The sequence below is a fragment of the Lactuca sativa genome, chromosome 6, assembly GCF_002870075.4.
Source record: "Lactuca sativa cultivar Salinas chromosome 6, Lsat_Salinas_v11, whole genome shotgun sequence".
Lineage (NCBI taxonomy): Eukaryota > Viridiplantae > Streptophyta > Magnoliopsida > Asterales > Asteraceae > Lactuca > Lactuca sativa.
Genome location: NC_056628.2, coordinates 118,775,762 through 118,834,033, shown reverse-complemented (window position 1 = coordinate 118,834,033; position 58,272 = coordinate 118,775,762). Strand labels below are relative to the sequence as shown.

At 41.0% G+C, this 58,272-nt stretch overlaps 1 protein-coding gene across 1 annotated transcript; it reads right to left on the bottom strand.

Annotated features, from left to right (window-relative positions):
• Positions 1-25,473: 25,473 nt before the first annotated feature.
• Positions 25,474-31,181, bottom strand: LOC111897439 (monodehydroascorbate reductase). Its single transcript, XM_023893403.3, has 10 exons — positions 31,025-31,181; positions 29,872-29,943; positions 29,147-29,198; positions 28,571-28,651; positions 28,348-28,466; positions 27,991-28,210; positions 27,783-27,901; positions 27,044-27,169; positions 26,691-26,831; positions 25,474-25,980 (listed from the first exon to the last, which is right to left on the bottom strand). The coding sequence occupies exons 1-10, from the start codon at positions 31,073-31,075 to the stop codon at positions 25,657-25,659; spliced, it is 1,305 nt and encodes a 434-aa protein (XP_023749171.1). The 5' UTR covers positions 31,076-31,181; the 3' UTR covers positions 25,474-25,656.
• Positions 31,182-58,272: the final 27,091 nt, after the last annotated feature.

Sequence of the window (58,272 nt, the reverse complement as noted above, 5' to 3'; positions counted from 1 at the left end):
TCAAACGAAAAACGCAAAGTTTCAATACGATAACATTTAGCCTTAGGTATCTAAATGAAAGTCATAGATAACATTAAACCGTGAGCGTACACAAAAAGAACGTCCAAATCTGACTTCGCATGAGGAAGTTATGATTTTTCAAAGAAATTCCTTAAAAACGATTAGTTATAAAATAAATAATAAAAATAATTTTGGAATTTGCCAACGGAGTCTAAACGAAAGTTGTAGATCGTAGTCTCACCTACGCGTGGATATAAAGACCATCGAAAACGGAGTTCGTATGAAGAAGATATGGATTTTTTTAAAGTTTATTAAATAAATTAATTATTTATTTAATTCAAAATTCGGATATTATCCGAAGAGGAGTCAGCGTCCTTCTCCGAAGTACGCGCTGCGTACTCCTGTACGCCCCGCGTAACCGAGAGGATTGGCCTCGGATCGTCCACGTCGCCATATCCGAGGAAGCCGACCCGTCCGACCCGTCCGACCCGACGTCCCATCCGACCCGGCGTCCCATCCGACCCACCTCCCCAGCAACCCGTCCCATCCGACCCGATAACCCAAGAACCCGTCCCATCCGAACCGAGGCAGTCGAGGCTTCGGTCATGCATGACGTACGCGTACGCAGCGCGTACAAGCGTACGCCCCGCGTACCGAGGCAGACCTGCCTTCCTATAAATAGAATGCGAGGGTTTCCAAAGAAAGGGTTCATTTCTCTTCTCTCTCTCTCAGCATTTCCTCGTTTTCCGTGCCCTTTCAAACCCGAAGCTCTGGTCTTTTTGGCTCGAGTCCCGGAGGTCGTTCTTACTCCCAAGATTCCCGAGATTTCCGAGGAAAATCCATTTCCCGAGACGAAACTCTGCCGTCTTTCCATCACGCTATCTTCAAGCTGTCAAGTGAGTTCATACCCCTTTCAAACACACTTTAAATACATTTTTAAATGCTTTTATACTCTTTTAGGGGGGGGAATACAAGTAAACATACGGTTATTATCATGTATTTTATAAAGTTTCACTTTACTTGTGTTATCAAATAAATCACTTGGAACTCATTACTATTATGGAAAACTCTTCTCATACTTTGTGTGCATTAGACTTATATGAAGTGTATAATGATCTTCATTGTTAAAACATTTTATACATTCTAAAAACTTATGATTTTGCTTTATCAAACATTGTGAAAAGGTTAAACTTTGCATATAAAGACTATCATGTTAATATATACTTAATTGAGAATCCATGAGACGCGTACATCTTCAAACGTTACTTTTCTTTATTAGAAAGTACTGCAGTAAGGCCTGTTTATAACCAGAATCTCCCGCGACGAGAACGTGTCAAATGTGTATAGATCTATACGGGAAGTCATGATCCCGCACCCTGACTGTTAGCTACAGTCCGTCTTTTGGGGTGACAGTTGTCATAGCACTGCGACGCCTGAAGAACGTCGTTACAGGCATATTATGTTTAGTATGGTTATAAAACTCATCGGATATACAATTATTATGATATTCAGTTTTGATGAGCGAGTAGTTATTAAAACTATTCTTCATCCAACCGGTTCGGTCTTCACGTAGTTTTATTATATATAGAACTATGACACAACTTACAAGAAACGTCGGTTTCTTGCAGTTTTCGGTCTTAGAGACTGCCATTTTGTGTGAGGAAAATAATGGTTTTTCCTGCATACAAACCAAACAACTAATAGGAAAATAAGGGATTTTCCCGGTGAAATCATTTACAACTTATAACACGAATATTTATATGTATTACATATTTTTATAAGAAAATAAGGGTTTTTTTTCCTTAGAAAACACAACAAATCGTATTTCAAACTTTTAGGGATAATATGGGATTTTCTGGAACTAATGCATTCATTTTCAACACAACAAATCACAATACTTTACATTTTGAAATGCTACGTTTACTGGAAAACATACACCCATTTTGGAATGGCATCCAATTTTTCTAAACTACTTATGGACTCACCAACTTAATTGTTGACACTTTTTCTTTGAAATAACTTGTATTCTCAGGAAATCGCTAAGCAGGTTGGGAATCAACTTTTGGGATTAACGCGCTGGCGTTAATCACTTCATTTTGAATGATGTTTATGTACCTTTATTTTGAACATGTAATGAATACAACTATGTAAACATCTTGCAAACTTATTATATATGGTGGTGTGTACTTTCCTTTCTACGAACGGTTATGATATTGAACATGATGTCCTCCGCCCCCGAACGTTTCCGCCGTTCTGGTTTGGGGGTGTGACAGATTGGTATCAGAGCATTGTTTATAGGGAATTAAGTATATCAAAACCATTTCTTTTTGTTATACAACTATAAACTCAACTGGGTAAAAACACTCTGAGTAAGATTCGTACTTTTAAAAATAAAATTTTTATTTAGTTTTTGTAAAGTAGGCATGCATTCATTGCACATCAACAACATGGTCGGTATCATAATTAAAACAACGTTGAAGTATTATATATCAGTTGTGCAGTGCAGGTATGCCTTGGGACATGTAATCGGAACTGGGAAGGATATAGCCTGATCAACTATATTTGTCCAAGAGCCGACTAAACATATGCCAAGGAGTGTCTGTAATGGACAACAAATTTTAAAATTTCCAAAAGCATAAAGAATATTGAGGGTGTATTCGGGTGCCGTCAACCATTAAACTCGAGAGTAAGTTTCACGTGCTCTAACTTATAGTAAACTTTTAACCCTATTCTCATACAGTCTAAATGGAAGGATTCCATCACCCCAATGACCCCTACTACCCCAACCAAGGTAATGGTGGATGGATCGAAGCAGATTCTGAAGAAGACGAAGAGCCTATAAATGTGGAGGCAGGGGACGACTCTGGTTCGGATTCGGAGCCAGAAATTATAAATCCACCAGTTCTACAACCTCCTGTCCACGTGAGAAATTTCCAAGGACCCACTCCAGTGTGGGGAAGTCACCTCCATCATTGGAGCCAACAACAAAGCTTACGCCCTCCTTATGGCATGTGCCGAGACTTCTATGACGTGAGAGGCGGGGGATCAGCCGATCGCGCACTTCCGGTCATGGTTGGCAAACTCGCCAACCAGTGCTATCAATCTGGAGTGCAAGCCAACCGAATCCGAGAGATCAATGTGGATGTGCAAATTCACACGGCCGATATCAACCGCCTAGAGTTGATGCAGAACGACATCCACATTCGCGCCGAAGCGTTTCAAGCACAAGCAAACGCGGCCTTCGCAGAATTAAGAGAACAACAGGCGGCGTTTGACAGACGCCTCATGGAGTCGAAGCAGTCCGACACAGAGTCGAGCTCTAAACGCAAGGCGCACCGCAAGTAGTACTTGCCCAACTCTCAAATTTTGTTATAAACTAGGACTTCGGATAAAAGTATTACTTTCTTTAAAATTTTCCGTAACCGGAGGCCTTTAGAGAGGCCAAGGAATTTTGTCTAGACCCCGCTGTAACACAACTATATGTTTAATATATAAGGGTATACCGCTTTTCTTACCGTTGTTAATCTTGCGCAAATAGTTCGATTCATTGGTGCATCTATTCAAACTTTACCTTCAAGCTTAAAATATTGTGTCAATTAAACTCAACTTCCTAGAACTGTTAGAAGTTCATTCAGTATCATTCAACTTTGAACTGCCAAAACTTATAATTTTCTTCCATATTTTTCTTTTGGGCAGCAAGATGCCTCCTCGTCCAAACTTAAGGCCCAGGCCGGGCACGGCACCACCACCACCTCCACCACCAGCTTATGATCCGGCCATGGTTCAGGCTGCTATCACAGCAGCGGTAACCGCAGCTCTCTCGCAAATAAACTCCCAAGGGAATGGAGGGGCGGGAAGCAGCACGAATCATCCAAATCATGGCACTGGTCATGGCCAAGGAAGAGAATGTACCTACAAGGAGTTCTCTAACGCTAAACCAAAAACTTTTAATGGAACAGGAGGAGTCATTGCACTAATGCAATGGTTCGAAAAGACCGAAACGGTCTTCGAGATCTGCTCATGCCTAGAAGCAAGCAAAGTCAAGTTCGCTGCCTGCACCTTTGTAGATCGAGCCCTCACTTGGTGGAAGAGCCATGTGAATTCAGTGACGCTCACTGTCGCCAACGCCATGAGTTGGGACGACCTAAAGGTTCTACTACTAGAAGAATATTGCCCAAGGGGAGAAGTACAAAAGCTTGAGCAGGAGCTCTGGAATCTGAAAATGACTGGGTCTGACCTAATCACCTACACCACTAGGTTCAACGACCTCGCTGCACTGTGCCCTACCATGGTCAACCCAGAATCAAAGAAGGTTGAAAGGTACATTTGGGGGTTGTCACCCCAGATTCAAGGGCATGTCCTAGCTTCCGGCCCTGCTACCTACAACAGTGCTAAGCGCCTGGCCCAGCGACTCATCGACCACGGAGTAAAACCCGGTACCATTTCGACAACTGCATATCCACCTAGGGAAACTCAGGGCCAGAGTAAGACTTGGAACAAAAGGAGGGGACAAACTCTCCAGGAAAACCCCAGGAAACAACAAGTGATAGCGACACACGCTATTACTGTACCTACGAACCCTTCCCCCACAAGCTCATACATTGGGAAACTTCCTAAATGCAACCGATGCAACTTCCACCATCACGGTCTCTGTCATGGCCTTCAATGCACCAGGTGCAATAAGAAGGGTCATACAGCCCGCTATTGCAAGGAGCCAACCCAACAATCCGCCCCCACTGCTAATACCGGAGTAAGCCGCGCTTGCTTTGAGTGCGGGAGCACAGGGCACTACCGCAAGGACTGCCCGAAGGCAAACAACAGGAATACCGGCGGAAGAGGCCGAGTTTTCGCAATGGGACAAGGTGAAGCCATTGCGGACCCTACTGTTGTTACGGGTACGTTTCTTCTCGATAACTCGTATGCATGCATTTTGTTTGATAGTGGAGCGGAAAGGAGTTTTGTGAGTCACGACTTTAAAAGCATGCTAAAACCAATACCACAATCATTAAGTGAACCGTTCATAGTAGAAATGGCCAACGGGAAAACTGAAGGCACTAAAGAGATATACTTAAACTGCACCCTAACTCTAAACGATAATCCCTTTCAAATCAACCTCATGCCAGTCTCGATTAAGAGTTTCGATGTCATCATTGGCATGGATTGGCTGAGTTCACATCGTGCGGACATTCTATGTTACGATAAGGCCGTTCGCCTTAATCTGCCAGCCGGCGAAACCTTCCTTGTCTTGGGCGACAAACCTAGTACCACTCTTAGAATCATCTCAAGTATCCAAGCTCAGAAGCACTTACGAAAGGAGTGTCGCGCATTTCTTGCACATGTTGTAGACATGAAACGCGAAGTCCGGGACATCAAGGATGTGCCCGACGTATGCGATTTTCCCGATGTATTTCCCGAGGACCTTCCAGGGATACCACCCGTAAGACAAGTCGAATTCAGAATCGATCTGATTCCCGGAGCTACCCCAGTAGCCAAAGCACCCTATCGATTAGCCCCGGCAGAGATGCAGGAGCTATCCAGTCAACTGAATGAACTACTGGGAAAAGGATTCATCAGACCGAGCTTCTCACCATGGGGAGCACCCGTGTTGTTTGTGAAAAAGAAAGATGGATCGTTCAGAATGTGCATCGACTACAGAGAACTCAACAAACTGACGGTCAAGAATCGTTATCCTCTACCGCGCATAGATGATCTATTCGACCAACTGCAAGGGGCGAACTATTTTTCTAAGATTGATCTGAGGTCCGGGTATCACCAGTTACGAGTGCTAGAGGAGGATGTGCCGAAGACCGCTTTCCGAACTCGTTACGGACATTACGAGTTCGTGGTGATGCCATTCGGATTGACCAATGCGCCCGCAGTCTTCATGGATCTGATGAATAGAGTATGCCGACCTTACTTGGATCAGTTCGTCATCGTTTTCATTGACGACATCCTGATCTACTCCCGAAGTAAGAAAGAGCATGGCGATCATCTGCGACAAGTTCTAGGGATATTACGAAAAGAGAAACTTTATGCGAAGTTCTCGAAATGTGAATTTTGGATCCGAAGAGTCGAATTCTTAGGACACGTGGTAAGCGAAGAGGGAATCCACGTGGACCCATCCAAAATTAAGGCCATTGAGAACTGGTCAGCACCGAAGACTCCTACAGAAATTCGCCAATTTCTAGGTCTCGCTGGCTACTACCGCAGGTTCATTCAGAACTTCTCACGAATAGCGAAGCCTCTTACAACCCTAACCCAGAAAGGTGTGGCCTTTGACTGGGAAGAGAAACAAGAAAGAGCGTTCCAAACGCTCAAACGAGCCTTGTGCACCGCACCAATACTATCCCTTCCCGAAGGAATAGAAGACTTCGTAGTTTATTGCGATGCATCAAACCAAGGACTCGGATGTGTTCTGATGCAGCGAGGTAAGGTCATCGCCTACGCCTCGAGACAGTTGAAAACACATGAGGTTAACTACACGACCCACGATCTTGAGCTAGGAGCAGTAGTGTTTGCCCTGAAGATCTGGAGACATTACTTGTATGGAACGAAGAGCACTATCTTTACCGACCACAAGAGCTTACAACACATTTTCGATCAGAAGGAGCTCAACATGAGACAACGGCGATGGGTCGAGCTACTCAGTGATTACGAATGCGATATTCGCTATCATCCGGGAAAAGCAAACGTCGTAGCCGATGCCCTTAGTCGAAAGGAGTACTCAGGCCGGAGAGTGAAGTCATTAGCTATGTCGATCCATTCGCACCTATCAACGCAAGTCAAGGAAGCTCAATTAGAGGCCTTGAAACCCGAAAACGTGGCAGGTGAGGCCCTTAGGGGAATGGACAAGAACTTAGAAATCAAGAGTGACGGAGCACGCTACCTCATGAACCGGATCTGGACACCAAAGTTTGGGGGATTCAGAGAGGTAGTTATGAGCGAGGCACACGGGACCCCATACTCCGTACACCCAGGGTCAGACAAGATGTATCTAGATCTCAAGCAACTCTACTGGTGGCCAAACATGAAAGCGGAGATCGCTACGTACGTGGGCAAGTGTTTAACTTGCGCCAAAATAAAAATAGAACACCAAAAACCCTCAGGCCTACTCCAACAACCTGAAATACCTGAGTGGAAATGGGAGCAGATTTCCATGGACTTCATAACCAAACTGCCCAAAACTCAGAGTGGCCAAGATACTATTTGGGTAATCGTCGACAGATTAACCAAGTCAGCCCATTTCTTACCTATCAAGGAAACCGATAGGATGGAAAAACTATCAAGAACCTACATCCGGGAGATCGTACGACTTCATGGAGTACCAATGTCCATCATCTCAGATAGAGACAGCAGGTTCACTTCCAGATTTTGGCAATCACTGCAAAAATCCATGGGAACAAGGTTGGACATGAGTACAGCATACCACCCTCAAACTGACGGACAGAGTGAAAGGACGATCCAAACCTTGGAAGACATGTTGCGAGCATGTGTAATCGACTTTGGCAAGGCATGGGATATTCACTTGCCTTTGGTCGAGTTCTCTTATAACAATAGTTATCATACTAGCATCAAGACCACTCCGTTCGAAGCCCTTTACGGCCGTAAGTGCAGATCACCCCTGTGCTGGACGGAAGTGGGCGACACCCAATTGGCAAAAGGTCTAGTCACTAAAAGCACCCTCACTGGTCCGGAGATCATCAGAGAAACTACTGAAAAGATCGTGCAAATACGAGAGCGACTGAAATCCTCGAGGGATAGACAAAAGAGCTACGCCGACAAAAGACGTAAACCATTGGAATTCCAGACTGGCGATCGGGTACTACTGAAAGTCTCACCCTGGAAGGGAATGATACGCTTTGGAAAGCGTGGGAAGCTGAATCCTAGGTACATTGGACCCTTCGAAATCATTTCAAGGGTTGGTCCCGTAGCCTACAAACTCCAACTTCCAATAGAGCTTAACAAAGTACATCCAGTATTCCACGTGTCAAACCTGAAGAAGTGTCTGTCCGACGAAACACTTGTCATTCCACTCGATGAGATCGAACTAAATGAAAATCTTAACTTTGTGGAAGAACCCGTCGAGATCATGGATAAGGAAATTAAACGAACTAAACAGAGCCGCATTCCAATAGTAAAGGTTCGATGGAATGCTAAGAGAGGACCCGAATTCACATGGGAACGGGAAGACCAAATGCTACAGAAGTATCCGCATCTCTTCCTCAGCCCCTAAAACTCTTACCTTGTATTAAATTTCGGGACGAAATTCCGTTTAACGGGGGGATGATGTAACAACCCGTTATCCCGGGCATTATAAACCGAGTCTTGTAACCCCTTTTGAATGTAATGGGAATATCATCGATAAATGAATTGTTCAAAAGCTCTGATTTGGAGCACGCTATGTAGTAGATATCGTCTTAAAGGTTCCAAATAAATAAAGAAACACTAAAATCTGAGTTATGGCGAAGAAGCTATGACCATTCTAAGATTTCTGTCAAAACCGACAACACCGATCAAACGAAAAACGCAAAGTTTCAATACGATAACATTTAGCCTTAGGTATCTAAATGAAAGTCATAGATAACATTAAACCGTGAGCGTACACAAAAAGAACGTCCAAATCTGACTTCGCATGAGGAAGTTATGATTTTTCAAAGAAATTCCTTAAAAACGATTAGTTATAAAATAAATAATAAAAATAATTTTGGAATTTGCCAACGGAGTCTAAACGAAAGTTGTAGATCGTAGTCTCACCTACGCGTGGATATAAAGACCATCGAAAACGGAGTTCGTATGAAGAAGATATGGATTTTTTTAAAGTTTATTAAATAAATTAATTATTTATTTAATTCAAAATTCGGATATTATCCGAAGAGGAGTCAGCGTCCTTCTCCGAAGTACGCGCTGCGTACTCCTGTACGCCCCGCGTAACCGAGAGGATTGGCCTCGGATCGTCCACGTCGCCATATCCGAGGAAGCCGACCCGTCCGACCCGTCCGACCCGACGTCCCATCCGACCCGGCGTCCCATCCGACCCACCTCCCCAGCAACCCGTCCCATCCGACCCGATAACCCAAGAACCCGTCCCATCCGAACCGAGGCAGTCGAGGCTTCGGTCATGCATGACGTACGCGTACGCAGCGCGTACAAGCGTACGCCCCGCGTACCGAGGCAGACCTGCCTTCCTATAAATAGAATGCGAGGGTTTCCAAAGAAAGGGTTCATTTCTCTTCTCTCTCTCTCAGCATTTCCTCGTTTTCCGTGCCCTTTCAAACCCGAAGCTCTGGTCTTTTTGGCTCGAGTCCCGGAGGTCGTTCTTACTCCCAAGATTCCCGAGATTTCCGAGGAAAATCCATTTCCCGAGACGAAACTCTGCCGTCTTTCCATCACGCTATCTTCAAGCTGTCAAGTGAGTTCATACCCCTTTCAAACACACTTTAAATACATTTTTAAATGCTTTTATACTCTTTTAGGGGGGGGAATACAAGTAAACATACGGTTATTATCATGTATTTTATAAAGTTTCACTTTACTTGTGTTATCAAATAAATCACTTGGAACTCATTACTATTATGGAAAACTCTTCTCATACTTTGTGTGCATTAGACTTATATGAAGTGTATAATGATCTTCATTGTTAAAACATTTTATACATTCTAAAAACTTATGATTTTGCTTTATCAAACATTGTGAAAAGGTTAAACTTTGCATATAAAGACTATCATGTTAATATATACTTAATTGAGAATCCATGAGACGCGTACATCTTCAAACGTTACTTTTCTTTATTAGAAAGTACTGCAGTAAGGCCTGTTTATAACCAGAATCTCCCGCGACGAGAACGTGTCAAATGTGTATAGATCTATACGGGAAGTCATGATCCCGCACCCTGACTGTTAGCTACAGTCCGTCTTTTGGGGTGACAGTTGTCATAGCACTGCGACGCCTGAAGAACGTCGTTACAGGCATATTATGTTTAGTATGGTTATAAAACTCATCGGATATACAATTATTATGATATTCAGTTTTGATGAGCGAGTAGTTATTAAAACTATTCTTCATCCAACCGGTTCGGTCTTCACGTAGTTTTATTATATATAGAACTATGACACAACTTACAAGAAACGTCGGTTTCTTGCAGTTTTCGGTCTTAGAGACTGCCATTTTGTGTGAGGAAAATAATGGTTTTTCCTGCATACAAACCAAACAACTAATAGGAAAATAAGGGATTTTCCCGGTGAAATCATTTACAACTTATAACACGAATATTTATATGTATTACATATTTTTATAAGAAAATAAGGGTTTTTTTTCCTTAGAAAACACAACAAATCGTATTTCAAACTTTTAGGGATAATATGGGATTTTCTGGAACTAATGCATTCATTTTCAACACAACAAATCACAATACTTTACATTTTGAAATGCTACGTTTACTGGAAAACATACACCCATTTTGGAATGGCATCCAATTTTTCTAAACTACTTATGGACTCACCAACTTAATTGTTGACACTTTTTCTTTGAAATAACTTGTATTCTCAGGAAATCGCTAAGCAGGTTGGGAATCAACTTTTGGGATTAACGCGCTGGCGTTAATCACTTCATTTTGAATGATGTTTATGTACCTTTATTTTGAACATGTAATGAATACAACTATGTAAACATCTTGCAAACTTATTATATATGGTGGTGTGTACTTTCCTTTCTACGAACGGTTATGATATTGAACATGATGTCCTCCGCCCCCGAACGTTTCCGCCGTTCTGGTTTGGGGGTGTGACAGATTGGTATCAGAGCATTGTTTATAGGGAATTAAGTATATCAAAACCATTTCTTTTTGTTATACAACTATAAACTCAACTGGGTAAAAACACTCTGAGTAAGATTCGTACTTTTAAAAATAAAATTTTTATTTAGTTTTTGTAAAGTAGGCATGCATTCATTGCACATCAACAACATGGTCGGTATCATAATTAAAACAACGTTGAAGTATTATATATCAGTTGTGCAGTGCAGGTATGATATTGAACATGATGTCCTCCGCCCCCGAACGTTTCCGCCGTTCTGGTTTGGGGGTGTGACAATCTCTCATATCCAAACTACAGCAACAAACTCTGGAAAGTTGTCTATGGCCTAAAGCAAGCTCCTCGTTCATGGTACAAGACTCTTACAGACTTTCTCAAGCATTCAGGTTTTCAACGAGGAATTTTAGATCCCACTCTATTCCAAAGATCAAATGGTAAGCATCTCATGCTGGTTCAAATTTACATTGACGACATCATTTTTTGGATCTATGGACCCATCAATGGTTGCTGACTTTGCAAAACTTATGATCAATCGATTCCAAATGAGCATGAATCGGGAGTTAAGCTTCTTTCTTGGTCTCCAAGTCAAACAGACTAACAGAGGAATTTGCATCCACTAAGAAAAGTACATTTCGGAACTCCTCAAAAAATACTCAATGGACACATGTACCTCTGCCAAGGTACTCATGGGCTTCGGACACAAGATCTTTGCCGACCCTTCAGGTGTAGCTGTTGATGAAAAGAAGTACCAAGGAATGATTGGTTCTCTGCTCTATCTCACAGCAAGTCGTCCGGACATCATATTTGCAACATGCTTATATGCCAGATTTCAAGTTAACCCAAAGATGTCTCATCTCCTGGCTGTGAAACAAATTTTCTGATACCTCAAAGGTACAAAGTGTCTCGGAATCTGGTACCCAGCAAACAAGAGCTTCCTACTTCAAGCATATTCAGATTCAAACTATGGTGGTCTTCAACTTGATAGAAAAAGCACCTCAGGTGGTTGTCAATTTTTAGGTGGTCGATTGGTTAGTTGGTCATCCAAGAAACAGAACTGCATTGCACTCTCTACAGCCGAAGCAGAATACATTGCTACTGCCAGCTGTACCTCTCAAGTTCTATGGATGAAGTCTTAACTTTTGGATTATGGTTACCGTTTTCAACGCATTCCTGTCTATTGTGATTCTCAAAGTGCCATTGCAATTTCTCACAATCCAATTCAGCACTCCATGACGAAGCACGTTGACATACGGTACCATTTTATAAAAGATCATGTTCTAAATGGTAACATTGAACTCATTTTTGTTCCATCTGAAGATGAGATTGCTGATGTCTTTACTAAGGCATTAGACGAAACCAAGCTTAATGGTTTTCTGAACAAGATGGGTATGATGATGCCAGATCCTAAGTTCTTTCAAGAGACTTGTTCTCTTTGATAGAAGTATTTGATAGTAAATTGGTTCCGATCTCAAAAGTATTTTTCTTTCTAGAACTATTCTCTCTCAAAACACAAAGGATCATTTTACTTATCTTTATTTCTAACCATCACTTGAATCTTAAGTTGTACAGCTCATCTTGATCACTTGTTGTTCTAAGTCCACATAGTCATCTTGATCACTTTTTGCATCCCGGAATACACTTCATAATGGCATCCTGGAATTCCACTCCGGAAAGGTATTGCATTCTATACTTCGGAATTTTCAAAATTCACTCCGGAAGTTTTCTCAAATCTTGTTCCGGAATGTCTTACAAATTCTTTTCCGAAAATTCTTTAAATAGTTCACTCCGGAACTTAAAAATCATCATTTCAGAATTTTTGCTCCGAAATTTCAAGCCTTCTCTTGACTCCGGAAATTCAATCTTCACTCTGGACTGATCTCATAACGGACATTCTTATCCGTAACTCAACCTTTTACTCTCTGGATTTTAACTATCTTGAATCGATCATTCGGAAACCCAAGAGTTAATAAGGTGAAACGTTCTTCTTAGTAACAGTAACATATGAGGATCCTTATCTTCCTTGAAATTCATGCCACGATCGCACGTCTCCTAAAAGCAACCATCAAATCACTATTTGGGTTTTCGATTTCTGGCTACAAATCAACCTGACTTTTACCTCCCACGTCTATTCACCCCCCAAAAACGGTTACTCATTAAATGCAACCTGTTTTGACTTTGGATCCTCATCATTACTTCCCTTAACCCGACCCGTTTTCCTTACCTATAAATACTCCCCAAAGATACCTTTTACCTCTTAACGCACTCAAATCCCTCAAAAACTCCCAAATTCTCTTTGTGTTCTTCGTGTTCTTCAAGTTTTCAACTCGATTGCAACAATGGCTTCTCAAAACATTGCACCAACAGCCTCAACTCCCAGGAAATCAATTGCCAAGAAGAAACCCTTCAAGAAATCATCATCATCGACATCATCTATGCCTTTTCTCACAGACACAACTTAAGCATTCTGACTAAACCTTATGGATTACAATGAATCCATCAGAGTTATGATTGAGTTTATGGTTAACCATCCCATCTCCATCCCTCTTACCAAAGTCCCTGAACCTCCTCTCCCACTTCATCATCTTCACAGAGCCTTCACCAGAATCAAACTCGAAGACAATGTTCTGGAAACAAAAATCATTGGCGATAGAATTGTGCCAATCTACAAATCCACATTCCTTAAGGCAATCAGAGTGAAACCAAATCCCAAGGGTTTCAAAGTTCAAGAACCATCTGCAGAAGAATTCCAACAGTTCTTGAACCACATTGGATACTCTCATCACTACAAGGCCAAGGATTTCAAGAAGTCTGTTGTCTCCGGATTATGGACTGTATTGATGCACTTCATAATTCGTGGGATATCTGGCAAGCACGGAGGAACTGATACCCTCAGCAAAGACTGGTCGTATGTTGTATACAGCATCTACTCCGGACGAAGTAATGTAGTTGATCTTCCAGAGGTCCTATGGCAACACTTTTGCAAGTTTGCCATCAATAGGAAAGAGAATGAAATTTCAAGTCCTAGGTTCTGGGCCTCGATGATTCAACAACTCTTCAAGGAACTTTCTGAACCTCTTCCTGTAAATATGATTCCTCCGGAGGTATGCGTTTCTTTCAAAATTGTTAAGTCTTATAGAATTCCGGACCAATCTTCTTTTAGTCCTATCAGAAGACTTCCGGACCATATGTTGGCCCTCATTCCTTCCGAATCCATTCACCTACAAAAACATTTGGAGACTTCGACTGTGTTCGACCCAACATAGTCTACCCAAGTCCCTATTGAGTCCACTCTGGAAGAGGCCAATCCTTCCGTATTCGGACCTAAGAAATCCAAAATGTCTGCCAAAAGGAATACTTCCCCTTCGAAGCCCAAGGCCAAAAAGAAATCCAAAGCCAGTTCCTTCTCTCAATAGGAAGGAACTCATGACATTCAGGCTGATTCTGGCCTTCCGAACACCCCTCCCATCCACTCATCTGAGGTACCCCTCGATGATTCAAAAACATAAGCACACACACGGGGAGTCTACACATAATCCACCATCGCCTTCTTAAAAAGGTGATCTCAGACTGATACCCTTTTTCTGGACACAAGCATTCCGAGGCTAGAGTTGTCCCTCTAACCTCCGGTGCCGTAACTGGACCGATACCCAAAAAGGGTACAGGACAACCAGGACTTAACGATCCTTTGTAGGAAGAATATATGAACAATGCACACTCTTGGCATCCGGAGCTCACCAGGTGGCAAGTAGAATCCACTCTTACCGCCATGAAGAAGAGAGCCATGCAAAGCAACTTGCACTTTGTCTCTCCTATAGATGAATTAGTAGATCTCAAGTTCACATCCGGAGAAACTCCAAAGTCTCCTCATCAAGCTCCAACTCCTCCAGCTTTGGACGATGAAATTTTCGAAGAGGTACTAATGACAATAGATTTTGCACATGTTGCTGATACTAACATGTTTTCCTCAACTCAACTACATCTCAAGCCATCCTCATCAAAGCCAGCATTTGACTTCGGATCCTCCTCCTCTACTCATCATGACTCCAAATCTACACAGAAACTTTATGATGATTCCACCAACAAACCTGGTCCCTTTGTCCCTCCAATCACTCCTGAATCTCCGAAACGCACTCCTCAACCTTCCAACTCAGACAACGGATCCTCAGTCGGAAATCATATTGATCCATTTGCACTATTGGATATCCAATCCAATTTTTTGGACACAATGAAGAAGGTTACCTCTCTTGAGACTTCCGTGCCCGAGCTTAACACCAAAATCGATGAAAAGGTGTACGGACTGGACTCCAAGCTTGAAGCCATTCTCCAGTCCCTATCCACTTAGTCCGGACCCTCAGCGGCTAAAAGAGAAGCTCAACTCGATCAATTAATCTCCATCCGGCTCAAGCACTCCATTAAAGAAGTTGAAGCTATGTATGATGCTTCGTTTGGGCATTATCTTTACACCATTACCACCATGCTCAATGTCCATGATGATTTGGTGGCTGCTATAAACGATCTCATCAAGCAGACTCACATGCGCCATGAAAAACAAATTCAAAGATTGGAGAAGGAAATCAGGAAAAAGGATGAAATGAACCTAATCATCCAGCAAGTCCTCATCAAACTGCTCTGATCCACTGGGAACATTTTTGATGTTTCGAATTGGAAGTTTGATGAGATGCTTGCTATCCTTGGACATCTCTTCGATCATCTTTCCTCCCAAGCGCCAACTTCACAAGCTTACAATGCGCTCACTTGTCAACTTTCTACCGTTCTTCAGAAGGTGTATGAAAAGTTTGATGACCTGAAGGATTCCTTATCACTTGCACTGGTTCCGAAAGCCATCGATGCAAGAGGGGGAGAAGGTCCGAATCAACCAGGTCCGAGCCAACCATGGAAGCCTGCCACCTGTTTTCAACTCCGAGATGAAGATTCCCATGATGAAATCCAAGTTGTTTCTGAAATTCTAGGAAACAACTATGATGATGATGAAGACAACAGTGATGAAGAGAAATATGTCACCAATGGAGTTATGGCTATTGGAGCTCCTCGGAAGCTTTTTCCTAATGAAATGATTGAGGAAGAGAAACGAATTTGGTCAGCAGTCTCTTGGCCATCTTCCTTACCAAATGTTCTCCAAAGAGGTATTCAAATGGCTAAGGCAAAATCCTTCCTTACCGCTCAATCCTTTCGGGCCACACCTTCCATGTTACCTCCTATTCCGGAACCAAAAACTACTCCAATTGATGAAGGTTCTCCTCTCCGGACCCCAGATGATATTCCAGAGGAACCTCTTCCATTCTCCCCTCCAAAGGTCTCAGTGGATGAGAACATGTTCCATGTTATTTCAGTCCTGAATAAAAGCAAAGACAAAGGCAAGAAGCCTATCACGGATTCCAGACCTCTACCAATGCAAAAACTTGGATGGTCTCAGGAAGAAATACACAAGGATTTAGAGGACAACATCCGGATCCAAGTGCTCAAAGACAACCCTGATCCAATACGTGGCATTTCTCCTCTCTTCCATGAAGGCATTCTTAGGGATGTTGACTTAATTACCCTTTACGTACTACTACATTCCTTTCGACGATTTCAAACAGCTTGATCTTCCTCTCTCTCCCTTCAACAAATTCTACATCAAATTTGCTCCTCTGCATCCTAATGATAATTCGGAAGTCACCATCCGGACAGAGCGTGAAAGGCTTAAAACTTTTTATGACAAGAATGAACTTCCTCTAAAGGAAGTTTGGACGAGGAAGAAAATTACCAAGATCTCTAGGTATAGAAGAAAGGTCCTCATCAAGTTTGAACTCAATTGCCCACTCTTCCAATACCATATTGTCAGGAACAAACCATCTTATCAGACCATCACCGATGCTGACTTTCCAGCGATGAATCCAAACTGCATTCTGAATTTAGTTGCTCACCTCCGAGGTCTTCAAAAAGATGATATCAGTATGGTTGCTTACCATGCAGCCCTGAGCTTCCTCAAAGACAATGTTGTGGAATTCTGTCGACGTGACTATGAGTTAGCTCAACTTTTCAGAACTGAAAATTTTGTTGCCAAGATAGATTACGTGCTTCCGGAAGCTGATCTATTAACCGAAGGCCCTATTGATGATCCGGTTCTAGGGTTTGTTTACAAGACCAAGAAGACAAACAAGAAGGACTTTTTTCGAGTCCTTGACAAACACCTGGTTCCTACAAAAGCACTCAAGAAGTTCATCAGCCATGCAAATAAATCTGAAGCTCCGGAGCATATCAAATCAAAGTTTGTGAGTCAATTGTCGTGGTACATTGAAGTCCGAGAATGGTTGTTCAGAGCCTACACTTTCATCAAGGAAGAAGCTATCTAAAAATGACTTGATTACTAAGTTCACTTAGGGGGAGATTGTTGGAACCTGAAAGTGAACCTCTAGCAATCCGAAACCCACTTGTCATTTCCGAAGTTAAGATAGTTCTGAAGTGAAGAGTGTTATGGAATTCCTTTATGTCCGGACCAAAAGTCTAATTGGTGAACTTGTAACATCCCGTTTAAAATATAAGGATTTAAATAATAAACTCGGGAACCCCGAGAAATAATAATTAGCTGAGAGTTGGTTTCGGGAAGCCAAACGATAAGAATTGAATCTCTAGGGGTTAAAGTTTGATTGTGGGACTTAATTTGTAAAGATTTTCATAAGTCAAGGGTTGATTGGTAACATTTTGGACTTGGATTGTAAGGATCTTCAGAAGGAGGGGTTAAATGGTAAATTATGGATCTTAATTTAGAATATTTTATAGAGGGAGGGGTTGTCTTGTAAATGTTGGATTTGTAATGAAAAGGATTATTGGAAACAAGGGTTTAAAGGGTAAATTAGGGTTTTGTTTTGAAAGAAAAAGGAAGAGAGGGACTAAATGTGTTATTATGGAAATTTGTTCAATGGATCAGGTATTTAATCTCTTTACCCGTCACCACCTAAAACCCTAACCCTACCTTAATGCTTCGGCCGTCAACTTCACCATCCTTACACCCCCTCTCTAGCCGCCGTTAATGGTGAACCACCGCAAGCTCGGATCCATTGCTGGATCGCTGGCGTCGAAGTCAGAAACCACCGATGCTACCGCCTCTAACCTCCGAACCCAACCATCATGCCTCATTCTGCTCACCGGGAGAACCATTGACGACCAAGTTGGGGTGGGAAACGTCAATAAGAGGCGGTTCAGCCTCCTCAGCCGCCACCCCGTTGAGAATGCCCGCTGCTAAACCGCCATGCCACTGTCGCCATCGAAGCCTCAAGGTTCGTGGGTACCGTTGTTGTTGTTGTTGTGTTTTCTTCATTCTGCCTCTCCTTCTCCTTCCTTCTGTCACCATCAGTGGTGTTGTCGTCGTATTGATGCCACCAGCCATGGTCGCCGCTGGTGCTACTGTCAAGGGCAAAGCCACTACAGTCGACGTCGGGGCTGTGTTCGGCCACTCTCGGTCGCTTGTGCTGCTGCTGCCGGAACCACCAGGTGGGTGGTTGGTCTATTTTCCGATCAAATGTGTGTAGGTGCAATTTTTTCACTAGAGATCCGCCATAGGGTTGTTGTTTGGACAGAAACCAAGGGAGACCACCATGGCTGCCACCCATGGTGGTAACCGATGCCTTTGCTGCTCTGCCGCCACCAGCCGCCACTGGGTGGTGGCTGTGAGTAGGTGTGTGGTTAGTTTAGTGTGTGAGTGTGTTATTTGAGATTTCAGTGTTGTAATTGTAATTGTATCGGAATAATGAAGAGAAAAACCCAAATCACCACCGTAGAGTGGTGGTTGCCGCCACCGGCCGCCGTGTCGGGTGGCGGTGTGTTTTGTTGTGTTTGGACCTCGTTTGAAGGATGTTTGGACATTGTGATACAATTGAAACCTAGTGGACTCAATGGAACCCTATTGGGCCAATAATTCCCAATGTGACCTAAAGGCCCAACCAATGGACTAATGGGCTAGTATTGGATTGGAAAACCCTAATGACTTAAAACCCTAATTCTGGGAATTGATCGGGGCATGCACATAAATTATTTAATAACCTACAATAATAATTAGCGATCATTGTAAATTAATCAAAGATAATATTGGACTTAATGGATTAAGTCCTTAATAGATTAAGCCTAATGGGTTAAGTGAGAAACACTTAACCCTGATCATCATTTCATGTGAAAACCCTAATTTTCACTTGGGCCTTGAGTTGGGCCTTTCTAGCGGGCTTTGTTAATTGACTAATAATGGGCTTTCCAAGATTAAGTAAATGGACTAAATAATTGTATGGATTTGAGGATAATGACATGTGAGGGTCTTGGGCCCAATTTGGAAAATTGGGCCATAGATAGGCCATATTTGGGCCTTTATGATCATGGAATAATGGGCCATGGGAATATAAAGAGTTGAATGGACTTTAAAGAAAGACCATGTAGAGGTCTGGGCCCAATTTGGAAAATTGGGCCATATGTTGGGCTTTTGCCTATTACTTGACTTTTGGGCTTTTGGAGTATGAGTTGGACTTTGAGCTTGGAACCCAATTACTAAGTGGGTGTTGTTTGATGTTGACAGCTTGGGAATCTGTCAACCAGCAGATGGAGTGTTGGCTGTGGGACTTCAGCAGTGCCAGGTGAGTTCTCCACACTATATTAACAGGGTCTAAGGCACCAAGGCCGGCCCTTTATGGATTGTATTCGAATTATTGCATGTTATGCTTACTGATTTATATCCTGGTATATAGGATGTTGTATGCTGCTATAATTTGTTAGATCGGTATCATGGTATATAGGATGTTGTATGCTGCTATAATTTGTTAGATCGGTATCCTGGTATATAGGATGTTGTATGCTACTATGATCTGTTAAATCGGTATCCTGGTCATAGGATGTTGCTATAATTAATGATCTGTTAGATTGGTATGTTTGTTATGTGGACATGCAAGTGTGATATTTATGTACTCATGTTTGCTTGATTTGGAGTTGGGTTGAGGCAGTTCTACTTTGTGCTGAAGTGTGACATCCCCAAAATCTCGGCCAGAAAAGACCGATTTTCATTTATGCTTTTAAAATAATTTCAGAGTAAATCCTTTCGATTTGAAAGAGTTGCGGAATTTGTTCCCAAAAACAAAGTATGATAAAATAATATTTACCAAAGCATTTCATAAAGAAATGTATTTTCATTATATAATCAAAACTCGGGATGTTATGTTCCGATACAGACCATAAAGCATAAACGATAACATTACAAGTCGTTCAACAAATATATACATATACAGACTTGTAAACAAAGCAAATTGATGATTATCCATCTTATGCCCTTGCGCCACTTCATGTAATACAAAGAAACTGAGTGGGTCAGGCTTGGGAGCCTGGTGAGCATATAGGGTTTTCAACTCACAATAAATAATTATATTTAATTTCCACCAACCAACAATAACCCAATTACCCATTCCCGTTATTCTCACTTTATGTCCCTAAGACAACTAAGATAAGGGACCTAGTCTAAGAATATTTCATCGGGGCGACAACACATGCTTCGGGGGTTCCTCAGCAATATAAGTCAAATAAGGCAACCATGAGGGGGATGGAGTACAGCGAATGAACACCCAAGTTCATTAACACCTACAGGTGGTGAGCCTGCTAGTGTTCCACAAGAATATCTAGAAAAGTCTGTGGTCGTCATCTAAACTCCGCTAGATGACTGAATCAAAACAATATCGAGGCCTCTCATCTGTTTATTACACACCAACTATCTACCCATGTTCTACCCAACATATTAGTAGATAAAAATATACATTTTTATACATAGTTTAAAACCTGTATAGCATTCTCATTCAATACATATTTCACATAACAGATGAGGCACACCCACATAACACGTATATCATAGAGAATAAATCGGATCTATGAGATAGAAGAAAGTGAATATACATTTACACATATAACAACAAAGTATACACATAACACGTATTTTATATACAATACTTCATAATTATGCGTTAGAAGAAAGTGACTACACACTCACTTGATCAGAAGATGATCGGACAGCACTACGGTTTATAGAAGTAGTATTCTTCGGCAGATCTAGAAGATCTTCACAAAAATCGGGCTCCTCACGGGCAGGGCTTCGGCTCGAGAATAACGCTCTTCGGGATCCTCGGGACTTCGGATCTTGCTTCGGGGCTCGGGAATGATACCGGGGCTTCGGGGTATCAATGGCACGCAAATCGAGGCAAAAGCTAGAGAGAGAATAAGAAAATGGCCAAAAGAAATCGACAGCCTCGCATGCCCCTTTTATAGGCGCTGAACCTCGCATTACGTTGGGCGTAATGCTTTGGTACGCTGGGCGTACTCCGGATAGGGCTCCACGTGGCGAGGTTTCGGTGGTGAATCGTGTCTCGTTCTCAGACCGCATACGACTGAGGTACGCTGGGCGTACAGAAGGCTACGTTGGGCGTACCCTTCGAATCAGGTTGATGACTCCTCGGATATTATCCGAATTAAGATTAAATAAATAAATATTAATTAATTAATAAACTTCAAAAATTCATATCTTCTTCATACGAACTCCGTTTTCGACGTTCTTTATATCTACGTGTAGGTGAGACTACGCTCTACAACTTTCGTTTAGACTCCGTTGGCTAATTTTGAGTTTATTTTTATTATTTATTTTAGTAGGCCGGTACAGGAAAACTTCGTTATAAATTCATAACTTCTTCGTCCGACGTCCGTTCTCGCCTAACTTTTCATCGTTTTGCTACTAACAACGAGATCTTCGATTCTCATTTAGATTGTTTCGGCTAAAAACCGCTCGATCTCAAATCGAGTATTCGGGCTGCATACTGCCAAGTCGGAACTTCAGAAAATCATAACTTCCTCATACGAAGTCAGATTTGGGCGTTCTATATATATTCGAAAACCTCGTTTCGGCCTACAACTTTATGTAAAGATATCGGGCTTATCTCACACTTCAAATTTTGACGCTCATTTTATTCTTAATTCATTAAATCATAATAATTAAGAAAATAAACACATAATTCACATAATTCACAAATAATACATTCTTATTATTTCAAATTTGGGTTACAAAGGTTAACCTAGATTATTACATCAACGAAAATGCCTAGCCTGGAAACGCGGGCGTTACATGAAGGCCAACATACCCAGGACGGTCCGGATAACTGAGGGCCCTGTAAAGGGATTCAGTCAGACCGAAGGCTCGGTGAGCGGTCCGGATAGGCTGAAGGTCCCGCGAGGCGGTCCAGACGTGTCGAAGACTCGGAGAGTGGTCTTGATTGACTGAAGACCTGCGAGGCGGTCCAGTCAGGCTGATTGCTCATTATGCATGTTGTTCTATATTTGTTATATGATATGATTATACTTGTATGGTGTTGGTATTTTGGGGGAACTCACTAAGCTTTGTGCTTACGTTTTCAGTTTATTGTTTCAGGTGCTTCAGATGACTCGGCAAGGCGAAGGCGTGATCGTACACATCCTCATGTTTTGGACTTATGGTCTCTAGGAAACTCTGATATTAAACCATTGTTGAAATACTTATTGGTTTTGAAATGTTTTAAAAAGTTTTAATTTTGCTTGATTTTTATGGGTGTTACAGAACTGAAGATAGAGTGTAGGCATTCCGGAATGGATGTTTATGTCTGGGATGTTTGTTATTCCGAAATCGTTTTTTGTCTCTTTGCATTTATTGTAATAGTCTTTTACTTTATTTGATTAGTCATAGGACTTTATCTTTAGTCAACTTCGATATTCAGAGTGTCAGATGTAACTCTTTTATCTAGTCCTTTGATTGTATTTGGTTAGTACGATGTTTCATGCACTCCTATTTAAAGGAGCATTCAATGTTAAATCAAGAACGGATCACTTCACTCACTTTTAGTTATATTCAAATTACTTCATCCTTCTGAATATTCTTTTAAACATTCTTCTTGTTCATCATTTATTGACTTTACCTTGATCTTTATTCTCACTCTTCATTTATGGCTTGAATATTTGTTGAACACTTTAACTCAGACTTGATTGGTCTATCCAGGCTTGACTAGATCATTTATTAGCAAGCAGACATTGATCTTAAGCATTCACTCAAGGTTTGAGTTTTCAAATCTTGTCCCTGCGCATCATATCGTTCTTGTTCTCACAACATCCCCATTTTCACGGCCATAAAAGACCAATTTATTTATGTTTATTTAAAAATCAGAGTGTCATTTTTGAAAAATAGTATTGCGGAATTTGTTCTTAGAAAAACATCATAATAATATTATCAAAGCATCTCCGAAGAAATGTATTTTATTTTTCTTAAAACATTGGGATGGCATCGTCAATATCGATACATAAGCATAAACCAACCTTATATTCATTTACACTAATGATTTACACCTCATTTAATGTCTTAATGTAATGTGTCTAATCCATGCTCTCATATTAATGACAAATGACTTTGCCCTCTCCATACTCTCAGACTAAGGACAAATGACTATGTCTAATCCATGCTCTCGGATTAATGACAAATTTTAAAGTTCTACCCTCCGTGTAAATCTCACCCGTACTCATAAGAATATACTACCCGATATTCATCTTAATTAATTATGTTCATTCTGTATCCTAAATTATCATATATGCTCTTAACACGTATTTCAGGCAATATCAAATATTTTACACACAAAAATATTTAATACCTTAATTAATACTTGTATTAAAATCATGTTCATTAAGGGGACTATGCACTCACTTGTTAAAGTGACGACTTGAAATTTGGGCAGCGCTTTGCTTCTAACAATTGTCTTTTCCTTTGACGTAACCTAGCATTATTATCGCTAAGTTTTAGTCTAATATTTATTGCGACTAACTATTGGTCTAGATTCATCATTAACTCGAAGTCTACTTCAAGATCTATCAAGTAAGGAACAACCAGGTAGGATCATATCGGGGGTAGGTTCCATTTGGTATATGAAATATACTGTTTGGAAATCCCACTTTAAGCACCTCACTAAATCACAGCTTAGACATCATCCCCGTAAGTAGATCAATCAGTATAACGACTTTGAATCACTGATAAATTTTATTTATAGGTTCATAATAACGACTTATGACTATAAATATAAGTTACACTGAAAACATAATAGTGTAGCTTAACTTATCTGGCTTTTAATGAAAAGCGGGAAATTACGCGAGCAGAACTCCGACTCTAAAAACTTCTTTTGTCGGCTTTTTGACGACTCAGAGTTTCTCTATCGCGCCCTAAAACTAGGAGAAATCGAACAAGAAAGAAAGAAGGATTCTAGAGAGAGTTTAGAGGAATGGAGTAAGGAAATATGAAGAATGCATCCTCTATTTATAGGGGTTTGATCATAGAGTAGGCCCTAAGTTTTGTCTGTATCTTCCGTATACGAGCTCCGTTTTCTACGTTCTGTATATCCATACGCTGGTATTTACGAGTACTACAACTTTCATTTAGACCATGTCGGCTGATTCTCAATCTATCTCAGATTTACAAAACCGTATCGAATTTATCACATTCGAGGAGTAGGGATTAAGTTTCGTCCATATCTTTAACATATGAGCTAATGTTTGACGTTATTTATATCCACGTGTTATTATTTATGAGTGCTACAACTTTTATTTAGACTCCATCGGCTAATTTTCATTTTATCTCAGATTTACAAATCTGTATTGAATTCGCCGCGCTCGAAGAATAGAGATTAAGTTTCGTCCATATCTTTCGCATACGAGCTCCGTTTTCGACTGTCTTTTTAATGTTGAACTCCTATTAACGATATCTTCATTTATCATTTAGATTATTTTGGCAAAAAATCGATCGATCTAAAATTCGATTTCCGAGTTGTACATTGTTACGCTAAATCTTAGAAAAATCATAACTTCCTCAAATTAAGTTAGCTTTTGATGTTCTCTATATGCATGCTACCGGTTTAACGGATACTATGACTTTCGTTTAGATTACTAAAGCTAAAAAGTAATTTCTCAAAAGTTTACTTTTTACAATAAGCAAAGTCGTGCCAGTTTATCCGTAAAACTTCGACGAGTGATAACTTCTTAGTTACAAGTCTGATTTCAACGTTCTTTATATGTACGGAATTCTTGACAGATACATACTATAACTTTGGTTAAAATTATTTATTATAAATAATATTCTATCAAAAAAATCATTTTTAACGCTTATTATCTTTAAATTGACTAACCTTATATGTACAGAGTTCTTAATAGATATATTATAACTTTTGTTAAAATTATTTATTTTAAATAATCTTCTATCAAAAAGTTATTTTAACGTTTATTATCTCAAAAAGTCATTTTTAACATTTATTTGTTCTAAATAATCTTCTTCCCTCTCTTAATTGGGCCTCGTCTCAAAATTCCATACTAGGTTAAATAGGCCGGTTATAAGCCCCGGCTCTTTAGCCCAAACTTTTTAGATTTCTTATAGTGACTTAATTAATAAGTAAATATTTTTAAGAAATGATAGAACCTTTTAACAAAACCTATAACAAGCCATTTTAATTGAATCTATAACAAGCCATTTTAAGTGGGTGGCAGCCTTAAGGAGTCAGACTTCTCTTAATTGTAACCATTAACCAAGTTCGCTGGAAACAAACCAAATTATTTAACCACCTCTACCCAAACAAAACTCTTCAACAAGAGGTTATAATCAAGGGAAATACAACTACTACTAGTTGAGAGCTACAAGAGCCAAAAACAACACACAAATGCAACAACATAAACACACTCTAAATCCACAATTTCTGAAACACATTGTGTTATTAACCGTTTTTAACGTAACCAATCAAACTCATATATATAAAGTCTCATAAAGAAGGTAAGGTTCTCAAATCTTGCTGGCAAAGTCAAGACCTTCTTTGGCAAGCACATCTAGGCTGGAGGCTGGTGGTTGGAGTTTGGCTACTTTGGCTATGGCTTGGTTTTCCTCAGGTGCACCACCTTCTAGAAACACACCCACCACCTTTCCATTGTTGATCCAGTATGACCCGAACTTTGGTTTTGCTGATGACGGGTCGTGGTCACCGAAGATGACAGAGTCACCGACGTTGTCACCGTAAAATTGCCATGACAGATCGAAGGAACGCGAGTAGAAGTATGGAAGGTAATCGTAATCTGCGATTTCTTTTCCTTGCTCGCTTGCAAAAATCGCCTGTTTAAGTAAGTTGGAACAAAAAGATTTCAGTCGAGTTATATGGAAGAAATAGCAATGTATTTTTGTATTATATTTATAGCATCCTATTTTTATTTAGTTTTGTAGTATTAAAATGCTAAACTTTATTTATTTTTTTCTTATTAAGGCTTTGTACTTTAAAAAGTTTACTGAATTTTTTTTTCTTATTAGGACTTTGAAAAATCTAACCAAATGTACTAACGAAATTGCTTTAAATTTGGATGGGATTGGTTTAATCATGTGGATTTTCGGAAGTACAATATGAAAAGAAAGTATAGTAGGATACTATAAAAAAAACAAAGGGCTAATAACAAAAATTACCAAATAAATGACCACATTTCCTAAATTAATAACAAAATTCTTATGCAAAATTGCTTTTCCCAACATCATTTTTCTTGAAAATGACCCATCCCACAAAAATTGATGTCTTTTTCATGAAATAAAAAAAATCAAGCTTTTTTCAAGATTTTTCTAGTAGGGACCAGCAATAAAGCAAAAAAAAAAAAAAAAAAAAAAAAGGCATTTTGTGAAATACGTGGCTTTTTTGTGATAAAACTTGAAAATTTGGTCATTTTGGGATAAAACTTGAAACTTTAGTGATTAGCCCATAAACAATGTCTTGCATTTAGTCCAACTTTTTTTATATAAATTGCATAGAGAAAGGATAAACTCAATTTGGATTTGATTACCTTGACAGCTTGTTCTGCAGATTTGCGAGAATGGTCAACATGTTCAACTCTTCTGATGTCACCATACAACTTCATTGGGAAAGTAGCAACATCACCAACAGCATAAACATCCGGAACACTAGTTTTAAAAAATCCATCCGTCTGTGATTTAAAAAAAAAAAAAACAACTCAAATTTGTAAGTTTTAGAGATGTCATACTCACACAAAAGAAAAATGACCAAATTAACCAATCCTTAGTTCCTATTAAATCTGGAATGAGATTGGACAAGTTTTCCATGGCTATTTTGGTAAATGGTGATGAAGATCTTTTGTAGAAATGAGAGATTAATAATAACTAAACAGTAAACACAAACCTTAATTCCACCTTTCTCCTCTTCAACCTGTCCTTTGAATAGACTGATGAGGGGCCTTCCTCCAACACCAACAACAACAATATCTGCTTCAAGCACCCTTCCATCCTTCAATTTCACTTCTTTCACCTGAAAATTTGTTTCGGTTTAACCACCCAAAGAATATTTTCCTATTTTAACCACTAAGACCAAGACCTTAAAACTTAGAACTTTATAAAAACCACTATAGTTAGGATTCTTTTTGTTAAAGCACCCCAAGATTTTTTTTTTCAGCTTAACCACAAAACTTTTACCATTATATAAAATTAAAAAACCTTCACTTTGTATCCATTTGTAAAGAAAAATTGAATCTATTTGAAATCTAAGAAATTTATTAAACAAAAAAACCTTCTATGTTGGAGGTTCAGAAAAAAAAAATCTAGGGTTTTGAAATGGGTGATCATACCGGTTAAGGTCTTTTTCTTTTTTAAATTTGAAGATTTTCTGTTTAAAGTTGAACCGAAAATAATCCAAAATATAGCAGTTTTTATAGAATTCAAAGTTTTATAGTTACCTGGAAACCCTTATACGGTTATACTACCCAGTTACATAGGTTTTTGACTTTTTTCCAGGAAAAAAAAAATCAAAGACTAGGTGATTAAAACAAAAAACAAAAAATTCAAACTGTTTTTTTTTGTTTTAAATTTGGTGTAGAGAAAAGCAATTTAAAAAGATTTCAATTGCATGAGTAGAAATAACAAACCTCTCCACTGTCATTACTGGTAAATCCAACAGCAACTGTACCCTTGATGATACTGACACCCTTTTTCTCATAATAACTCTCATAGAAAGCAGCAATGTCAGCAGTGAATAGACGAGGCACTGAAGTTTAGAAAAAAAAAAAATTTACCAAAAAGAATTACCCCAAATAGAAAAAAAAATAACATGGAGATGAAGTTTGGTTGACTTACTGCACCATGGTTCAGGGTAAACCATTTTAACATCAAAGTTGTTAATTTTGAGTACTGCACTAAGTTCAAGACCAATGTATCCTCCTCCAACAACAACTGCTTTTCCATTTTTCTTTGCTTTAATAGCTTCCACAAGTTTATCAGCATCATCAATCTCTCTCAAGTAAAGAATGTTCTTGGCACTAGCACCTTCTACACCAAAGTCTGTCAGCTTCAGAGTCTGCAAATACCAACGTACTTTCACTTAATTCTTTCTTTCAACTTTCTTATTGGAAATTACAAAAGCAATTTTCACGGGTGTATTTTTTTTTTTTTTTAGTACAATGTTCTGATAAGAAAATTTGAGATTTCACTTACTGTGGAGCCAGTGGCAATGATCAAAACCTTATATGTGAAGGTTTCTCCAGCTGCACTAGTGAGAGTTTTTGAAGCAAGATCTGCTTTCACTATTTCTGTGTTCAGGATCAAGTTTATTCCTGGAGAAGAAACATATCATGGTTTTAGTTAAACCTTATAAATCAATACAGTATATATTTGATATATAAATGTAAAGTTTTATAATTGCATGATAACACAATACCTTTCTCTGTGTACCACTCTGGTAGTAGTCTCTCTCCTCCACTTCCAACACATGTATGAAAACCTGGAAGTCTGGCAGCTCCTGAAAATTAATATAGATACAGAAAAATAGGAGTAGTTAGAACACTACATAATATGTTGTTTAATCCACATTAAACCATTAAAATTTCATATTTGGTGACAAGAAAAGACTGAATCAGGGGAAAAAAAAGGCTGAAACTTAAACAGGTTTCTTCAGTTAAAAAACAATGCTTAAAGTTTGTGTAATTTTGAAAACATAAATGATAAAGAGCTTATTATCCTCCAAAGGGCTGAATTCAAGAAATAGAAACATACATAATTTGCTTGTATTATAGCATTCTACTTTCATTTATTTTTGGTACAGGACTCACTGTGATTTTTTTTTCTTATTAAAACAGTGTACTTTGAAAAATCTGTAAGTTTTAACTTTTTTTTTTCTTATTAAGACATTATCTTTTAAAAATGATACCCAATTATTAGGTGTCATTGCTAATAAATATAATTGGGTAGAAAAGTCAACATGTCAAAAATAGGCAACAAATGAAAAATGGCTTACCCTCAGGGAACAAATATGCCTTGCTTAGTGCAGGGCGTTCATATGGAGCCACCTAAAAGGACCAAAAGCAATGGTTAGAAAAACCATATAAATAGTTCTACATGATAAACTTTCCTTGTAAAATAAACTATATATATATATATATATATATATATATATATATATATATATATATATATATATATATATATATATATATATAAAAGAAGAAGAATGGTAAATTAGTACAAAGATAGGATCATTCTATCAAGCAGTAATAAAGAGAGACATTGAACTGAATCAAACTGAATACATGTCACATATAAAAAGGACTACATGTAACTTACTTCAAGAAATCAATTAAATTGGATTAAGGGTTTTAATGAGTGTAACAGGGGTGTTGTAGATAAAATGCAGATTATAGGTACTAAAATGAAAATGCTCAAGAAATTTGGAAAAAGAAGTTGTAGGTATTGTCCAATAAACACTTTTCTAGTTTACTTCTTTAGTTTAAACCATCAAAAATATGGTGATATCTGTGTACAGAAAAGTGAGGAGAAAGGAAAACATAAGAAATAAAAGATCTCATTAAAATATGATTAAGCTAGAATTTCATGTATTACATGTTTCAACAATTATAACCAAGTTTTCCTATTAAGTCCTAACTTTTTACCATTTTCATTTTATAAAATATTTCTTAAACAAAAGTATGAGTAACATAGAGAGGCAAAGATTGATGAGCATACCCCCTCCTTTGAAATGATTGCTAGCTCGCCTGGTTTGACTCCTTGCTTTGCAAACTCCCTTGCAGCATAACCCTGCATGTACAAAGGCAATATAAGAAACAGGAGATATAGATTATAAATTAACAACAAACAGAAACTGAATTTCCATTAAAGATAGATATATCTTCAAGCTGTAGATCTTAATTCAAGAGATGGCCTACAACTCAAAGGTACTGCCAAAATTTAGTAATTTCCAGGTGTAAAATACATATGCTCTTCGAAAAATTAGAAACAATGATTTCCATTTGTAGTTTTGAATATAAATATTTACTTAGTTATAAGTTTTTTCTGAAAAGTGAAAGGATGCCTATCTACTTTGATGTTGAAAAATAGGCTCACAAACCTAAACTTTAGTCAAAACATGTCTCCTTTCTTGAGACAAGAGGGAGGGATTACCAAAGTTCAGAAGCAAAAGAAGCATCAGAAACAGAAAATATATCCTCAATTACATAACCCTATTACAGATTTATGTTCCATTAAAACTAAGGTATTAATTCAGATGCCCACCTAACCATAGAAAGAACTAAACTTCAAATGGGTTACTTTTATAAATTCCTAAAAAAAAAGCAGATTATGGACATCCCAAGGAAGAATTGTCGACTCCATAATCCATATAGCAAGGAATACAAACCGAATACGGAACAAAATTTAAGATCAATCTTGTGTTTCGAAAATATTTGGTCCAAGTGTGTGACGTGTCAAACTCCGTATATATATGTTCACACTAATCCTTCTTGACGATTCTCCGCAATCCAAAAAGAAAGCATCGATATACGGCAAAAGTACAATCTGAATTACATACTCCTACTAGAAATGTATTAAAAGTGTAGTTTATATCATTGTACATACATCGGTATAACTCGTTAAGAGTAGAATAGAAAATGAGATTGAAAAAACAGTTTTCAGATCTCTATATTAAACGATGATCGTATACAGCCCAGACACTTAGTCCCTCTGTACAGTTAAAACAGTCTACTAAATCGTAACCTGTTTTTACCTAATAAGCTACAGAATCAGTTATAGAATATCGGATTACTAGAATTATTAGGAAAGAGAAACGTCGAATAATAATAATGAGAACTATGAAAAATAAGGATTATCGATGGAGACTCACAGCTGAGACACCGCCGCCGACGATCACATACTTAAAAGACTTCTCCGCCATTGAATTTGATGATGGCTATCGGTTTCCGATCAAGTAATGTATTTGGACAGGTATTTAGGAAGTCGGAATTCTAGAAAAAAGGATTGGCTGGATCGGTGTATATAGGGGAAGGTGAGACATAAAGTCCAATGAGAAGTGGACACGTGGATGATGATCAACCGTGTTAATTTTGTTGACCGTAGGATCACCACGACTGAATTTTTTTTTCATTTTTTAGGAAATCAATCCTTTCAACAATCATGTAATTTTCAACATCAGAATCTGAATTTATATTTTAGAGCATCTCCAATCTCCAATTGAATCGACATCAAATTGGCTTTTACCAGTTACCACTGTTTCATCAAACTAACTTTTACAATTTTACCACTGAACACAGTGTATTTCTTTTTGTAATAATTCAACATAATAAATTAAATATTTTTTTTAATCCATCTAATCTATTTTTAATCAATCAAATTTTATTTTACCCTATAATTATAACTAAATATAATCTTTTTATTATTTTTAACTAATTAACTCCTTTTAATAAATATTAAGTAATATTTATTAGAGAAAATTACAAAATTAGCCTAATACCTTAATTACTTTGTGGAAAATAGCCAAAAAAAAAAAACGGAAATTGCAAAAATAGCCACTGAAAATCACAGATAGAAACACCCCATCTGCGATTTCGCTTATCCATCTGCGAATGTACAACTGCCTAAAGCACATAGGCAGTTGTACATTCACATATGGATTAGTCCATCTGTGATTTCGTGAATTACTGAATTCCACCTGCGATTTCGGAACATTTTTGGTATAAAACTGTTTTTTTTTCTTCATTTTTCACTCTCAAGTTTAGGAAAACTCTCTCTCTCTCTCTCTCTCTCTCTCTCTCTCTCTCTCTCTCTCTCTCTCTCTCTCTCTCTCTCTCTCTCTCTCTCCTTTGACGATTTCTTCAACAAAATTGACGATTTCTTCAACAATCCTGAAAATATGGTAAGATTTTAACACATTTTATGTTTTAATCAACATTTATTTAGTGTATGCTTTATTTATTTATTATTTATTGTATTAGTTTTTGTAAAAGAAAATCAAACTTTATTGTTTGTTATTGGGTAATTTTGTTGTATTTGATAGATATAATATTATTTATTAGTATTCTTGAAGTTTTAATGGTATTTTGTTGGTGGTTGTTTGAATATAAAAGTATAGACTGCGTAAAATGTGCATTGGCTTGTTATACATTTATTAAAAATGTTAGAATATGTTATTTTTTTTAAGTTGAAAGTTGAAAAAAAATGTTCCAAATCATGTATAATTGCATGCATGTAGTTTGTTTACAATAATGATTACAATATGTTTGCTTAGTGGTTGTTTGTATAGTTGTCGTATAACTTGAAAAATTGTATATAGTTGTGGTTTAAGTTGAAAATTTGTTATAGTTTGTTATTGTTTTTCAGCATAGATATAGAAATTATTGATTGAATGTTGGTTTGTGCTTTGTTTATGTTTGTAAATTAAATGTTGGATTATTTATTCCATTTAATATCCGGATATTTTTAAAGGAAATAGTTGTTTAGCTTTGTAATATGTTGTTGTTTTTGCAGCATGATTATAACAATTTCAATGTGAAAGCTATTGTCAACTTAAAAGGATCGGGGTGTAACATCTGGGAAGAAGTATTTGAGGTGTTACATGGTGCAAGACGCGATATTTTTAGAAGAATTGTTTTTGGTTACTTGTTGGACGTCCCTCATTTACAAGGGGACGTATTGCTGTTCCACAAGATGTTTCTTCATCATATACGGTCGGATGATGTTTTATCCCCAGATGACATAAAACGGTTATATTTTAGAGTCGGGGATACGAAAATGATATATGGCCCGGAAGAGTTTTGTTTGATAACCGGGTTTAATTTCGGCGAGTATCCCAAAAATATTGGCAAAAAAGTGTCAGAAAAAAAAGTTACTACTAAAAAAAAGAAGTTTATTGCGTGAACGACTATTTCCGAACCATACAAATAGTTCAGTGAAAATAGATACCTGAAAAGTTTTATTTTAAATTATCAATTCTTAGAAGCTAACGACGATGATGCAGTTAGAGTCTGTCGGATATACGTTTTGTGTGAAGATTTTTTGGGAAAAGAAATAAACAATCGAGTGCTGCAAGACTGATTGCTGAGAATTTAGATGTGTGGAACAAGTATTTTTTTTGTTTACTTTGAAAGTTTCATATTATTAATGTTAATTTATATTATAAATAATTTTTTTTTTTTGCAGTTTTGCTTGGGGTACCTATTTGTTGGACTTTACCTATGACGACCTTGAAGATACATAGATCAAGATAGATAAATATTTATCACTGTCGGAGCGTGGTCAAACTTTTAAATACTCCATTTTAGGATTTACGGCGCCATTTAGGGTATACAAATTTATTATTATTTGTAAGAATTTATTGATATGTTAGTAATTTTAATTTTAATTTTTATTACTATAATTGTGAAAATTGTAGATATGGATATATGAGATGTTTCCAATTGTTCGTGTCGGTGGATTTGCGTTGAGAAAAAACAGAGACACGCCTAGGATGAAACAATAGAGTGGCACAAAAAAAATTGAAATGGGTTGACGTGAATACGATTTTTACAATGACAAAGGTTTATAAAAATTATTTTTATTTTAACAAATTCCTTATTACACTTTTGTAACAGCCCGGAATTCCAGGTATCGTTATATTTATGATTTTTGGGTGTTTTAAGAGGGGACTCAGCGAGTTGGAGCTCAGACTCGCCGAGTAGGATCGCGGATCTGGTCGCGGGTTCGCGACTGGACTCGGCGAGTCCGCGCTGTTTAGCGAAACCCTAACCGTTCAGGTTTGGGACATATATAAGGGGCCTTATGGCCGTCATTGTTCACCCTAGTCCTGTGAGTGAAACCTTAATTCGATTGAGAGCATCTGGAGCAAGGTAGAAGACCATTATTGACCTTGGAAGTGTTATTTTGCAAGAAGGAGGAGGCTTGGTTAAGGGAACAACAGGAGAAGCCATATTCTGAGGGTTGGGGACACAGAACAACGTTATTCAGGTAATATTTTCGAGTTGTTCTCTTCTATGTTGATGTGTATATGGATTTAGGGTTTATTGAACCCTTTTGTGGCTAGATTGAGTGTTTCCTTAGTCCCCCAAGCGATTGGAACCCTATATTGGGACCCTTGGAAGTCCAGAATGTCCCATGCCTGAGCTTTTCGGGAATCAATGGAGGTTTTGGATTGGAATCCTTATGCCTTAGGTCAAAACGTAAATTATGAGTCATGGAGTGTATTATGAGCACCGAAATGAGGACTTTACGTGATGAACCAGTCTAGGAAGGCCAGAACTATGAATTGTCGGAGCAGATCTGACCTTAGAAAGCAGTTTGAGCGGTTGCATGGCATGGACTCGCCGAGTCCGATGAACAGACTCGGCGAGTAGCTTGAAGATCAACTGGGACTCGCCGAGTTGCTCTTCAGACTCGGCGAGTTGAGTCGGGGTGGCCCCGCGATTCTTCCAGAAGGAACTCGTCGAGTCAAGGGGGATACTCGACGTGTAGAAAGGGAATCTTAGAGAATTGATGAGAACGTGTAGACTCGCCGAGTCGCCCTAGCGCTCGCCGAGTCCGATCAAAGTTGACCGTTGACCGTTGACCAGAGTGGACCTGTGTTGACTTCTTAGGGATAGTCAACATTAGAGATATAAAGTGTTAACTAGGGACATATGATGTTATAGGAGGATTGTAGCTCGGCGGATCGAGCACGAGTGACTTCGGGATTTGCTAACTTTCGATATTCACGAGGTGAGTCTTCTCACTATACCGTACCCGGAAGGGTTTGACTGTGTGACCGGAAGGTCGGATATGATATGTGATATATGTGCTATATGTGATAAGATAATTGTTATGCGTGCTATGTATGTTATGTGGGCCGGAAGGCATTATGTTATGGGCCGGAAGGCGTGTAATCTGGACCGTAAGGTTGGCGTGGGTAGGACCGGAAGATTTACCCAGCAGGGACGGAAGTCCCCTGAGACACATGGACCGGAAGGTCAGGGCCTGGAAAGGCGTATGTGCGTAAGTTGTATTTTGGGGAACTCACTAAGCATTTATGCTTACAGTTGTTATGTATGTGTTTCAGGTACTAGCGAGGACCGTGGGAAGGCGCTGGCGTGATCTGTACACACTGATAGATGTTTTGTGATCTTGGGATTCATATGATTTGTATTTTGACATGACACTTGGAATGTTTATGCCTTGTTTGAATGAACATGCTTTATTTTGAAATGAAAATTTTGTTTGAAAATTTACGTTGTTACAAATTGGTATCAGAGCCTTGGTTTGAGGGATTCGGGTGCACCTTTGGGCGTAACTGAACTCAAACCGAGGATTTGAGGAAAACTTTTAAAATAAAGGCATAAACTTTTGTAAATGATGTTGTGGTAAACAAGAAAGAAGCAGTGTGTACGATCAGTCAGCGCCCGAACGGTAAAGATCCCCAAAATACCTTACAATGTTATGTTAAGAGATAAGATATGATGTGAACTATTATGCATGCTAGAAGACTAGGTATTCATGATAGGACTAGAGTGGCCTGATTTGTGATGCCTTAGCCTAGGGAAGTTTGCCGATATGAGATGCTTTGATAGCGTGCAGATAGATAGTGCATATCAAAAGTAGAGTACTCACTATCCGGGGTTTGGGGAGGAAGATTTGGGAGGAATGCTGATGCGGTGTGGTCGGTAGTATTGGGCCCGTACTACCGAAGACACCGGGTCAGTGGGAGACCCAAGTAAGAATCCCTGGATATCGGAGACTGAGTAGGGTTGCGTTATCGAGTGCGATTATACTCGATGGAGTCTCTGATAGTTTATGTTGTATTTCAGAGACATCATGGTTAGACCACGCCACGGATCGAGTACGAGCGGTGTGAGTGACGAGGAGATTCGTCAGATGATTCATGAGGAGGTAGCTGCAGCGATCCGGGCTGAGATTCCGGAGATGTTTGGGTTTATTAAGACCACCTTGATGGAGACTTTTGATGAGCGGTACGCCGCATTGACCGAGGCTGCAGCCACTGCAGCTACCGCAGCTGTGGCCGCTACCAGGCCACAGGGGGGTGACTCGTTGCTGTTTCGGGAGTTCAGCAACACGAAGCCACCTGAGTTTGATGGGACGCAGGATCCGATTGCTGCGATGAGGTGGATCGCTGATATTGAGGGGTGCTTCTACACTTGTTCATGTCCGGAGCATCTGAGGGTACGGTTCGCTTTGAACCAGCTCCGTCTGGGAGCGAAGGATTGGTGGAAGTTCGTGACGGCGAACTTCACTTTGGCAGAGATTTCAGCAGTGACATGGGAGAGGTTTACCTCTATGTTCAGAGACGAGTACGTTCCCCTGGTGGAGAGGGAACGATTGGTTCAGGAGTTCTTGACCCTCAAGCAGGGTACTGATTCGGTTGCGGTGATCACGCGAAAGTTTCATGAGAGGGCGATGTTCTGCCCCGAGCTGGTGTCCACAGAGCAGGCTCGGATGAGCCGGTACTTGGGTGTTTTGAGGAGGGATATCCGGGAGTTTGTGTCAAACTCCACCTATCATACCTTTGCTGAGCTTCAGGCGAATGCCAGGAAGCACGAGATCGAGTTGGAGACCCAGGCCAGGGAGGAGGTCGAGTCTCAGCGGGTGGACCGGCGGCCGGCTCAGTCTCAGCCGGCAGCCAAGCGGACTAAGTCCACCGATTCGAGGACGGGAGGTCCGAAGGGCCGCACTTGTGGAAAGTGCGGCAAGGGTCATGAGGGGACATGTCGATCTGGTGCTTGCTACAAGTGTGGCAAGGAGGGGCACATCGCTAGGGATTGCCCCAAGGGGTTTATGGTTTGCTTTCATTGCAACCAGACAGGCCATCGGAAGGCCGAGTGCCCTCAACTTCTTCAGGGATCTGCACCTACTACCAGGGCTACTGAGACTCGACCGGTGAAGGCCGAGGCCCCGAGGGCTCGTGGGAGAGCCTTTCAGCTGACTGCGGAGGAGGTCCGCGCTGCGCCTGATGTTGTGGCAGGTATGCCTTATTTCATGTATTTATTTTGATGTCGAGATGTTATGCTTATGTTATGATACGCGTAGGTACTTTCCTTGTGAACTCTGTGCCTGCTTTAGTGTTATTTGACTCGGGTGCGAGTAGGTCCTTTGTATCTTTGGCTTTTAGTCAGCATATCAGCGTTAGTCGTGAGTCGTTGAGTCGGCCTCTGAGAGTTTCTATAGCTGACGAGAGAGTGATTTGTGCCGCAGAGGTTCTCCGGGGATGTGTGTTAGAGATTTTCGGGGTTGAGTTTCCGATTGATCTGGTTCCTATTGCGATGGGTGATGTCTGTGTCATTGTGGGTATGGACTGGTTGAGCCGATTCGGCGCCGTCATCGACTGTGAGCGTCAGCTGGTGACTATACGAGACCCTAGTGGGGGAGTTCTTTCGGTGTACGGCGAAGGTACCCGTTCGGGATCAGCTTTTTGTTCGGCCGCTAGGGCGAGGCAGTGTCTACAGCAGGGCTGTAAGAGTTTTGTGGCGTATGTGATGGATACGCGGGAGGTTTCCGAGAGACCGAGATCAGTTGAAGAGGTCCCAGTGGTGCGTGAGTTTCCAGATGTTTTCCCCGAGGAGCTGCCGGGAGTACCTCCTGTGAGGCAAGTAGAGTTTGGTATCGATCTGGTTCCGGGGGCCGCGCCTATCGCTAAGGTGCCTTATCGTCTTGCACCTCCAGAGATGCAAGAGTTGTCCTCGCAGCTTCAGGAGTTGCTGGGGAAGGGATTCATTCGGCCGAGCAACTCGCCGTGGGGAGCACCTATTCTGTTCGTCAAGAAGAAGGATGGTTCACACCGGATGTGCATTGATTACCGGGAGTTGAACAATTTGATGGTCAAGACCCGTTACCCATTACCGAGGATCGATGATTTATTCGATCAGTTGCAGGGAGCATCTTGGTTTTCCAAGATCGATCTGAGGTCGGGGTACCATCAGGTGAGAGTGCGGGATGAGGACGTCCAGAAGACAGCGTTTAGGACGCGATATGGGCATTATGAGTTTGTGCTGATGCCTTTCGGGCTCACCAATGCCCTGGTTGTGTTCATGGATCTCATGAACAGGGTATGCAGGTCGATGTTAGATCGGTCAGTGATTGAATTTATCAATGATATTCTAGTGTATTCGAGATCTAGAGAGCAGCATGAGGAGCATTTGAGGGAGGTCCTTGAGGTTTTGAGATCGGAGAAGCTTTATGCAAAGTTCTCCAAGTGTGACTTCTGGTTGCGGGAGGTCCAATTCCTAGGACATGTTGTTAATCAGGAAGGGATTCAGGTCGATCTGGCCAAAGTCGAGGCAGTGATGAGCTGGGAGGTGCCAAAGTCACCATCGGAGATCAGGAGCTTCCTTGGGTTGGCAGGGTATTATCGGAGATTTATTAAGGATTTCTCCAAGATCGCAGTGCCGCTCACCAAATTGACCCGGAAGGGTGTTGCATTCTCATGGGGTCCCGAGCAGCAGACCTCCTTTGAGACACTTCGCCAAAGGTTGTGCGAAGCCCCGATATTAGCTCTCCCGGAAGGGATGGAGGATTTTGTAGTATATTGCGATGCATCGATTTCGGGGCTGGGTGCAGTGTTGATGCAGAGGGGTCATGTGATAGCTTATGCGTCGAGGCAGCTGAAGCCTCATGAGGCGAGATATCCCACGCATGATTTAGAGTTGGGGGCAGTAGTGTTCGCTCTCAAGATTTGGCGTCACTACTTGTATGGGGTTCGATGTACGATATACACGGACCATAAGAGCTTGAAGTATTTGATGGATCAGCCCAAGCTAAATATGCGTCAGAGGAGGTGGTTGGATGTGGTCAAGGATTATGATTGTGAGATCCTGTACCACCCAGGCAAGGCTAATGTGGTAGCCGATGCATTGAGCCGCAGGGCGGAGAGCACTCCACTGCGAGATGTATGTTTGAGATTGACTGTAATAGCTCTAGTATTGGATGCTATTCGTGGGGCACAGGCCGAGGCTGTGCGACCAGAGATGCAGAAGAGAGAGCGGGTCGTTGGTTTTGTTTCAGAGTTCGTTACGGATGGACGAGGGCTTATGACGTTTCAGGGTCGGATTTGGGTACCGTTCGTGGGTGGTACGCGTGTTACTTTGATGGAAGAGGCTCATCAGTCGAAGTTTTCGATCCATCCGGGGGCTACGAAGATGTATTTGGATTTGAGGAAAGAGTATTGGTGGCCCTGTATGAAGAGGGACGTCACATGGTTCGTTGAGAGGTGCTTGACCTGCCGCAGGGTTAAGGCCGAGCACCAGAGACCGCATGGCAAGTTGCAGCCATTGGAGGTTCCCGAATGGAAGTGGGAACAAATCACTATGGATTTCATCACCAAATTGTCGAGGACTGCCAGAGGAGTCGATGCAATTTGGGTGATTGTGGATAGGTTGACGAAGAGCGCTCACTTCCTTGCCATCAGTGAGAGTTCTTCAGCGGAGAAGTTGGCGGAGATATATGTGCGAGAAGTGGTATCTCGGCATGGGGTGCCGATCTCGATTGTTTCAGACCGTGATGTGCGCTTCACTTCTAGGTTCTGGAAGAAATTTCATAAGGAGTTGGGTACTAGATTGCATTTTAGTACCGCATATCATCCCCAGACAGACGGGCAGAGTGAGCGGACGATTCAGACGCTCGAGGACATGCTTCGGGCGTGTGTGTTGGATTTTGGGGGTAGCTGGGATGCGTATTTGCCCTTGGCGGAGTTTTCCTACAACAACAACCATCATTCGAGCATCGGTATGCCGCCCTTTGAGCTGTTGTATGGTAGGAGATGTCGGACCCCCATTTGTTGGGGAGAGGTGGGACAGAGAGTGATGGGCAGTACAGAGATCGTGCTTCAGACGACAGAGCAGATTCAGCAGGTTAGACAGAGGTTATTGACCGCCCAGAGCCGACAGAAAAGTTATGCAGACAGACGCCGGTCCGAGCTTGAGTTTCAGGTCGGCGACTTCGTACTCCTGAAGTTCTCTCCTTGGAAAGGAGTGATTCGATTCAGGAAGAGGGGCAAGTTGGGGCCCCGGTATATTGGGCCTTTTCGTGTGATTGCGAGGGTAGGACGGGTGGCCTACCGTTTGGAGTTGCCAAACGGAATTGAGACAGATTCATGACACTTTTCATGTGTCGCAATTGAGAAAGTGTATAGCCGATGAGTCGACAGTAGTTCCATTAGAGGACATTCAGGTGGATGCGAGCCTGAATTATGCCGAGAGACCAGTGGCCATCAGAGATCGGAAGATCAAGGTTCTGAGGAATAAGGAGATACCTCTGGTGTTAGTTCAGTGGCAGCACCGGAAGGGATCGGAAATGACCTGGGAGCCGGAGCGTGAGATGCGGGAGCAGCATCCGGAGCTATTTTCAGAGTGAGACTTCGAGGACGAAGTCTAGTCCTAGTGGGGGAGAGTTGTAACAGCCCGGAATTCCAGGTATCGTTATATTTATAATTTTTGGGTGTTTTAAGAGGGGACTCGGCGAGTTGGAGCTCAGACTCGCCGAGTAGGATCGCGGATCTGGTCGCGGGTTCGCAACTGGACTCGGCGAGTCCGTGCTGTTTAGCGAAACCCTAACCGTTCAGGTTTGGGACATATATAAGGGGCCTTATGGCCGTCATTGTTCACCCTAGTCCTGTGAGTGAAACCCTAATTCGATTGAAAGCATCTGGAGCAAGGTAGAAGACCATTATTGACCTTGGAAGTGTTATTTTGCAAGAAGGAGGAGGCTTGGTTAAGGGAACAACAGGAGAAGCCATATTCTGAGGGTTGGGGACACAGAACAACGTTATTCAGGTAATATTTTCGAGTTGTTCCCTTTTATGTTGATGTGTATATGGATTTAGGATTTATTGAACCCTTTTGTGGCTAGATTGAGTGTTTCCTTAGTCCCCCAAGCGATTGGAACCCTATATTGGGACCCTTGGAAGTCCAGAATGTCCCATGCCTGAGCTTTTCGGGAATCAATGGAGGTTTTGGATTGGAATCCTTATGCCTTAGGTCAAAATGTAAATTATGAGTCATGGAGTGTATTATGAGCACCGAAATGAGGACTTTACGTGATGAACCAGTCTAGGAAGGCCAGAACTATGAATTGTCGGAGCAGATCTGACCTTAGAAAGCAGTTTGAGCGGTTGCATGGCATGGACTCGCCGAGTCCGATGAACAGACTCGGCGAGTAGCTTGAAGATCAACTGGGACTCGCCGAGTTGCTCTTCAGACTCGGCGAGTTGAGTCGGGGTGGCCCCGCGATTCTTCCAGAAGGAACTCGTCGAGTCAAGGGGGATACTCGACGTGTAGAAAGGGAATCTTAGAGAATTGATGAGAACGTGTAGACTCGCCGAGTCGCCCTAGCGCTCGCCGAGTCCGGTCAAAGTTGACCGTTGACCGTTGACCAGAGTGGACCTGTGTTGACTTCTTAGGGATAGTCAACATTAGAGATATAAAGTGTTAACTAGGGACATATGATGTTATAGGAGGATTGTAGCTCGGCGGATCGAGCACGAGTGACTTCGGGATTTGCTAACTTTCGATATTCACGAGGTGAGTCTTCTCACTATACCGTACCCTGAAGGGTTTGACTGTGTGACCGGAAGGTCGGATATGATATGTGATATATGTGCTATATGTGATAAGATAATTGTTATGCGTGCTATGTATGTTATGTGGGCCGGAAGGCATTATGTTATGGGCCGGAAGGCGTGTAATCTGGACCGTAAGGTTGGCGTGGGTAGGACCAGAAGGTTTACCCAGCAGGGACGGAAGTCCCCTGAGACACATGGACCGGAAGGTCAGGGCCTGGAAAGGCGTATGTGCGTAAGTTGTATTTTGGGGAACTCACTAAGCATTTATGCTTAAAGTTGTTATGTATGTGTTTCAGGTACTAGCGAGGACCGTGGGAAGGCGCCGGCGTGATCTGTACACACTGATAGATGTTTTGTGATCTTGGGATTCATATGATTTGTATTTTGACATGACACTTGGAATGTTTATGCCTTGTTTGAATGAAAATACTTTATTTTGAAATGAAAATTTTGTTTGAAAATTTACGTTGTTACAACTTTTATATGCATTTTTAATATGTTAAATTTTTTTAGGAGGGACAACGACCAAAAAATAAAATGTCATCGAGTGATGATGAGATGACATCTACTTATTATACGTCATTTCAAGAGTATGCATATGGTGAACGTAATTCAGTCCCTTCCCCAGTACGGGACCATTTTAGGAGACAAGACGAATCTTCGTCCAGTATGTCGTCTAGTGGCCGCTCTCACGGCAGAGGTGGACGTAGTGGGAAACCTAGGTTAAAGGAGGTGTTGAAACGGCTACATGCACTGGAGCAACATGTGTTTATGAACCGATAACCTACTGAGGTGTTTGTAGAAGAAGTGGATAATGAAGATTTATGGAAGAACATCAGTTTTGAGGAACCTGCAGTATTCCAAACAAATTTTGTTGAACGATGAGTTACATGTCACATATTTTATATTTATATAATTATAACATGTTTGAAAATATTTGTTAATATTTTATAACTTAAAATGTATGTTGTAGAAGATGAGGCATTGAATAAAAATAAAACAAATGAAAATGGTTTTGTTGATAATGAAGACGACATGGTTATTATATATATATATATATATATATATATATATATATATATATATATATATATATATTACAATCACGATTTCAATTGTTAAATGTTAAGGTGTCTTTCAGTAATAATTATAATGTCTTAATTTTTAATGTAGGAGTTGGAGGAGAGGATAGACAATGTGGGTCGTAGTAGGAACAAATTTGATGATAATATGTTTGATAAGTATGATAATGAAGTTGAAGAGGTTGTTATACTTACATTTATTTATTTTGTTTTTTTAGTTGATTCATACATTTTTTAATTAAAGATTATTTCTTATTAATTTAGGTGTTGGAGGAAGATTTAATAACTACGGGGAATGTAAATCATTTTGATGATTATGTTTTTGATGACAACAAAGTTACACCCGATAGACCGAGGGCCCGAAATTCATCACAATATATGCGTTGTAACATCCGGATTTTCAGGAACATTATTGTGTATGTTAATCTTGAGATTGAAGGAGGGACTCGACGAGTTAAGGGACCAACTCGCCGAGTCGAGTTGAGTTGATTGCGTGGATTTAATGAGTGGACTCAACGAGTCAGAGGAGGGACTCGCCGAGTAGGTACTGGGGCAGAGAAACCCTAATTGTCCGGGTTTGTGACCTATTTAATGCCCTTATGGCCTTCATTGGCGGCCACACTTTCCCTTGAGAGCCTGAGAGAAACCCTTAAACCGTTCTAACCTTGGTAAAGTGAGTGTTTGATCATTTTGGGCAATCTTGGTGCATTTTTATGAAGAGGGATGAAGAGCTTCATGATGGGGAGCAAAGGAAGGCAGTGGATTTGTGCTATTGAGTGTTTCAGTTGTTAAAAGAAGGTACAAAGTCCTCATCTTGCTCATTCCTTATACTAGATCTCATTTTGGGAGTTTTAGGGCTTTGCTTCCATCCTTTTGAATCTATGACTTGAATGAGACATGGTTTGAGGTTGGAAACCTCAGATCTAGACCTCCTAAAGGTCCTTAGAGTCTAGGTGTCCCTGCTTTAGTCGTTTAAATGAGGGTTGATGAGCTAAATTCTTCATGAAAGGCATATATTAGCATTTTGGAGCAATAACCTCATGTATGAACGTAAAGATCGAATCTTTACGTTATTATTGAGCCTTGGGATGATAGACCTAGTGTTTGGAGTGATAGATCTGATTGAAATCGTCTAAATGAACATTAGGTCTAAATGAACTCGCCGAGTCAATGAGCCGACTCGACGAGTTGGTTAGGGTTTGTCCTGAAGAACTAAATCATGCGATAGCTTGACGAGTTGGGCGTCGAATCGACGAGTTGGGCATCGACTCGACGAGTTGAGCTGGACTGTCACGCGATTTTTGGGGAAAATAAGTGGACTCGACGAGTCGCAAGGGTGCACTCAGCGAGTCGGGTCAAACATGGACTGTTGACTCGAGTTTGACTTCTGTTGGCTTTGGGGCTTTGGTCAACATGAGTAGTAGAGACCATGGTGGGGTAAAATGGTCTTTTATCCACTTCAAAGAGTTAAAGAGAGGAAGAATAGCCTTCAGTCATTAGAGTTGTGATTAGAGTATCACTTAGAAATATTCATCCCTTGTGATTAGGTGGTGGCTAGTTCGAGATTCGGGAGCGAGGTCTTTACTTGTTGCTTGTCAGGTGAGTCTTCTCACTATACATTACCTAGAGTGGTATCTATGTATAGAATGGAGGGTTTTGTGTGCTATGTGTATGTATGAGATTATGTGCATTTTGATATATGTATGCTATGTGTTGTATAGACCGGACCGGAGGGTCCAACGATATAGACCAGACCGAAGGTTCCAATGATACAGACGGGACCAAAGGGTCCAACGAGTTACGGGACTGGAGGGTCCCGCTGATACACATCGACCAAAGGGTCGTACTATAGCCTCAAGTGGCGTATGTGTTGTATGTGGTATTTTGGGGAACTCACTAAGCTTTGTGCTTACTGTGTATGTGTTATGTGTTTCAGGTTTCTCAGGATCGCGGGACGGCACCGGCTTGATTGTACACACTAGAGAAAGAGTTACGATGATCCTGGATTATTAATGGAGTTGTGTTTTGTAAATTGAATAAATAAGATTTTTATACAATTTGTTATGAAAAGTATGCGATTTTTAAATGAAATTTTTGTTTGAAAATTTACGGTGTTACAAGTTGGTATCAGAGCCTTGGTTTGAGGGATTCGGATGCACCTTCGGGTAAATCTGGACTCAAACTGGGGATTTGAGAAAAGTTTTCAAAGAAATGATTTTTCTAAAGCAAACGAGAGTTTCTAAGGGAAAACGAGAAAGAGCAGTGTGTATAATCAGCCAGAGCCCGAACGGTGATTTCCTAAAATACCCTTACTTTTGTATTATGAGATATTTATGAGGTATTATGCATGCTAGATATAGGCTAGGTATTTCATATTTTAGGACTAGAGTGGCCTGATTTATGATGCCTTAGCCTAGGAGTTGTTATCTGTGATGTGTTTTCGAGTATGTGCTGAATAAGAGTATCCAACAGGAATCCTTTTAGAGAGGGATTTGAGTAGAGGGGTAATCTAGGAGAGATACTTAGATGAGCATTTGTATAGTCTATTGAGAGGGTAGTCAGATGCCCGCGTGGGGGCGAAGTTGCTTGAGTTCGGTGGTATCCTTCGAGTATGCGGAGAGCAAGTAAGATAATAGCCTAGAGGGGTTTTACGTGCTAGTGGAGATTATTTAATGCCCGAATGCTGCTTGCTTCATGCTTTGTGGAACTCTCGATGATGGGAGTCAGCTACTAAGTGGATATGATGATATTCAGGAGGTAGATGGTTGGCGTCATTAGGGGTTCTTCAGCAGCTGATGGCAGAGAAGTGTGAGCACCTAGGAAGAGCCTGGGGGTGACCGTAGTCAGATGAGTGTGCTGACAGGGTAGAGTATTTCACTGGGGAGCGAACACGAGTAACGGGATGGATGAGCGAGACGGTTGAACAGCTACTTAGGAAATCTGGGATGGTCTGTGTGGAAGGTATGGGTAGATGTGGCAGGTAGTATGGGCCCATACTACTGAAAGCAGAGGACCTATACTTGATGCAGGGAATATTCTGGAAATTCTAGGTAGCAGATTAAGAGGTGATGTCATGGTTCGAGTACCATGATTGGTAGCAGATTGAGAGATGATGTCATGGTTCGAGTACCATGATTGGTAGCGGACTGAGAGATGATTTCATGGTTCGAGTACCATGATTGGTAGCAGATTGAGAGGTGATGTCATGGTTCGAGTACCATGATTGGTAGCAGATTAAGAGGAGATAACATGGTTCGAGTACCATGGTTTATAGCAGATCAAGAGGTGGCCACATGGTTCGAGTACCATGACCCGTGGCGGTTAGTGTTACTGGTTCTACCAATTATTCTGTTGTGATTAGTTGGACCGAGATCGGATGCGATAGAGTATGAGGTAAGAGGGCCATGTGGAACAAGTTCCAACGAAGCATCCCTTGTGAGGGAAATCGAGATGACTCCAAGATATTTTTGGTGAGATGTCAGATGAAGTTGCCAAACTTAAGGATGAGTAGAGATGGCGTTTATGGAGGATTGCGGCATGAGTTAAGCAATCAACCGATAGTGGAGATGTCACCTTCTGTGACCTAAGTGGTGTTATTTCTGTTTCCTGTGGGAAACATAAGAGGTGTCGAGATTCCGGTTTCCGAGTTTGGGGGTAAAACTCTGTGGGTTAGCATTTATGGCGACCTTCCATCAGAAAATTTGGCCAATATGTCTGCCGAGGGGTAATGATAGAGCATGAGCAGGTTGTCAGTAGGGACTGAGATGGTCAAGGACTAGGATACACCCTATTTGAGTATAGTAGGGCATGTGTTAGCTGCATCGTCGGATGATTAAGAGGAGTATATCAGGGAAATGGCTCTTATTGTCTTTGATGGGTATCAAGAGTGATAATGTGGGTACTGCTCTTATCATAAGAGACGTGATGGAGTGTTGGTTGAGGAGTCGAGGATGAGGAGAACGATAGTTCACTATTTCCAGACTAAGAGTCAGGGTTGATACTGGACAGTTGGGAGGTCCGGTGAGGGAATGGTGTGAGATTCAGAATGACCAGAGGCAGTCATGATGGGAAGTTCTGAGGAATTCATCTAAGATTCGGGGTATTGGGAGTTGCTTGATCTCTGTAAAGGGAGATCATAGAGCGTTGCATAGCACCTTCCAAAAGTAGGCACGATGTTACTAGTGGAAACAGCCTGTGAGATAAATTGTTGGTGCGCCAATTGGTGAAGGTTCGAACCCTGAGTGGGGGAGCACTGGGTATTTTATTGAGAGGATCATAGATTTGTTCGAGAACGGTTAAAGATCTAGATATAGAGACCTGCAGTATGGATTCATGAGTCCAGGGTTATTGGTGATCGAGGCTAAGTGCAGAGCAAGATAATGCATGTGGTATATGCTTGAGGAAGGATGAGTGAATTGGAAGATTTTTGTGGCCTGCATTTTTCCGGGTTAGCATATGTTGAGTTTAAGTGCGATCGGGTCGCTGGATTGCGGATGCAATAGCTGAGATTTGCAAGTGAAGGTATGGATTGTAATCTATACCCCCGAAAGGGCAGCCATTGATTCATCAACCAATTCCAGGGTCGATATGAGTAGTTCCAAGTGAGTAATGATCAGTAGGGGGTTTCGGGTTTTCGACATCATATTCTGAACCATTGATGATGCCTCGGTGTTTCAAATTGGGAGATGGAATACGCTGAGGTTACAAGTGGTGCGAGAAGGAGATCGGTTGAGAAATTCTTAAAGAGCAATGCGGTATCCAAGCATGGGGTCGTGAGTATTAGATTAGTGGATTGGGCAAAACATCATGAGATTTTCTGTGATGTACCAAGGTATCCGGGTATGATGTCCTTATTCCTAGATTATTCTGAGTTCTGAGTCGAGAGCTGGCAGGTGGTGCAACAAGTATCTATGGTTCCAGTGGGAGCACTTCGGCTAATTAATGGTAAACGAGATTATTTAAGAATAAGGATTGCAGTGCAAAAAGGAGTTTGTCATGTCAGTTGCCGTAAGGAGTAGGGACACTTGCTTTTGGATGGGTAGATGTGCACCTATCTATGTTGGGCCGTGGAGCGTGGGTTAATGGATGTAGGGTGTGGCGTTGACTTGAGGTTGAGACCGTGGGTGGTAAGATAAAGTGTTGTAAGGCTGTAGAGAGCTGCAACATTCATGAGTTAGCAAAGGGGTGTGGTGATACTGTGGGGAGCCGTAGTATTCACCAACTAGTCAGTGAGAGGTTTTTGTGATGTTGCGGGGAGCCGTAGTACTCACTAGTCAGTGATAGGTTGTTGTGATGTTGCGGGGAGCCGTAGTATTCACTAGTAAGTGAGAGGTTGTTGTGATGCTGCGGGGAGCCGTAGTACTCACTAGTCAGTGAGAGATTGTTGTGATGCTGCGGGGAGACGTAGTACTCACTAGTCAGTGAGAGATTGTTTTGATGCTGCATGGAGCTGTAGTACTCAATAGTTAGTGAGAGCTTGTTGTGATGTTGTAGGGAGCCGTAGTACTCACTAGTTAGTGAGAGGTTATTGTGATGCTACGGGGAGCCGTAGTACTCACTAGCCAGCGAGAGGGTGTTGTGAGGAGCACTCTCTGGTCAGAGCAAGACGCATATGAGTTTTAGGCTTGGGTAGCTCTGATAATTGAGTTTTTGGGAGCCTGGTGGTCGAACCAGGGGCGAGATTAGGGTCTCCACATTTGTCGGAGAACATTATACTCTGATTTGAGTTGTAGTTGTCACAACCCAAGGGAATTGGAGAAGTTGTACGCGCGGGTTGCGGGTCATGAGTCATGAGTTGAGTTCTCCATTGGGTCGAGTGGTTCCAACTCTGGGTCAGACCAAACTCTCGAGTTTGAGTTTGGCTCTGGTGGTGCGCTGGTTAGGCGAGATGAGATTCTGGATTCTGAGGTGGGTTCCATGTTGAGGGGTATTGTTTATCATCTGATGTTTTAGACCTATGTAGGTCAGTAGTACTTGGGTACGGGAGGTACCGCGAGATGCATGGAACTATGGGCAGTAGACGACAGAGGTCAGGGTTGAGTCGATCTTCAGTTGGGAGTATAACATTCGCTTGGGGTAAGGCGAACATAGTGACTTGTGTGTCATAATGGGTCGATGTAGTTATAAAGAGAAGAAAACCATTGAGATGGTTGGGTAATGCAATGGATGACCTTGGAGGTTCAACTGCTGGGTCGGGAGATGACCTGGTGCTCAGTCTTGAAAGGGATATTGAGAAAGGAGCCGAGGCTTACGTTGTTAGATCTCGGGGGACGCTTCTGAACAAGCATGATCTATTTTTTCATGCCTGAGGTCAGGGTGTCGAGGGTTCGCTGTTCAGAAGGGTTGTGATTGCAGTTCAGTGGATGGGTCCCTGGTGGGATGTGATCCTTTTCATTCCTTGGTATATGATATGGACTTGTTTTATCGGCCCCCACTAGAGAATCAGAGGGGCAGTGAGTTATTGAGGTTTGTTATTCGAGGAGCGAATAATGTGGTGATATCTTGAGAGGGAGGTCTAGCTGTGTGTCAGGCTACTAGAGTTTCCAGATTCTTGAGAGACAGAAGGGGTAACGTAGTGGCAGATGGGTTTGTCCTTTTTCAGGGAGGAGTTCCTGTTTGGATTCAGGTGTCCAGAGAGAAAGATAGTTGTGTGATATGAGATCCCTTCGATGGTCCTGTTCGGTTATTGGATTATATCTATTTGTTGTTGAGGAGCGATTTTGTGATAACCCGAAATTTTCATTCGTACGAACTCTACAATACAACACTTCAATTAAAAGTTAAATACTTTTCTGCTAATTTTTAGCTAGTTTAAAGTCCGTTTGAGCATTTTAAATTAATTATTCAAGAATCGGATGGATAAAAGGAAGCGATTTCTAGTTAATCAGGAATGTAATGGAACAATCAACACCTTGAACTGGTGTTCACGGCCAAACAAAGAGAGTTTAGGCCGTGAACTCTCTTAGGGCCGAAAACTCATGCCATAAGCATGAGTTTACTCTCCATTCTATCATTTCCCTTTTTCCTAACTCAAGAACCAAAACCATTCTCTCTCAAGTAGCATACCGTTCTTCACCCGATTTTCCGAAAATGTAAGTATTACTTGACTTGATTTGATGTTATAACCTATCTCCTAGTCATTATACATCATTTCATCCATTCAATTGTTGATTTTCATTAGATCTTCAAAACACCAAGAACACACACTAGTGTTCTTGGACCTTAAACACCCAATCGAGCTCCTATCTTGTAAGTGCACTTTCCCTAGCTTCTTGTATGCTTAGTATGATCTTAATAACACTTGAAAATCATCAAGAAACCATAGAGAAAAGGAGTTTACGGCCAAGGAAGATCTTGGGCCGTAAACCCCTTTCAAGGTGGTAAATTGGACCTTAGTTCCTTTCTATGCCTTGAATGCCAACCTTGATCCTTCCTAGAAGTGTTTAAGAGCTTAAACAACAATCAAAACAACTCCCCATAAGAGTTTGCGGCCGTAAACACCTAAGAAAAGGGTCCTTAGGCCGTAAACTCTACTAGGTAGTGTTATTGTGCGCTTAATGATATCCTAAGGCTTGGACTTGATCATTTGATGCCCAATCATGACTTGTAAGACCTCAGAACACAATTTGGCACTTAGTACCATGAGTTTACGGCCCTAAACTCATGGGGAAATGGTCATGGGCCATAAACTCGATAAAGGGGTGGTTCATGGGCCATAAACTCCAATGTCATGTCATACAACCCTTAGGTGCAACCCTTTGGTACCTGTAGCACTTGAATCAAAGTGTTTCCATGATCTAGGGTGTCTTAACTTGATTAATTAGTTATTAGTTGACTAATTAGATTACATATATGTTTATTATATTATAACTAGGATCATTATGTGTGTAAAAGTCCTCACTTGACACCTAGAAATCCTACATCATTCAGTTCATCCAAACCACCATCTACAAGTGAGTTCATACCCCTTAATCAATGTTTTAAATGTTTTTAAATGATTTTATGGGGGAGAATACAAGTTAAGTCATGCTAGTTATTATATCAATCACATGTGTTTAATAACCAGCATACCAACTAGAGTTCATTCGATCCTCACAATACTAGTTTCGTGCGTAAATCTCTCTCTCCGAAACCGTCTTTCTAGTAAAGCCGTCGTTCTAGAATTCTGAAGTACTCATGCGTAGAGTACCTCATGTTTCTAATCCTTTCTGAAGGAACCTCAACAAACCTCCACGAATTACCACTCGTCCATCAGACCAAGTTCGAGCACAGAGGCTATGGACGAATACAGCCCACCTATTACTATTTTAGTGTATACGCGAGGGTGGTATATGATTATGATTACGCAGACTTAGTGTGTGTGTTTTTGCCCTTTCTCCTGTTCCTCGTTGGGTTGTGGACCTGGGGCAGAGTCGCACATCCGAACGTCTTACTAATCCTAATTATATAAGGCTTGTATACACGAGGTAATGATAGATAGACCAAGTATGAATCCTATCATGAACAGAAGGGCGAAGTTGCCAAGTCTACGAGTGAGTATTCTGCCAATCGGAAGAAAGCAATCCCATTAGTATTGCTAAGAAAGTTATTTTTCGGGTGAAATTCGCTCTAATAAGGGGATGATGTGACAACCCGAAATTTTCATTCGTACGAACTCTAGAATCCAACACTTCAATTAAAAGTTAAGTACTTTTCTGCTAATTTTTAGCCAGTTTAAAGTCCGTTTGAGTATTTTTGTCACACCCCAAAACCGGAACGGCGGAAACGTTCTGGGTGGATGACGTCATGTCAAGTATCACAACATATGCAGTATAGTAATCAAAGTACAACAACCATTGCATTAATAGTAATAGTTTTACATAGTTTACATTGCATAGATACATCAAAGTAATACGAGTAATAATATAGGTGCAGCTTGGTACTAAACTGTCTTCACCAAAAGCTCCTGGGATGTACCTGTCTATTTGCTGACCTGAGAATACAAGTTATTTTGAAAGCGAGTATCAGCATTTTTATAAAATGCTGGTGAGTTCATCAGCATTTAGTGTCATTTGTGTAAGTAAACATTTTATCCAAAATAACTTTATAAAAAGTAGTAGTTTAGAGTCTATGGTGTATTAGAATTCTTCCTAGAAAATCCTATATTTTCTAATTAAAAGCAGTCTTCTACCAAGACTCGACAGTGTTATGTTTTAAAGAGAAATTTTCCTTGAAATACTATCATTAACCAAAATATGGTATTTGACTTTAAAGAAAGTAGGAGATTATCACTAGTAAAATACAAGGGAAAATAACATATGCCTCAGCAGAAAATACTGCTGACTAAGGCAAAGAAATCATAGACTCCAGGAGAGTATCGAGTGAATGATACGCCTGGCTCAGTCTAACAAAAGGAGATACAGACCCCAGACGGTATCAAATGTACGATACGGCTAGCAAGGTCTGAAACAAAGAATAATTCTAAGAGCATGTTTCCAGCATACAGTGTTAATTATCGTTACCTTAAGGCCATGAATTATAAGGTAAACATGGAGATACTCGTAACCATACTAATCGACACTAGAGTACTTGACGCCCTGCAAGCGTCGGTGTAAATATGACATTTGCCACCCCTTGGCTTGGTAGGCCGTGGATTGTAGCTAGCAGTCAGGGTGCGGCGGTGTCAGTCCCGTATAGATCTATACACACAATGCCCGCTCTCCCTACAGGAGACTCTGGTTACCAACTTGACGACGGGGAGATCCGTGTCTTGAAGATGCATCTCGTAATCTGAATTCTATTAGAGGCGCTGGACTAACGGTAGAGACTCACAATTGAACTGATCGATGTAAACCTTCATGTCTATACATGTATACATGATATATAATTAATGTTTAAACGACCTTCGGACGGATATCCGATACCCACCAGACCACATCTAAACGAGGAAAAGGAAATAGGGCGAACTAGCCTTCCTAAGTCCTTTAAACATCATTTATATAACTATACAGGTACATGCATGCATTTAACAACATAGAAGCATTTAACTAAGTAGAAGTGTTTAACTAAGTATAAGCGTTTCACGAAGTAGAAGCGTTAACAAAGTAGAAGCGTTCACGAAGTAGAAGCGTTAACAAAGTAGTAGCATTTAAGGAAGTAGAAACATCTAACGAAGTAGAAGCATAACGAAGTAGTAGCATCTAACGAAGTAGAAGTGTAAAAACATAGAAGAAAACTCTGATGAAAACTTGGGAAAACCTTTACACTTAAGAAAATCATGACTTGGTATTCTTTTGTAAAATAAGTTTGAAAACCTTTAGAAACCTTTGAAAATTCTTCCATAAACAAGTTTTGATTATAACTTTGATAAACCAATATAAGTAAAGAAAGCATTTGTTTAAAATACTTATGTAACTAAATTTTGACGTAAAACATACAACGCTAGAGACAATTTGAGAAAAGATTTGAACAAGTAAAGACGTTTTGGAAAACCATTACAGTATCATACTTGGTAAAACAATTGATAGTGTAATAAATCCTTGTGCATGCGGGTTATCAATCACATATGATTGATATGATAACTGGCATGTTTTAACTTGTATTCCCTTCCCCCCCCCCTCAAAAAAATCATGTAAAAACATTTAAAAGGTTAACTTAGGGGTATGAACTCACCTGTTGTAGGCGGATCGAACGAAAGTGCCGGTTGGGTGCTCGGTGTCTAGTAAAGACTTGAACACACTTAGTGACCTATTAACATATGATGACATTTGTTTACATACAATTAGTAAATATAATACCAATTAAACACGTGTACGCATCCTAAAATGCAGAAAACACTTTGGTCAAGTGCTAGGAGTGTCTCGGGTAACATCTAAGGGGGGTGTATGGCCTAGATAGGGAGTTTACTCTTCAAGAGTAAACTCTTTATAGACTTTACGGTCCTAAGACTATATCCCCATGAGTTTATGGCCGTAAACTCATGGTGGTGTGTTCTAGGATGCTTCAAGGTCTTATATCTCTCATAGAATTAGGCTAGGTCCAAATATGAGGCATATGAAGGGGTTTAAGGCTCTAAATGGACCATTTGAGGAGTTTACGGCCCTAAACAAGGAGTTTACGGCCGTAAGCTCCTATATGCACATTCCTTTGGTGTATTAGGGTCTTAAATGGTAGGAAATAAAGTTCTATGTATTTTTCCAAGTCAAATGAAGAAGTTAGGGCATCATTTGGGCACTCTTTGGGAGTTTACGGCCCATGGACCAATCCTAGGGGGGTTTACGGCCATAAACTCCTATGTCCAATGATTCTTTGATGTTTAATGCCTTTACTTCAATGGTGGTTGCTTCAAGACATTTTCCAAGGCCATAGGAGGTGTTTGAGGGCATTTCTAACACCTTAAAGGGTGTTCACGGCCTATGAAGAGGGGTTTACGGTCCAAGAGTGTTCTTGGGACGTAAACTCATGTTTACTCTCCATATCATAGGGTTTTGGTGTTCTAAGCTCGTATATGCATTTCTACAAGTCATATCTAAGCCCTAGGGGTAATTTAGAGGGGTTTTGGGGCTTAAAAAACCCCCACTTAAGGGTGTTCACGGTCCAAGAGTGTTCTTGGGCCATACACATAATCTTGCCCCTATTTGATGTCTTAAACATGAATTTGCATGTTAACTAAGCTATACAACAAGTTAGGATAGATTACTTACTAGTTTGGGGCTCGGAATGGGCGTTTTTGGCTCGAAAACAAGTTGTAGAGAGATTGTAGAGAGAGACTGGAAAGAGTGTGAATGGAGTCCACTCCCCCTTATATAGGGGTTTGAGTTGGGGCTCAGTTGAAATCTACCCGATACTGCCATTAAACGGGGCTTTTGGTCACACCCGATTAAATGGTCGTATTTTGACTTGGTTGAAACTAAAACTTTCCAATGGATTAATGAGGGTGTTTCTAATATGTTTCAACCCATACCAAGTCATTATAAAAGTCCCACACTGATTAACCAGTCCAAAAAGGTTAACGGACAGTTTAATAAGACGAGGCTTATTAACGGAAGGAGGGGTTAAAAATGACGGAATAAATTTCGGGTTGTCACATCATCCCCCCGTTAGAGGGAATTTCATCCCAAAATTCAGGTTTAGGCAAGGAAGTAATCATGAACAATCGGGTAGAGGTATGAGGGCACTTCTTATTCGGTTGGTTTTCGCACTCCCAAGTGAACTCTAGCCTTTGCTTGTCATTCTGACAAACCTTCACTTACGGGATGCGGAATTTGTCTCGTGCAGTTAGCGATTCTTATAGATTCGTCTACGAAGTTAGGGTTCCCAATGGTTTCTATCAAGATGAGTGGGATACAAGGAGTGACGTCGGGAAAACACTTATCAAGTCAAAGAAGTGGATCGATTCAGGGTGCAACTTATTGAGTTTCCGAAAGTAGTAGTGGTCTGACGAGGGTTGGGCCAATTTATTTGAAGAATCACGGATGGTCCTAAGCTCTCGGAAGGGTAGAGTTTTTCAGTACTTAGAACATAGCGTACTTCTATGGCGAGATCATCACTGGCGTGATTGCCATTTCGCAGTTCCAACGTTCTCTCTCATACTGGAAGTGTAGTCCTTCTGGTTGGTTCTTAGAAAGCTCGGGTTGTCCTTGGATTTGTGTTTCCTGTCAATTGGCTTTCAGAGGTTTTCTAGATCATCAGATGGATTTCATGTCTACGGGTATCTGTTTGCTGCAGGGGTCTATCTCAACCTTGTGCGAAACGGGTCTGCACTTCTGGTTCTTGAGATGTTTCCAACGGAAACTCTCCGGGTCGGGGAGATAGGGTTTCACCAGACGAGTGCTTAGAAGTTTTTAAACTTCTCATCATCGTCTAGTTGGCGCTTTCACGGCGTGACTCTTATCGGGAAAGGATCATGCTCTTACTTGCCTTGCTGTTTCATGAATAGTAGGCTCTACTCAGGGCTAACACAATCCTTAGAGATTTTCTGAAGTGTTGGACTATCTCAGGAGGTGGTTCTACTATTTCCGTGTGAGATAGTATTTGTGGAACACCTAGTAGTCCAATGAATCTCTAAGACATGTCATATTCTCTAAGGCATTGGTTTATTTCAGTTGCAGAAAGCGCGTGCTCTTGTATAACCCATCGACTAACACCTAGACTGGTGTCAAGTCTATAATCTCTTCGGGATATGGGTTATAAGGCTTAACGCAACCTACCTTCGCACTTTAATCAAGTATTCTTGGCTGCGGAGGTTATCATGTGGTTCTTGGCATTCTAGTGTTCACTTCGGAGAATGCAGTCTATCGTCTACAGGGTGACGGTGACTTCTTCCACGTGAGAGGGCGGAGTGTCCTAGGCACTACTCGTCGGTAACGGGGTGGACGAAGTGCCTGAGTAGTGCGGACATCTTCTGCAACTACTCTCCCGAAGGTTCTGAGTTTTCTCGGTATAGGTCAAATCTAGTGAGTATAGGGTTCCATCACTCGGAACTTTCAACCTCTTCATCCACTCTTATCAAGGGTTAACGTATCGCAGCTTCTGAATTTCTGGGATATCCGTTGAGATGCTTAATTTGGGGGATTAAGCGTGAGTGGATGGTCGTAGTCAATGTCTTTGACTCTTACGACTCAGATTTCTTTACCAACTGAGGGTGTTAACTACTATGTTGGCTTAACGGGATGAAAACGAATTTTGGATTTGTGTTCATTATAGTAGCTCAACCCGCAGGGGTTCTCTTGACTCTAGCTCCCATTCCATGGGATAGGATGAAGGGTTTTACTACGAGGTTCGTGGTAGAGCTCATACTGGGCTTAACCACTAATACTTGGTGTATGCAAGCCGTATATAATTGAGGTCGGCAGGATTTTCAGTTGTGCGACTCCACCCCATACCCACAACCCAACGAGGAACAGGGAGTAGGGAGGAAGCACACATCTTAAATCTTTTTGATCTCAATTATATACCACCCTTAAGCATAAGTTCTATCTTCTTGATTCACGAACCTGATTGCGTGGTGCGAAGGGTCTTTCTGGGTTTCTACGGAGTAGGCTTCTGGTGGTTATCGTCTTCTGGAATGCCTGCAGTGTCTTTCGCTTCGGTTTCTATCTGTCTCAGAAGGGTTGTTTAACAGCGCGCGGTACCCTTCTCCTTGGCACTTCGGAAGGTTTGAAATAAGAGTGACGAATGATGAATCGCATTAGTCTTTATTATTTTTATTATGTTTAGGTTCGGAAGAACCTTTATTTGCCGAAATGGCTACGGTGAAATTTCTTTTTACACAGAACTAGGGAGTTACACATGGTTGCACTAATTCGAACCATGATTGATAGAGGCGTCGAAGTTGGCATACTTCGACATGATATAGAATGAGGGTCGATAGGCTCATGTGCCGAACGGGCACACAAGTTCTAGGCGTCTCGGGTTTCGTCCCGTGTATCACTGTCGCGGATACTTGGACCGATAGAGTTGACGCGAAACTGTAGAGGGTCCTGAGTGTTTCTGAATAGGGTACCTTTCATGAATGGATTCTCACGAGGCCTTTCTATAATCACCTAACATATACTAGTCATGTACAATTAAGGTGGGGAGGACTGTTGACTGAGCGACTCCGCCCTAAATCCACAACCAAACGAGGAACAGGAAATGAGGCGGCATTCACTCACTCTAGGTCTATCCATCTCAATTATACATGTTCGTAATGTATATATTTAGCCATTATAGTTTTACCTGATGAAATTTTAAATTTTACAACAGTGCTGCGACTTTCACCTTAATGGGGAAGTATTTACATTTAGAATTAGCCTTTTAATGTTTTCGGTTAGTTATCTGAGATTGAGAGACGTACCAAAAATCTACCGGGTTCCTTGATGCTTCTCCCTAAGCATTAGAGTCAGATTCCTCCTGTGCCCTTGTCTTTTCTTTCAGTTGGGCAATCCTTCTTGAAGTGTCCAATCTCACCATATAGACGACAAACTGGATTGGTCGTCACATTGGTGGTTGATGTAATGAACTCAACCGGGGCTTTGCAGGTACGAGAGGTGTGCCCCTTCCTGTTGCATCTAGCACAGAAGAGTTCCCGGCATATACCATGATGATGGTAGCTACACTTGCTGTAGTGGGGAAGGTTTCCTAGGTATGGTTTTCTTGAAGTCAGGATGGAAAGGGTTGGCAGGGGTATTGACTGTCTCAGCTCGTTGCCCTTCGGAAGGTCCTTGAGCCGAGGTACTTACTTCCTCGTTCTTGAGCTTTCTCTTTAGTGGATTTGGCTGAGGTTCTTGGGTGGTTGGGTATGCAGGTGTTGGTTGCTGCTGTCCATTGCTAGGATCGGAAATTCCGATTGGGCTCTTGCTAACATTGGCGTTGTTAGCATTCAGATGAGCCTCGACAGCTGCTACGATTGCCGAGACTGCAGCTTGGAACGTAGCTTCATCGAATAGGAGAGTAGGTTTCTTGCCAATGGATCGGCGTACGCTTCTTTGGAGGCATGGT

What these genes read in the sequence shown, in the direction of transcription:
- LOC111897439 (XM_023893403.3), bottom strand. Translation starts at nt 31,075, where the DNA reads ATGGCGGAGAAGTCTTTTAAGTATGTGATCGTCGGCGGCGGTGTCTCA. An exon ending in GGCATATTTGTTCCCTGAGG is followed by an intron (nt 28,652 to 29,146) that starts GTAAGCCATTTT and finishes ATTAATTTTCAG; the next exon opens with GAGCTGCCAGACTTCCAGGT. An exon ending in TCATTGCCACTGGCTCCACA is followed by an intron (nt 28,211 to 28,347) that starts GTAAGTGAAATC and finishes TGGTATTTGCAG; the next exon opens with ACTCTGAAGCTGACAGACTT.